This window comes from Antennarius striatus, chromosome 8 (genome assembly GCF_040054535.1).
Source record: "Antennarius striatus isolate MH-2024 chromosome 8, ASM4005453v1, whole genome shotgun sequence".
Taxonomy (NCBI): Eukaryota; Metazoa; Chordata; class Actinopteri; order Lophiiformes; family Antennariidae; genus Antennarius; species Antennarius striatus.
The window spans coordinates 20,677,024-20,747,721 of record NC_090783.1 but is presented as its reverse complement, the minus strand read 5'-3'; the positions used below and the strand labels follow the sequence as shown (position 1 = coordinate 20,747,721).

Here is a 70,698-nt window from a genome sequence, read left to right as displayed (position 1 = left end):
CCAAGACTAAGCCAGTTTCATCCAAACTGCACTGAATTTCTGCATCTCTAAGCGAAATCTGCTTACACAACGTCTCTCTTAGTGCTCCTTTTCATACTAAATGTGGAATTACTTTGTAAAGTTGAATGTTGAAAGAGCTGTTTTTCAGCCTTTAAATTCATTTTCTCCAGTATGACTAATTATAACCATTACATTCTCTTTAACCTCTTTATGGGCAATTTAAATATGATTTACAGCTCCTATTACTCCATAAGGGAGACAGTTGCAGTAAGCTACAACCTGAATCAGTTTGGTATCATTTCCCTGAACTTGTTAACTTATACTAGAGCTATTGATTGATTTCTCTGATGATATTTTCAAGCAAATTTTTGTAGAAGTACTCACCAAAAGCTTTTTTCATGTGTCTTCCTTGCACATGCACACACAAAGTACACCACATAGCTGCAAATAGTCATCCACACTTGATTTTCTCCCTAGCTTCTCCCTCATTAGCTTCCAGAATCCGTGAATAGCACCTGCCTGCCTGTTTTCTGTGCTGGGATTTCTCAGCACTGTGGGTAGACGTTTGAATCACTTGTTAGCTGACTGCTTCCCAGTTTAGGTAGGAAGTGGGGGATGATAGTCACTCCATATTGCCATATAAGCTCATACACTTTCAACTGTTAATATTGTCTAGAGAAACTGCCTATTTAGGTTGCAGTACCAAGGGAAGAAAGAGAAAGAAAATTCACATTGGAGTAAATATCTAAAAGATATTGTTCATGTAAGATATAATCTTGTCCCACACTCTTGCTTCTTTCTGAATCACATATAATTATAGGACACAGACACACTGGTACATTGGCTCTTTTTGCTGCCCATGCTGTATGTCTCTCTGTATAATGGTTGGTATCCTAAGAGAGACAAAATGAAGATGTTCGCATTTATCTTATCAATTTGGTCAGTGGGATTTTTCTCTTTGATAATAAAGAAAACAAATTAAAATAAGCAGTCCTCCCAATTTCTGTGATAAAAAAAGAATGTATATCAGACAGTAGTTTACATGAAGTATCAATGCACTTAATTCTGTTTATATATGTAAATATGAAGCTGTGGGATAGACCTTTTCGTCGAACTGCAGAATTTTATTCAGAAAGCATGTTCATATGTGAGGCTGGATTTGCTTTATTCTGTTCCTTTTGTAAATTGCGGGGGCATGTTTGCCTGAGGACAGGGGATTTGTGGAATTATAGGACTGTTGTTGCTATAAAGGGAGGGATAAGCGAAAGGGAGAAAGAATGGGTGGGAAGGTATGAAGTGAAGCAGAAATTGTAGATGCAAAAAGACAACAGCAAGTGTGCAGTCAGTTGTGTAAGAGAATTTATAGAGTTTTCTCACACCATGATGGTGAGAAGAAAGACAGCACGAGTACGAATGTGAAAAGGATTGAGGGTCGAGTTTGTTTTGAAATGAAACAAAAGCAAAAAAAATTCAGATGAAATGCCAGTAAATTACAGTATCCAGAGATCAGAATGAGACAAAAGAGGAATGTGAATAGAGGAGCGAAATAAATGGCTACTTTTCCTTTGCGCCCTCTTGGTGATTTATATTTTTCTCTCTATCTCACTCTGTTACAGTTTCTCATTTAAATCCTTATTTGCTTGCTCCTGCCCTCATGTCCCCTGTTCTGCAATCTTCCTGTTGCTGTCAGTTCTACTTTTCAGCGGCTCTTTGGGGGAACTCCAGACTTATCCCTCTGGCTTGTCTACTATTTCTGATCGGATCATCGATCTCTCTCATATCTTGCTCAGTATGATGTAATATAATTTCCTAACACTAGGGGACAGTCTATTCCTTTGTTTGTTTCCATGCATTCATGAAACTCCTTCATAGAAATTATTATTATTATTATTATTATTATTATTATTATTATTATTATTATTATTATTATTATTTACATACATATCTTATTGCTGACTCTGTTTTCATCAGATTAGATTTTTTTAGACATTAAACTACAGACTGATTGGGTTGTGTTACTCTGTGACTGGTTTACTGTCATGGTCTAAAATCATACATTCACTTTCTTTTAATGACATGAGATTCGATGAGGAAATCAGTTGCAAGACCTTCGCTGTTGTGAAATTATCCATCAGCTCTAATCACGTGATCAAGTGATTATGTTAGCTCATCAGGAATCCAAATCACAACGGCCTCATCTCGTGCTAATTTAGACTCTATGCAGCTTTAGGAAACCAACCAAAGAGAAAATGTGTTTTTCTTGATGAGGACATGTTTTTAGTGAGTGGTGTTTATGCATTTCTAGTGAATTAGTTCCACAACAATTAATGATCACGTTTTAAAAACAAATGTGTCATTTAGTAAAATCTGTTAGGGAGAATCACACTGCCCAGTTTATGAAGCTGAGATGTGTTAAAATGAGTTGTGACACTATACCACCAAATGCGTTTCATCACATCAGAAACATTCAGCAATGGTACATAATAAAACTTTTTTTTTTAAAACATGTTTTATTGCTGTCGCTCCAGGAAGGAAAATAAATGAATCAGGATACATTTTGGTGTTGTGGAACATTTCTATTATTTTTACTCTTCAATTCAATTCATTTAAGAAATATTGCAAAAATGCTTGCATAAAAACTCCAAGGCACTCTCATCAGAATTTAGCCATCATTGTAATGGCCCAGATTTTTAAAATGTTAGCTTGAAAACAAACTCAAGCCTTAATCAGGAAGTCAAACACATTTCCCAGAAAACTAAAGACCTTTTATTGTTGTGATAAACAACTGAATGTAGGCTTCCGAGAGATGTAGACACATAAAAATTCCCTTATTATTGATTTATTTTTTTATAAATTAATAAATATTGTGTGATTGTCCCCACATCATAGCCGAAGTACAGTACATACAAATGCTGTGTTGGTGTACCTAAGGAGCAGGCATAGGGGTAAGTTAGGCTGAAGTATTTGACAGGCAGCCAATGCTGTGAGACTAAAATGGAAATAATCTGTGATTAAAAGTCTTGCTAGTGGGACTGTCCAGATGTTTGCTTTGGCTTAAGAATACACTTTAATGATTTTTTCACTGTTTTTGCATATGTGTGTGTGTGTGTGTGTGTGTGTACAGCCTCCTGAAACAAACACCAAAATACAACGGGCCTGTAGACATACAAAGTGGTCCTGGACTGAGCCCTTGCCTCATGCTATATACGCTATATCTCTACTAATGTATGCAATGGAGACTTAATTCTCAGTGCTCATTCACACTATAGTTATACTCTTTCAAAGACACAGTTTGAGTGCAAAAATGAAGTAACATGTCTCTGGTAAATGCTGAACAGTCTGATGTTTATTTTCTCCCACCAGGGTGCCGTCATCTCAGCACCAGCCTCCATCCATGCATTCACACCTTAAACATGGTTGACTTTATCAGTTGACTTTTCTGCCATCTGGCTGCTCCACACAAGCCAAGGGTAGACATACACTACTTATGTGCAAGCTCACAGTTTGGTCCCAGGGGATATTAGTGAGGCCCACATCTATTTTCACCACCCCCTCAAACCACAGTATATTATTACTGTCACATTTTATTTACCTCTTTTCTAGTTAAAAGGCTTTCACAGGCAGGAGATATTCCTCATCACATATACTCCATATTAGTCTCTTTTTAGTTTCTTGCTTCACCCCCTTGAAGTGCAGAGGTGTGAACATTAAGCTTTAGTTACACGGCCCGATATGTCTTTAGAGTTTACTGGTTCAGCTACAAAGGGGGTCATCGTATAAAATCTGCTTCATTTTACAAACACTGGTGTTCATCCCATGGCTAAATGCTGACAGATTTTACTGGCTTAATAAAGTTGGGTTTCATTTCATAGCAATGTAATCCCTCATTTGAAATCCGGCCACATTTTTAAATTATGGACTAGAAAAAGCAAATCTGCATGGGTCATAAAAAAATAACCCTTACTAAATTTTGCTGCAATGTAAGCAGAAGCTGTTTTGAAAAACATACTTTTATTTAATGAGGAGGTCACATTGACAGAAAACTAATTTCCATGCTAGACTGAGAATTAAGAAAATATTGATAGAATATAAATAAGAAATATATATTCACAAGAGACAACAGGCAACATCATGACAAAAGCCATTCTAAGTTATCCTTGTTTTAGGTGAAACATGGAATAAATTGCAACCATAAAATGTAAGAATTAAGCCTATTAAATACCCAAGACTCTTTCTTTGATACATGGTAAGGGAATATAACACATTTGTTTTGTGAATGGTTATAGAATTTCTTTTGCCATCCTTAAAAAGTAGTTCCTTTTACCTAATGTTGTCTTTTAAAGAAGTTACCATGATCATTCCCCTGCCTTAGCTCTAGTTCATGCTGAAACATCATGAGTAGTCCAAATGAAGAAAAGTATATAAAATTAAGTATTTTCACTCATGTATATGAGAAACGTTTAGAAAAATACAAGTTGTACCTAAATCTATCCAACCTTTAACACTTGTAGATATTTGTATATTTCATAGATGTACAGTTTTAAGTCCCATATGCAGGGGGGCTATTCAAAATGATAAGTTTTAAATTCAAGTTTGGATGGTGTTAATGGATCCGTCCATCTAGAACTAGTACCCCGAGGCAAGTGAAAGCCAGATCAAATAAATCTTACACATCAGAACTTAAACAGTATTTTTTTTAATCTTCTAGGGAATGAATGAATTTCACACAAAGCCTTAAAATCTGACTGCACATTAAAATGTGTATTATTATATTTTATACACTGAATTCACCTGTAGTTAGACATAATGTGTCGTTTATCTGAATAAAAGCCAGGGAGACAATGTAGCATAGAGAATAATTTCCACCTCTTATTCAGTAGCTGACTGTATTTTCTTTGTTTTTAGGAAAAGTTGAATAACTCTTTTGCTGGAACAAAATTGGTAATTATTTCCAGCGGTAAGCTTGACTCAGGATTCATGCAAGGTGTTTTTAGATATAACACTTTACATGTCTTATGTTTTATTCTGCACAAAAATAAGTAGACCAAATTCTAGCACTTCAATATGTAAATGCAAAGTGAAGTTTCTGCAGTTGTCCTCAAATGTGTGTTTAAACTTTGATAGGTTTCCATAGCCTTCCCTCATTCTCTTCCTCCCACCTTTCCACACTTTCCTCCCTCAAGCCTTCTGTAGCTCGGCAAGAAGAGAGTAGTGGCTGATGAAGAGAAATGTTCAACACAACATGCCCATGTCAGAGTTATTCCTGAGACATGGAAGTGCACCAGCATACATGCAGACATTTTCAGACACACTCTGCACATGGAAATACACACTCGTACGCCCACTCACTTGCACACACAAAGCTTGTGGAGATGGAAACAAACATGGAAAAATATGGAGCAACATCGAGCTGCTTGATAACCTAAATATAAACCAACAAACTGGAGGTGTTTGTATAGTTTATCAGCATGGGTGGATATGTGTGCACATATGTGTGTTTCTATACCCCTCGGGATTTTTCTTTAAGGAGCCTCTGAAAATAAGCATTATCCCTGACTACATTGTACCCCAATAGCTTTAACTTTTTCACTAGCATGCAGATCGTTATTTGACTTGGGGATTTTTACAGGGTAGCTTATACAGTATTTCTATTGCCTCTGAAGGAAACAGGAAAAGGAAACAGAACCAACAATGAAGCAGAGCCTATAATGTAGGGAATTTGAATTAGGTCAGCCTCACTCCGCTCACACTCATTGTCACTCTTCCCTATATGCATCAAAGCTGAACTGCGTGAGAAGCCTCCTCTTCCCCTCGTAACATTGGTCCAAGCCGTTCTTTTGTCACTTTGCTGAAGAGGATAAAAATGTTGGCGGATGTTCTCTCAGTGGTTCATCATTTGTTCAGTCATCAACCACCGTATAATGTTTCCAGTTTACCGCTGTGAAGCATCTCTCTACCTCAGTCAACTCCTTCAAAATTGTATAAAATCCATCCACCATCCATTTATTTTCTACTGGGGTTGTGGTTGGGGTGAGGAGAATCTAAATAAGTCACCATTGCATCGCAGGACTCTCAGATTGGAAGATAAGCAACCATTCACACTTATTGGCTACTTAGAGTCACAGATTCATCTGTCATGAGTGTTTATTTGGATCATGGAAGGAAGTGGGGGTAACTACAGGGATAATGAAGAGAACATGCAAACTCTGCACAAAAAAATCCCAGAAAAATCCCAGAAAAACTACCATGCTGCTTTTCATCCTTAATCCAGTTGAACTGCAAGTGAAGGCAGGCGTTTCGTGTTCAAATTGATCATCTGGTGTGTGTTTTTTAAAAATTTATATATATGAATATAACAGATTTGAATTTGATGCAGGCAAGCATGTTTCAAGCAGCTGGAACAGGTTCATTTTTTCTTTGTGTTGCATCATCTTTTAGAACAACATTCATTTTTCAAGTTTTGTAATTGAAATTCTGTTCTGTGCTGTTGGTACCTGATAATTACTGTAATCTGATTTCACTTGCTCAACGGCCTGAAGTCTCTCTTATCTTATTTGGAGCTTAATAACTAGCCGCATTTTTTCAATAGCTGCCAGTTTTGCATTGCAGGCAGGCCTGTATAGTACTCTAGCTCGCCATTGTCTTGCCAGGAGAAGAGAGACTACCCTGAAAAACACATTCTTGATATCCGAAAACCTTTTGAAACTGGAAATGGACAATTTTAAACTTTCAGTCCATGTCAGGTGAGATTGGGTCTAGAAAAGACGCAGCATTTCTGGATGGTGTTGATATCACGCCTTCATGTAGAGATTTCTATGGATTCTCTGCAACTTTTCTGCATTTAGAAATGTTTTTATTACGCTGTTCTAGGATTGCCCACACAGATTTTTACAAAGGGCTGAACCATTACCCATAATAACCCATGAATGACTGAGCCTTTTGGGGAGGCCCCTGTTACACTCAGTCATTATTCTCTCACCTTTTCCCAATGAAACTCTTTACCTGTTGAATGATAAAATCATAACAGTGCCTCAACAGAGATGCCAGTAATAAATAGGGTAGAAAAGGTCAAGATATACAGTGAAAATGGTCTCTTCCGCCATCCTCCTTATCTCCTTTAGTGGCTGGCAAATTTTTGACCACATATTTTTGTTTAGTCAATGATTACTGTAATCACAAAGAAAATGTTTTATTAACATGTGTTATTAACCTTTTTAAGCCCTCTTTGGTAATAGAGCATTCTGTTGCCCACACCCACCAAACTGCTGTTTCTTTTCCTGCCTTGATATCTCCAACGCCATAAACCAGCTCATTTTGTCAGCTCCACATGTTTTTCTGCTGATAATATTGTCCTTCACTTCCAATAGGAGTTAAGTTAAGCTAATCAGCAGCTCGCTGTATTACCCTCGCTACCTTTTTTTTTTTTTTTTTTTAGCTTGTTTCAGGTCTTTTCCCGCAGGGCAAACAAATACTGCATTAGCCTCCAGTTTTCTGCTCTAGATGAGAGAAGGTTGCGATGCTGTTCTAAATGTTGCTTTTCCTTCAGAGAACTGGTGGCAGGGAGTTGGCAAGCTGTTTAGTGTGGTAATGCAAATGAATAATTAGTCTTTGTGCATCTGGGTCATCTGTACCGAATGTGTTCTGTTTTTTGTTTATTGCCCTCTGTCCTGTCACCCTCGAATTAACTAATTTTTAACGCAGTTCAAGTCTTTTAACCAGATAGAACGGTTCTTGTAGCGCGATAGCAACCTGAGCATGACACGTACTGTAATTCTGATAGCCCATTACCTTTTTCTTTCGCTCGCTCTTCTTGCCTCCTCTTGTCTTCTGTTCTGCTCTTTTTCACCTCATCTGTGCCCCCCCCCACCCCCACCCCATCATCATCATCACCTTCTCAGTTCAGTTTTTCTATTGTCTTTCGCACCACTCTGCATACTGATGCCACTGAAGGGATCTCTCTCTCTCTCCCTCTATCTCTCTGACATTACTCTCTCCCATCCCTCTGTCTCGTATTTCTCTCACTCTGTCTCTATTTGTATCTCCCTTCCTCCCTCCCTCCCTCCCTCCCTTCATCCCTCCCTCTCATCCTCATCCCTCACTATCTCTTCATGCACACTTGATTCATTTTACACATTATGGAAGGATCCATCATTTTGCTCCAAGAAGGAAAACTGTTTTTTTTATTATCCATGAAAACATTTTATACATTCTGGTTCCAGCTGTCTTTTCTTTCCTAACTCCTACACTCTCCTGTGGATCCCCATCCTAAAGCTGGAACCAATATGTTTTATTTCCAGCTGGTCATCATGGCAGGAATCGTTCTGTTGGCATACTACTTTGAGTACACGGACACGTTCCCCGTGCACATCCAGGGCTTCTTCTGCTACGACAAAGCTTACTCTAAGCCATACCCAGGACCGGAGGACAACAGCAAGGCGCCGCCTGTCCTCGTCTACTCCCTCGTCACCGCCATCCCAACTGTGACGGTGAGCTTGTGTTCAACTTGTTAAAAAAAAAAAAAAAAAATTTTCCACAGGTGTTCACCGTGTTCACCCACATGCAACTGGCACAAACGTGAAAATGTCATTTGGAACAGAGGTGAGAAGACACACACATAATTCTTCCTCATCTTCATGTTGGTGTTTGTGGAGCGAAAGAGGAGAGAGGTGTGTGTGTGTGTGTGTGTGTCCTCGTGGTCTCATAGCTCTTTTGTGTGAATGCGTTCTCAGTCATAACCATGGCAACCGGCACTATATTCGTCTTCCATGGAACAGCCAGTGATAGCTACAGTTTACAGAGAGTCCTTATTTCAACACTGCAGAGTGCTAAAAGAGAATAATAAAAAAAAAAACAGCTCAAAATGGCTTCCCTCATCAGCGCTCAGGAAGAGGCTCCGCTATCTTCACCCGACTATCATCTGAAATACCCAAGCACCATTATTAATTAAACACCTGTGATGAATTTTAATTTGTAGGTCATGAAATTCTTGGCAGAGTGCACATTCATCAAAATCAGAAAGATACTTTATTCATTGTAGTAAGTCATCTTTTTCCCCACTGGTGTTACATTAGTTTAAAACCAAGATAGTAGGAAACGGTATTTGTTGTAATTACTGTGCCGCATGCTGAATGCCATTACAGCAGCCTTTCTTTCTTGACATCATATTGGGACATTATTAATAATGAAGCATGGCTTCAGATCCTCATTAAAGCTGCCTTGCCTCCTAGGGCTTGTCTTTTTGATGTCCTACTATCAAGTGGCATTACAACATGGCTGCCTCTGAGATACAAAACTAGGCAACACACACAGACACACAAAAACACATACTATGGAATAAAAAAATTCAAAATGTCTAATCATAAGTAAATTGTGTGTAGTCACAGCCACAGAAACAAGCAGTCCAGCACTTGACAATTTCAATATATTACAATTATTGAGTCATAACAGGTAAATGCAGTGAAATCAGGAAGGAATCATGCTTGATTACAGTCCTTTAACAGAATGTGCTTATTTCCAAGAATATCCAAGAACATCCTATGAATAAATGTTTTAAAGCATCATCGGTCAGCAAGTGTAGGAACTACAAGAACATATTATAGTAGATGTTGTATACTGCGTTAATAAGCCAAGAGTCATTGATTAATATCAGAATATATCAGAATATACTTTTCGCAGCAAAAGTAATTATACAGAAACTGAGATGGCAGCTCAGGTGGCAGGCGAGTTATTGGAGGTCTGTCATTCAACCTCAGCCCCATGCAGTCTAAATGTTCCACGGCGTGATTTGTGTGAAGGGTTATCTCTCCTGATGGCCAAGATGTAGCCTCTGCATGTGAATGAGTAACTGCTGGCTTGTGTTGTAAACAGTGTCATTTGGTGATAAATCTTTTTAGTGGGGTTTACAATTCAAAAAGTACAACATGTTGTAACGTTGCCGGAACATTGTTGTCAAATCACACATCTCTAATGTTGTTTAAATTGCTGCTCCTGCTTATAATTTTATTGCAGGCCCTTGTCGAGTAAGTAGTACACGTTGTACTTTTCAGGTAAACTGTAAAACTCTTTACTGTAAGGCAATTTATCAGGGGCAGAGGCTGAACTGTATTTACACTTTCTAACAGCAGTTTAGAATTACAGTACTTTTTAAAAAAGTTATTATATATATTTTGTAAATTTACCAGACATTGCCATTTTGTCAGTAAATTTATCAGTAAATTTACAGTATATAAACTATATTTGAATCCATGGAATGCATCCCTGTATTTATTTGACTTTAAAGTATTAACAACTGTAATACTGAACAACTAGTGGACTAGACTGAAGACTCAAAATGCTTTACACAAGCCAGCATTCACCCATTCACACTGCTCATCATTCACCCATTCACAGTGCTGACAGTCGTGCACACACCAGCGTGACGTTTGGACCGCAAAGACTGGGATCAAATCAAATGTTCAACAGGTGGCTGACGGCTGTACCTTCTGAGACACTTATTGATAGTTATTGGCATTGACTGCTGTTAATGTCAATAATGGAAAAAATACTGTTGAAAATAATGGCAAACTAAAAATGACTGACTCACTCTGACAAGTACAATGGTTTTCCAACTATTTAACGCTTTAGTTTAAAATATTGAAATTCAGGGTTGAATGTGATGCACTTGCGTATGTGCTGTTATTGTCATCAGAACTCACAAGATATTTAAAATGTTTACACATAGGAGAGTTCAGACTAAGACATAAATAATGAAAAGTTAGGTTTTCATAGAATTGGGTTAAGACTCGTAAAATCTGCTTAATATGTTAAAACAGAAGTCATATCTGGTGAGTTTTATATCAAATTCAACTTGTAACACACACAGCCACACCAGATCAGACTACGTTTGAACGCCGGTGTCGTTTCTTTTATTACGATTAGAGTCGAACGCAGTCTGCGTGAGGCAGACAAAGCGAGAGAGAGGAAGTGAGGAGGTGAGCGAAATAGTGCATCAGTGAAGGTAAGTATGTGGGTGGATGACGACGCGCATCTACTCCTCCACCACCACTGAAAATGGATTCTGCATTTGTAGATGTAGGTGTGTGTTTGTTATGTGTGTGACTGAGTAGTGCTGGGATCTGGCAATAACTAGTCAAATACACACTGCTGGTGGCGTTTCAGTAATGAGGCTAATTATCACACCAACTGTAGAGAGCAGGGATAAAATACCATTTGAATCCTTTAGTAATTGTGTGTGTATTTGATATTTGTCTCATATGAGATTGTACATGTGTCTTGATTGCACACAACTCATCATCCATCAGTTGATACCTCTAAGCTGTGACCAATCACAGGATCAGACAGTGTTTGTAGGCTTAAGATGCAGAGTCTTCACAGCACCTGGAGACTCATGTCACATAAACACACTTGTGAGGGCAAATAAAAGGGATACAAGACCGACAATGAATGAAGAATGTAGAATTGTATTTTCTCAGCTATATATGTGGGTCAGAAGCATAATGTTAAATACTTCTGCCCTGGGGGGGTGGGGTGGGGGGGGGTCTCCATTCTGATGCTGCTAAAAATAAACCTTTGAAGGGAAGGGGAAGGCAAAGCGAGGGTGATACTTGAGAGTCATCCGTAACAAACATTCAAAATGTACCACTCAACTCCCTACAGTGGAAGGAGGAACAGCCACAGAGAAAATAAGTGTAAAATGGCATTGAGAAGTTAAATGGTGAAGAGTGACAAAAGGAAAAGGGGAGCAAGTGGGTCAGTTTTGTGCCAGATTTGTTCTCTGCGGTCTTTTATAAACTGTTGAGGAGAGCCTTCATGCATAATTCAGCTCCATGTGACAAAAATATGGGATTTGGGCAAACCATGGAGACAGAGCATATCATCCAGTCATTCCAAAGTTTATTTGTGACAGCGCATGAGACAGATTTTTTTTTTTTTAAAAACCCCAGGGTGCTGTTGTTCCTGTCATATCATCAAAAACATTTGCTGAAAATGGTCAGAGTCACATTGTGTTTGGATGTTTTAAGGGTCTGTATGTGTTCCAGCCTCAATGTGAAGAGATGAGGAGGGACAGTCTGTGAAGAGGGCAGCAGAAAGCAGATGCAGATTTGAATAATTTCAGCATGCCTTCCAGAGAATTGGAGGTCAGGGTGAAAAACCAAGAAAAAAACAAAACAAAAAAAACATATGCTCAGAGCTGGGAGGAAACAAGCCGGGTTCATTTTCAGAAATTTTGATTTTGGTGTTTCAAATTTTCTGAAAGATAACTGGATCTGACGATACAATTTACAATTAAAATATTTTAAATGTCATAAACAATAACACTATAGTGTTTTTACTTTGAATAATACCCCTACTTTGGGCCAGTTTTTACCACTTCCGGTAGAAACCTATAGCAGAAGAGGCAGAAACAAAATGTTGAGAGTTTTTAGAATTTCACTGTGTTGCTCTTTCAGTGTCATGACTATAACTGTCCTGGCATTGCTGAACAGGAGTAACAAAAAATAGTTGCAGTATGAATTCTGAGTCACAGACGTCCTCAGCTGTACTATCCTGATGGAACGGATGCTGTGTTGTAGAGAATACTACTCAGTCATACAGGCAAACAAACAGTAAATTCATTTATTAAACAATGAAGTTGCATATTATTACTGATGAAAATGTTTGGAACACCTGAAGGAAATTTGACATGGCTTAGAACTCCAGCCTCATATACTGTAGCTTGAGCCTAATCCCAGACGTTCACAGATCCCAGAAACGCCCCTCTCGTGTTTCGATGATGCTGCATTACTCAGTGAAAGAGCAGGGAAGCGGAGAGAGCTGAGTCAAAAGTAGAAACACTATCGTCACACTATTGAGAAAACTTGTAAATCTACTTCTACTAATTGTTAAAAACTCCAAGGTTACATTTTTTGCTGTGGTCAAATACAGCTAGGCTTACAAAAACATTTTGGAAGATGGGAATGTCAAATCCAACTGTAGCCAGGAATACCTTTCCTCCCTGTTTTCAATGCTTTGAATGTGAAGACAATGTTTTTCTCTCTGTACTTTTATGTTTATGTATGTTTATTCATTTGATGATATAAATGTTGGGAGTCTGTATTGTAGGTAAGCCCCTGCTAGCGCAAGATTCCCTGACGCCCATCAAACTCCCTGACTGCTCTACTGTCATGATAATGTTCAACAAATTATGTTGTTCCTTTTCTCTTTTTTTTTCTTTTTGCTTGTCTCTATGCTGCATTTAATTTCTATTGTTATTATAATTGAGTTGTCATCTTTGACAAGCAACCCAAAGGAAATCCACTCACGCACGCCTCATGCTGTTTATTCAAGCCATAGTCTTAAATTGATCGCAGCTGTCTTCTATCTTTTATTTTTTCTTTATCACACATCAATGTACTCGCAATTGCACACATAGTGTAGGTGCAAACTCCAAATCCGCACATCGGTTCAATTACTGCATGCAAATTGGATTGAACTTTGCATACACTGAAACCTCAGGACAACCCTTCATGAATAATGGAGGCTCATTTGACAGATGATGAAGGATCATCAAGGGGAGGAACTATTGGGTCATTCTTTATGTCAGACGATTGATTTTTGGGGATACTGGTTTCTTCCAGCCCTGCAATAATCCGGCATCTCATTCGAGGTGTACCCTTTCTCTTTCCAGTAGGCAGTTAGAATAGGCTCCAGCAGACCCGTGACCCACAAAGTGGATACACGACTGAAGTTGAGACGATTACAACCGTCTCATCTTCAAGAAGATGAATGCATGAATGTGTTTGTTTTTCATATGTATGCATGTTTTATCAGAATAACAGTTGGTCACTACTGCACCTATTGACATAGCTTAACATAGTAGGGTGCATGACATCATGCCATTCATTACCTAATGGACATGTAAGGAGAGATGGTCTTCTATATGTTTATGGGTTAGATGGGATGGAATAGATTGGCTATTTTACATTTATTAGTGTCCACCAGTCTCTTCATGCTTGTCGTTGGGTGCAGCTGCCCCAGTGCTGGAGGCAGGATGAGCTTCTTTATCCTCAGCAGCAGTGGAGTTATTAGCATTCTAACGTGTGGTAACAAGAACAAGTTGGGTGCTGGCAGGTGGGGGCAGGTGGCATAGCAATGCAAAATGAGAAGGAAAAAAAACCCAAACAGATCAGCATTAGTCCTTCCTTGGTGTCCTCAAGTTGACTTACTGTCACATGACCCGTCTCCTCTCGTGTCCTTTCTGTCTCTGTACGTGATGCATGGACAAACTTTACCCTCTAAAGGAATACCAGAACAAAGCAGAGTCGTTTATCAGGACAGCACATATAAAATCCTCTGCTGAAATAAAATATGAACCGGGTTCATATAAAACGTATATATAAATTACAATTACAAATTGTTTCCTAAATGTTTTTCTTCTGGCTGCTTCTCCATTTTACCAGTAGTGGAAACAATGATATGATTTTCATTTGGACTTGTATGCTTCGGCTCATGACAATTGATTTAAAGTTGAAGATCTAATGTTAAAGCTCTGCTACACGTGCCATTGGCTGATTGATATGACCCAGACATTTTGGTTTGGGTCGTCATACCTACACATTACAATATTAATATATATGATGTGCTTCGACTAGTTTTTTTTTTTACTTCAAATATTTTCAGCAATTCTCGTATCTGTATTCAGTATCATGGTGCATTTTGTTTTGTCACTTATTCCAAGAGAGCTTCAGCTATTGACGAAGGGTGTCCAACTATGACATATGAAAATTAAAAAAAGTAAAAAAATAAAAACCTCTATTGTGGACATTTAAAGAACATTTTTTCTGGCAGTGGTGATTGTTTGCAATGAAGACAATTGTCAAGAGAGTACAATACAGGCAGTCCTCGACATACAAACCGAGAGGTTGTTTGTAAGTTGAACTGTTTTTAACTCGTCATTTATTAAAATCCAATCTATAATTGCAATTTGAAGTAAAAACAACACTATGATAAAATAAAAATACAGGTGCAGGTCATTTTGAGTTAAGTCTTTTTTGCTTATATGTTGGTTTTCTAAATAATATAAAAATAAAAGTAATGTTCGTATCTGCAAATGTTTGTAAGTCAAATGTTTGTAAGGACTACCTGTGAGGACTACCTGCATATACAATAAACTTTGTTTTAATTGAGAGGCACCTAGAGGCAGAAGTTCTGCACTGTGCATGTTAACCAGAGGGTTTTTCAGATACAATAGGATAATTTTTGCATTGCAGAAACTCATTACTTCAGGATAACAACCTGCAGACTGCAGTGGGGTTATGGTGGTTGTTTATAGCTGTGGAGTCAATGAGGTGAATGAGAGTTAGGAGGACATATTAACATACAGTGAGTAGAGCCGCAACTGCTATAGTTTGTATTGTGATGAAGTGAGTGAAAAAAATAAAGTTGAAGTTATTCGGTCCCTTATTTGTCTTGTACTAAAGGCAAACTAATCAATTTCTTAAACAATTAAATTAAGGAAACAATTTTGACTGTTGTGACTGCTAAAAATAAGATTATTATTGTATTACTACTACTACTACTACTATTACTACTACTATTATTGTTAATACGAATAATGATATAATAATAATTATAATAATAACAGTAAATATTTTATTGTCTTTTGTGCCAACAAAAGAGAGAGATGTAGAAATTCAGATGCAGAAAACTAATGCTTCAGCAGTTCTTGTGAAACAGAACAGTGACACAAGAAAGGGGATAATAGGGGATAATCACCTCTTTATCCTGTCTCTGCCAATCACAAATGGGTAGAGGATGGGGAGATGAAGCTGTGTAGCCCCATGTTGATATGCCTGACCAGCTGCATGCTCTGTCTGTGATAGCTTGTAAGATGTGATCCAACCCACAGATGAAAACCCCAAAGCAATGAAGTCACACTTCAACTCTGGAAGATTAGCTGCAAAGGCTGTTCCCACACTAATGTAGCCTTTTTTGTGTCTTCATTTTCTCCCACAGAGAGGAAGAAAGAAAAAAAACTTTAGATATGAGTTGAAGGAAGAAGAGCTCGCCACAAAAGAGGAGAAATGAGGCAGATGGAGAAAATAGAACAAAAGACCAGAAGAGCAAGAGGGAATGCAGGCAGAAGATGAAGTCTCATACTTTAACGAATAACTTGTTTCATGGGAGACGGAGGGACAGAAATCAGGAAGAGGGCAAGAAAGTACAATTCTGTATTTGGATCAGGAAAGAAAGATGCATTTTGTGGGGTGGAAACAGGAGCTGTTTTGTGGTAGCCCAGTTTGCCCTTCATAGAGATCTGGAAAAGCTGCAGGGCCATGAGCAAAACAGAATAAAAGCAGACTGACAGAGAAGGAGATGGACGGAAAGAGTGTGGGTGATGATGAAGCTGAAGCAGCTAAATTGTCATGGTTACCATCGCTACTGTTCGTCTGCGTGTGTGTGTGTGTGTGTGTGTCTGTGTGTGTGTGTGTGTGTGAAGGTTTGCAGTGTCAACAAATGTCATGTGATATTTACAGAAGCTTTATGTAGACTTGGTGTAATCTTCAACCGTGCTCTTGTGTTGTTGTTGTTTTTTTCACTTGATGAAAAACTGCGTTGCTTTCAGTGTTTGAGGAAAGGACTTCCATGAAAACACATTATAGATCCAAACACACACACACACACACAGACACACACACACACACACACACACACACACAGAGACATATATACAGAGTGTCAGTATTTAGCATTGCGGCAAACTTGATTCACTGAGTAATATTTTCCCACACACTTAAGCTTAGTTTGCTTTTTAAATGTAGTGACATCATTTAATGCTGGATCAGTTGTTCCTGGTCCGACTAATGTCAGCATTAGTCACAGTATATAAAGTGTGTATTATACCTCTGTGAGACAAAGTGTATTTTTCCCATTTATATTCCTCTATGCCTCTATCCTCTCTATTCAATCTGACTTGAAGCCACTTGTAACTCTGTAAAGAACCTATGAATTTTGAGTCATAGCTGGAAGAGCATTGAGGATACACCTTTTGATGCAGTTGTTGTCTATTCAGACAGAGCTTATCATTTGATGCCTGTATAGTGCTCTATTGTCTCACCAAACTTTTTCATTTTTCGAAAGCACCCTCGTGTGCTATGGCCATCTTTTCAACCCTTTCTTTCATTTCTTTCATTTTATCAAGAAAGACTGCGTGTGCATTGAATATGCACGCGCACACGAACACACACACACACACACACACACACCCATTGTTCAGCTGTCACCTTGTTACCGTGAAAGAAGATCAAATAAAGCCACCAAACCTCTGACTTTCCTACAAACATGCTTTTGTTTGCGCCATTTTTGCTCCCACAGGTATCTTTTCAAATATTTAGTTTTTATTCATTGTTCAGCAAAAGTCTTATTAAGACCCGCAGAACACAAACACACACACACACACACACACACACACACACACACACACACACACACACACACACACACACACACACACACACACACACACACACACACACACACACACACACACACACACACACACACACACACACACACACACACACAACCACTCATCAACGGTGACTATGTGATCTCTGCTCCCTGAAACAGAAGATGACTTGTGTGTCAGTCATCCTTCATCCCCCTCTTTATCTGCCTTTTTATTATTCTAATTTTTAACATTTTCTATCAACTTCTCCAACTTCCCTCATGCATACTCTTGCCTCATCTTCTGTTCTCCATCTGTCTTCTCCTCCCTTTCCGTACCGTCTGCTTGTATTTCCATCATACCACCTCCTTTGTCAAGTTGTAATCTCTCCTTATTCTTTTGACTATCTAAGGAAAAAATAATTGCAGCCTAAACAAATTGCCTGCAGATAACTACAGAAATATCTGCTGTCCTTTTATTTCCTTTGCACCAGTTGATTCCATTAGAAACTGTCTACCAGGACCAAAGAAATAAATGATGTGCAGTAACATTTAGTAAATGACACCAGACTGATGTGTATGCTTTGCACCAACATTGATCACAGAGACACTTCATTTAGTAACTGCTGAGTACAGTATATCGAATGCATTTTAGATTACTTTCTGACAGTGAAGGAACTGCAAGCATCATATCAGTGAAATCAGTATGAATAAACCAATTAGGATTATCTCTGCATACCTTTCAATACATGGTTATGGGAGAAAAGTAGTATGGAAGCTGTTCACCCCAGAATGTCCTGGGACACCTGTTCTAAGCAGAAAATACACACCGTTGTGTGCTGTGTCCACAAGACGTGCTGCTGTTTCTCTTTTTATGATCAACAATAAAGACTAAAGTCATAATGAACAGTCACAGTTTACATGATTGTTTCTATCATTTTTTTGAATCACGTAGACTACCAGGGAGCAGATAGGAACAATGAAAATCCTGTGCTGTAAACATTGAACGTTCTATTATAACACATAACACTCCATTATGAGAATACTAATAAGTCTAAGGTTGAACCTTCAATAATGTGAACACTTTATTTTTATTCTCAATTGCCCTTGGTGGTATGAGTGTCATGCTCTTGACTAGATGCTAGTAAAATGAAATAGTGACAAAATTAGCAAGTTGTAAAAGAAATCCCCTGATGACGATCGTAATTGCCAGTAAACCAGTCAGTTTGCACACACGTTCTTATGATGGGGAAATGTTCTGTCCAAATCAGCACAAATTGAGTTTTTCCATTAGCAGGCGCACCTGGGTTCTTGGACACATTTTTTGTCTTTATACAAATTTTGTTTTGACTCAAGTAACACCTTCCTTGTATTATTATTATAAAGCTGCCCGCGAGTAAAGTGTGCTACATTCAACCCAAGCTGCTCAATCTTTGACATCCACAAGCTCAACCATAATGCCTTCGTAAAGATACCGAACCTCCACCAGCTCCAGGGATAGTGATTTATGGCTGACCCCCCCTGCCACCACCCCCCCCCCCACAGCAGCCTGCCTGCAGCAATCAATGAATCACAGCCAAACTTGTGTTCTTAGTAAGAAGAACTTTCCAGTACAATAAATGTAAGAAAAGTTGACTAATATTTTTCGGGGGGTTTTTCAGAACCATCCCCTCCATTGTTAGGAGTTTTTCTTAATTTCTTTTTTTTTAATTTCATAAGTCATCTTTTTTCATAGACACAGCCTCACCTTTACAACCTGTACAGTGTCCATCAATAGGTATCTTCTGAAGAAAATTTGTTTTTGTTAATTAAGAATGAATTTATAATGAAGCGCAGCTGTATGTTGATCTTTGCATTTATTCTATATTTTAGCAAAAACTATATAAATATATATATATATATATACATATATGTATACACGTATATTCATATATATTTATATACACCGTATATATTCTGTATATACAGTATATATTATATATATAGTATAATAAATATCTCCCCACCTACTATATACAGTATCTGAATAAGCTCAGTTGAAAACCTCATGCTGTAATGCTTTTAACTTGAACAATCGGATGGATATATATATATATATATATATATATATATATATATATATATATATATATATATATATATATATATGTATATGTATATGTATGTGTGTGTGTGTGTGTGTGTGTGTGTGTGTGTGTGTGTGTGTGTGTATATATATATATATATATATATATATATATCCAACTGTCAAAATGTATATATATTTTTTTTAAATTTATTTATTTTTTAATAACTAATAAAGACTAATAAAGGGACCTTTATAATTTTTAAATCTTTAACCTTTGTGTCTTTAGATAAGGTCTCGGTGTAACCAGCACCTCTATTTTTCAGTACAACTTCAGGGCTGCATAGCTTTGCAGCACGCAGGTCATAATTCCAAAGACAAACAAGCCTCAGGGCTGTCACCAAAGGTACCACAGGTGGTTCTTCATCCACAGCCTCAGTGCCAGGCTAAACCTCAGCTTTTCATCTGTCACGCCAAATACTTGGAACCAGTGCATTAGCTCTATGCCACACTCCAGGCTCTGGACCGTGCATATTTAATGAATGTGTAACCTACATCTATCCATGCTTCTGTCAGCAGGGGAGCACTGATCAGCCTCAGTGTGAACTGTGTAATGGTGTCCAGGAATTTTCTACATGGCATCAAGTCAACTCATTCCCCTGTCAAAGGAGATGAACGTCCTGCTGATTTGACTTGGTATTTAAGCTAATGAAAAATGCAACGGCTGGCAGAGGCTTTCCATGTACATTCTTCAAACCAATGTTAAGGCCATATAATAACAAAAAGCACATGTGCTTTTTGTTATTATATGGCACTCATAAGACTATGTGCTGCACCTCTGCCAAGGCGAACGGTGATGAATTGAATTGAATTAAACCCAAATTCAACATGGTTCTGCGTAGGGTTTTGTTGAAGCAAGTTAAAAAACGACGCTCCACGTCTTTATTTGATTATACTCTGGAGTTTATTGATTTCACTCTTCCATTTCAAAATATTGGTTTAAAACTGGTAAAAACACTTTAAAAAAGCCTCTCCCAATCTTTAAGAATGGGGGGGGGGGGATTTGAATCCATGATTTGATGTTTTTTTTCCTTAACATATACCCAACAAGGTTCACAAAAAAGAAGAAAAATGTAATTGTTCCAAGCCTGAGGGAAGAACACATGAGTATTTTTGGTCCGCATCATATTACATCATATATGCAATATTCGGTGAAGATGATCAATCCATCACCACACAGACTGACTAAATTCTTTGTGTTTGTGTCTCAGATTCTGATCGGGGAAGTGACCGGTTTTTTTGTGAAAGCTGAGGGAGGTCAGGAGAAGACCATAGTGACCGCTGACTGCTGTTATTTCAACCCCCTCCTCCGTAGGATCGTACGTTTTCTGGGTCAGTCCTACTTCACAAATACTAAAGAAAGAAAGAAAGAAACTAATATTTTTCTTTGACCAAACAGAGCTCCTGTAGAATACATTAGTACTCCAGTAAGCCCTCATGCTATTAGGTTTAATGTAGGTTAATTTTAGTCAGCCTTCTCCTGATGTCCTCTGTTGATGTTCTGTAATCTTTTCACTTATACTTGCAATTATATCCATTTTGAGTCTAATTTGATGAACCATAGATATGCAGCAGAAAAGTAAAAGCTGTGTCACTTTGACCTTTCACTCCCACACACAGACAGCAATCAGAGCCGCCACTGAATTCCTATTTAAGTGCTTCTTTCTGACCCATACCAGTGTCATTGATTCCCATGCTTAGAGTTTAAATCCTTTTTTCTTTCCATTTTCATCATTATATTTTTTTTATACAGGTGTCTACTCGTTCGGCCTCTTCACCACCACCATCTTTGCCAATGCGGGTCAAGTGGTGACAGGACACCAGACGCCTCATTTCCTGTCTGCCTGCAAACCAAACTACACAGCACTGGGATGTCAATCACCGCTACAGTACATCACGGAGCAACAAGTCTGCACAGGAAACCCATACCTGGTGGCATCTGCACGCAAATCCTTCCCCTCCAAAGATGCGGCACTCAGTTTTTATTCAGCCATTTACACAGTGGTAGGATATGTTTGTGGGGCAGTGGGTAAAAGGATGCACACAAGGGTAGTATTATATTACAATAATAATTGCAATAATTTTAATCTATCGGTGAGATATTTTTGGCATAATCTAACCCAAGGAGCTGAAAAAATAGCGTAGAAGGAATTTTAAATTAGACCAGAAAAGAAGACATTGTGTTCTTTTAATAATGATGTAATCAGTAATGCAAATCTACTGCTAAAACAAATGAAAGATATTTAAGTTTCGCAGTTTCATTTTACTGTCATTTATAGAACCATTAGACGAATCATGTCAGTGTTTCTTTGACGTTTTCCTTTTGTACCATATTAAACCTTTCAGGGATTTGAAAAGTCAGAGCAGAGTGAGACCTCCTGTGGTTGATTCAAGCTATTGCACACTTCAAATGTAGATATCTTTCTGTCCCCCAGATGTATGTGACTCTGGTGTTCAAGACCAAAGGTACCCGTCTGACCAAGCCCACGTTGTGCCTGGTGCTGCTGTCTCTGGCCGTGCTAGTAGGGGTGATAAGGGTGACCGAACACAGAAACCACTGGAATGATGTCCTGGCTGGGTTCGTGACTGGAGGGGCCATTGCTACCTTTCTGGTGAGAAGGAGAAAAGTGAAGGCTGGAGATATAATAAGACAAGGGAATGAGAGTAAATGAGGAAATGGACAAAATGTTATAATTCAGCAAAGGATGAATGGAAATGACTTAAAAGGGGGGGGGGGGGTTGGAGAAAAAACAGGCACAGTGTAATGTCTTCATTGGACATTTGTGGCATATTTAACTCCGAATCAATATCTGAAAATTAATTAAAATGCTGATTTTTACTTGATCATCCTCAGGGAAAGTGATGAAAATACATCTATGAACAAAGTGTGTTTTTTCACCTTTTTTCATCCATTTCATTTAAAATAAACTTCATTTTGATCACCGTGAATGAATGGAGATGCAGTACCGCCACATACAAACGTGTATGTATAATTACTAACTGATTAATAACATTAATATTATTTACAATATTTGTTACATCACTGAAGCAATAACTTAATGTGTCACATTTCACAAATGGACTACCGTGAGTAAATGATAAAAAGCTAGTCGTGCACAGCTTTTACAGAATTCCTGTAAAAGCCTGATGTTTTTAAGGGGCTGATTCACCACCATCTCAAATTGCTGGTGTGTAGGTTTTTCTCTGGAGGGAACGTATCTGATCTCAATGGATCAGATAAAGAGAATGCAATAAAAACGAAATATCAGATTGCAAATGCACAGGAAATATCTGAGCTTAGCAGAAGGACATTTATCTGGACACAGATCTCTTTGCAATGCCAGTATGTTAAGATCAAAGTACTCTTTGTTGTACTTCCCCAACACTTAAACTTTGTTTCCTCGCCTTCTGTCGTGTTACAGATTTTCTCATTTTCTTTCATCTGTATCTCTCCCTTTCATAGTGTAGGTAACCTCTTCAATATCGCTTCGCTTTGAAAGGCCAGCTTTCGGTGAACCCAAAACTCATCCCTATCCACAGTTAAACCTCTTCCCTCCTCTCCATCAGGTTTCATGTGTGATCAACAATTTCCAACCGACCCAGATCGCAGAACCAAATGCTCCAACTCCCCAGCGCCCAGAACCCCCCGTGGGACTGCCTCTTCTCAGCCTGCCCCGTGTGGAGAGTCCACTCGAAAAGTTAAGTGTCATCCAGGTAAGGGATGGGGGAAATGATCCTAGAAGATCACGGATACAATAACTGAGATAATCAAAAGAAAAACAGTTTTACCTGCTCTAGTCAGTGTAGTTTGTACTTTCCAGGTTTTTGTCTTCTTACCAACTTCCTCCTTCCTGACCTCTTCTTCTCTGCATTTTCCTGCTTGTTAGGCTCCAGGGCTACCATATTCTGAGATCACATGACCATCAGCCAATCCCATCCCCCATCCCTCCAGATGTGCTCCTCCCATCACGGTGTTGCCTCACCAGCGCAGTCTAGACTTGCCCTCTGAATGCCCCCTGCCATGCCCCGCACACCCGGTAGGGCGACATCCTCTGCGGCGTGTCAAGTCAACCCAGGTCTGAAGGTCCACCAATCACAGGAGGCAAGAACATGGCGGAAACCTGTCATCCGCAACAGACCAATGGGAGATGGATACATCTTTATCCGTCCTAATCTGTCCTGTTTGTCGGCCAAGAAGACCTCCTCTTTGTTTCAGGTGTAAACCGCCAATGAAAGACTCACCAAAGCTAGAGCGGTCAAAGCAATACTGTGTCCCATTGTCCCGTCCTGTTGTCCACACAGACTTCAAAGTGACTTCTTGACTGTTGGCTGGTGATGACTTGATAAGAATAAATTATCGTAATTAAAAAAATAAAATCTCAGCAGAACTGAAGTTTTTTTTTTAATGATCGAATAAAATCTCAATCAATGGTGGGTGGGTCACACTCAGAAGAAATGCTCAGGACTATACAGTGGAATAATGGACATGAAAAAAATGCAGGTACCGTCACTTGTGGTACAGGGTTTTTTTTTTGTTTTTTGGGTTTTTTTTATCCTGTGAATGAAGTAAAGAGATACTGTCAGAGACTAAAGAACTTTTGTAAATGATAACACAGATGAACCAATTGATCATTTTGGTAATCTGTGTCATATCTGATTTGTTTTGGATGATATGAGTCGGATCTCTTTGTGTATATTTGTGAAGTGACAGAAGAGACATTTATACACAGTAGAGCTGTGCTTGTGATACCAATTTTGTTTTTTAGGCACTGTTTATTTTATCTCATTCTAAATTTCTGTCAGAGTTTCAAATATATTTCATCTTCTCACTTTATTAAAGTCTTTAGGTTATTTATCCATGCTGTGAATTATTTGACTTATTCCCTATTCAGTTACAGGTTACCGCTGTTTTGCATTTCACTTTTGTCTCACTTTCTCTTACCTGCATCCCCTCGACATGTTAATATTTCTTTTTTCTTGTAGTATCTGTATTTAAATGTTAATGTATTTGGTCTCTTTGCTTTCCTAAATGAATTTTTATGAGTCTATAATGACATCTGTAGTTGATGCTGCCTTTTATCAATTTTTCATGTTATTTGCCACCATCCTTTGCTCATACCGACTAAAACCAATGGCACAGACCAATGTCTCATGGAGACAAAAGAAATTTTGTAGGACTTTTGAGTTTTGTATAGTTTTGTACAGTATAAACAATTGAAAGCAAAATTATTCAACCTCTGTTGCAGATTTATTGGCTAAATAATATCAGCTATTTGCATTAAAAAAAATCACCCATGAGCAGTTAAACAGTTCAATGCAACAGTTTTTTTCCCCACATATTTCAAACAAAATGCCATGTCAAACAATTTTAACCCCCTGAATATCATTCCTCACAAAAGCAAATATTTGCAAAAGTGATGTTCAAAAATATACCTACTTTAGCAGTCAGTCCTGATGTTTCTTTCTGTTAAAGCCCTGAAATCACAGAAGGGTCGACCATGACCTGCATAAATAGGAAAGAAGATATTTTGTGCTATATTTAGGGAAATAATAAATTGTAATGTGTTGAACTGCACTATTTAACTGTCCTGGTGTGATAAGGTTATTGTAAACAGCTGACAAATTGTATTTTTTGCCAATAAATCTGATTTGGAATTGAAGTTGACTGATATTTCATTCTTTCTTTTTTTTTACATGGTATATATTACAGTATCATTATTTTTAAATTGTAAAAACAACACAAAAACTACCTGAGGCTACGTTGTTAGGGAAAATGAGTCGGAGAAAGGTCTGGAGTTTATTAATGAAGTTTGTGTGTGTGTGTGTGTGTGTGTGTGTGTGTGTGTGTGTGTGTGTGTGTGTGTGTGTGTGTGTGTGTGTGTGCGTGCGTGTGTGCGTGCGTGCGTACGTGTGTCTTAATAGGGACTTCAGTGTATGTTTTAAATGAGCAAACTATGGCTGAATAACTGTACAATTGGCAATCTTTTTCTCAAGTTAAACTGTCAAAAAGAGCTGCTTAATTACAGACTTATCCTCGTGTGTAACTGCAAGCCGTGGAAGGACCCCTGTCAACACCTCCCAACAATGCCTGTTATTGCAAAAAGTGCTCATTGTGGCGCCGGAAAATGTTCTCACTCTGAATATTTTGTAGTAATCTAAACAGTTAGAGAGTACCATAAACTGCTCAAATGTTATGTTCAAGTTAAGTGACCCTGTTTTGTATTTGAATAAAATGTAAGTACCCCACATTACTGTCTGATGTACACTTTTCACTAATTTGTAATGATTAAAGTAATAATTAGTAATCGGACAGACAGACAGACAGATAGATAGATAGATAGATAGATAGATAGATAGATAGATAGATAGATAGATAGATAGATAGATAGATAGATAGATAGATAGATAGATAGATAGATAGATAGATAGATAGATAGATAGATAGATAGATAGATAGATAGATAGATAGATAGATAGATAGATAGATAGATAGATAGATAGATAGATAATTTTTCATGTTATAGCTGTAATTGCGTACTAAGGCCACAAGGGGGCAGTGGTTACTAGCTCACGGAGGGAGGAAGGGACGATGCTTTTAATATAAGTTCAAATGCAATGGCCCACGAGGAATATAAAATATACTAAGATGATAAAATAAATAAATAACTGAGCTTTTAAAAATGTCTTTCATGATCTCCATAAACTGTTGGTTATCAATAATAAAAGCAAGTGAAATGTTGACATGAACGATTTCTTTTCTATTCTGTCAATTGCCCCAACACCTCCTTTCTGGCCTGTTCCTTTGTATTTGAGTTATTGGTGTTTGTCAGACTTATAAATGACAAGAGCAAATACATACACAGAGAGCGAGAGGGAGGGAGAGAGAGAGGGAGAACTCTCTACACTCTCTCAACAACATTATCTTTTCCAGAAATTGCTTCTCAAGCACAGCCGGAGCCCCATTAGAAAATAAGAGCTCTACGCCATAACCTTTTTAAAAAGCCATTAGTGATGCACCTGCTCCCCCCCAACCCCACCCCCACCCACGCCCTCTTTCTGTTTCTGCCTGTGTGTCCCATTTGTCTCTCTTGCTAACACAATGCTCTCACAAACACACAAACACACACACACACACACACACACACACACACACATAGTCCCGCTTGCCCCCTTCCCCATTCCCAAACCTTCATACTGAGCACCACAAGCATACTTCCACTCCAATCTAAGTATGAATCACTGACATTTTCAAGTTCTGCATCAGTGTGCAAAAGCACTCAGCTGAATAAATTACATGTGAAATTAATAATGGCTTGTGACTGTCAAATCGGTATTTTGGATATGAGTAATTCTCTCGCAAATGTACACACTGGAAAAACAAGATAGCACATTATGAGTCATGCCATCAATGTGAACAAGCCAGGATTGCTCCATCAGAGATGAATGAATACCTAATTTTAATGACTCTATCAATGTTTTTGCCTAAATTTAAACATACTTCACAAATGAGCTTTTAATTCTAAATGCTGCTCGCACTTAGCACGATTTATATTTTTGTTATTGTTATTTGATATCTTACTCATTTAAAGCCATTACTCTGAGACAGAAGTGATTTGTATTCGCTTCAGTTGCTTCCACATTAAGTTACTTCAAGTGCTGCCAAGTTTGAATGAATCTGATTGGCACGGCCAGGTGAAATGTGCTTGGTAGAAATATGTATGCCAATACACATGGTACATGAAGACATTAATTTAAAAAAAAAAAAAAAGATCCTGACACGATAGCATGTCTTTACAGGGAGCATATACGACACAGTGTGATAAAAATCCAGTGGCTCTACAAGAAGCCAGACGTCCTCAGGTGATGTCACTTCCAAGACATTAAAACAATGGTTGGGGTCCTACTGCATCAATACTCTCTTGTAATACAGATCTAAATGGATACTAGTTGAAGCCTTTAAAACTGACATTTCATCGAACAAGAAGAGGTTTTTTTTTGGGTTATGGAAAATAATAAAAAAGAAACTACCCAATGATCTGTCCCCAAAATCAATTGTCATTTTATTTATATATTTTAAGAGGATGTTGAATGAACTCTGATCCCTGACTCACTGTCTGTCTTCTGTTGGTGTAATGCTCCTAACCCTGAGGTCGTGTGCTGTCTGGGCCTGAGACACTCTGTGATTGTATGAGTTCATGAGGGGAGGGGGTGCAGAGAAAAAGAGAGTACTAAGAACTATGTGGATGAGTGTGGTTTTTTAAATCCCCAAACAAATCAGCAGCCCCTGGGTAATAAAAATGTACTATCTGTCATAATAAATTATAAATATTGGGCTGTGCCTTGCTGCAGTCTCCTGATTATGCTCAGTGGTCTGCCTCTGACAATTACAAAGCCATTAACACTGTAAGTGTATGTATGTGTGTAGGAAATGTGCTATAATTTCTTATTGCCTTGAGGGCTCCATTGCCTTACATCAAATTTAAATTGTTGCTGTCTATCTGCAGTTTTCTCTCTGATCAAAATAAATGAACAAGCATAGGAAGACAGAAAAATCAAAGAGGATTTAAGACAAGCTATGACAAAGATAAAACACATTTAGAGCTGATATGGAGCTTGTGTTATTCTACGCCAAACATTTTGCACTGGCATACCCATTTTAGGGGGATTTCAGAGGCAGCTTCTTTATTGGCCACAAGATGAGGAGATTATTAGAAGGGCTTAACATCAAACCCATTCAACCTGTCTGCTAAGGAAGACCATCAGCCGGATATAGAAGTCCCAGAAGACTGGAATAGGAGAAAAACACACACCCACACCAGTTAAAACACAAAAACATCTTGTTTGTTTTCAAGATAATGCTTTAAAAAAATTGTACTTCATGATAACTTAAACTTCAGATATAAATTAAAGCCTCACAATAAATGATTTATAAACAATCCAAATACGAAAACAAATGTAAGGAAGAGGAAGGAAGGGATAGAGTAAGGAAGTGCATAAAACACATAAATTACTTTGATAAACATAAATTAAAACACATTTATTACTTTGATAAACATAAATATAGATAAAACTAATACAATAGCTTAGTTAATGTCAGAGTAATACAATATTTATTGCAATGAAATAGTCCAGGAGGCAACATTATATTACAACCCCTATTGTCGGTCTATTATTGTATACAAATATTCCTTTGTTGTGTTTACGCTCATCGACAAATGAGGTGTAAAGTTAATGCAGTATTTTATAGCATCACAGAATAATTAGGTTTAAGTTTTATTGCTTTTGTTATTGTTTTAATTTTATTTATTGGAAGTTTTGGACTGAATTGAATTTGATTATGCAGGTTTCTGTGATCCCATTAGGAATATTGTAAGGAGACAGTCAGAATCATAAAGAACTAAGGAGACACTTTCTATTCAACACAATCCGTTACATTCAAACATTTTATATAATACGGTCAGCACTGGGACATGCTGACCATATAATATGACATACATTAATCCTTGTGTGAAAGACACATGTTTAGTCACACCTGAAATCCATCTAGCCATCCATTCATCCATCTTTAACCACTTAATCCAGAGCCGGGTCACGGGGGCACCAATCTGAGTAGGATGCCCATACTTCCCTCTCCCCAGACATCTTATCTAGCTTTTCCGGGGGAGGGGGGGGGGACCCGGTGTGTTCCCAGGCCACCTGACAGACGTAGGCTCTCCAGCAGGACCTAGATCTTCCCCCGAGGCCTCCTCCCAGAAGAGGTTGGTTTAGCGTTATATAATATAAACACTAGATGCGGGCCATCATCATGATGTTTAAAGGCATCATCATCATCATCATCATCATCATCATCATCATCATCATCATCATCATCATCATCATCATCATCTTCATCATCATCATCATCATCATCATCATCATCATCATGTCCAGCCAAAGGTCGAAGCACTACGTGAATCCTGCCGTTTGATTTCTCTTGTGCTTTTAATGCAACCCGGTCAAGGCTGTTCTGACAGAAGCTCCCAGAGGTTTGAGTAAACGCTCCCCCCTCCTACTGGATTATTGACTACCTGACAGGCACACTACAGTTTGGGCAGCACAGGAGCACACTGGGAACCTGAACTCTCACCTTTCCTCTTTACACTATAATATTCAGACTTCCAGCAACAACTCATTCTCAGATGTCTCTGCTGTTATGGGGTGTTGTTCACAACAGACTGGACAAGTAGTGAAACACTAAAACAGTATGCAGAAAGGGATAGAGCAGCTTCTACTTTGTGACAGGGCCTACATCCTTGAATATTGAATATATGGATGCATAAGTTTATTGTCAACTTTAATTTTGTATACAGTCATCCGCTGGGACTCCAGCACCAGTGCTACTGGCTCTAAGAGGCCGAACAGCATGCTGAAGAAGGCTGGCACTGTGCTGTGTAGCCCCTTGGGTTGATTGTTAAGCAAAGGATGCTGCATAAACAGCTCAGCATAATAGAGAACACCTCACATCCTTACACATCCCATCTGTGACCAGCGGGACAGACAGCAGTGTGTTTCAGTGTTGAGATGTACAACCCAGTTACAAAGAATCCCCTTAGATACTCTCAGTGGCATGGCACAATGGACATTTTACCTTTATATGGCACTATCAATATTTTATCAGTCTTAATTCCTTCATTCTTTCATTCATTCATTTTCCGCACCGCTTATTATTGCGGGTCACAGGGGTTGCTGGAGCTTATTGCAGTGGACTTACAGGCATTAAGCAGGAAGACGCTCCGGACATGATGCCAGCGCATCGCGGAGGAGATACTGTAATACCAGGTCGAGGTGTGGAGTTTAACTGGCGAAGTATTCGCTTTTTCCAATAACCAAATTACACAGTTTAAATGGCTCAGAGCAGTCAGTCAGTCAGTACGCCTCCAGTTTTTTCCAGCGCTGGCGGTCTTGTGCCAGCTTCTCTGCGTCCTCCAGAGCGACTCCCTGTTGTCGGAGGTCGCTCACAATGACGTTGAGCCATTGGATGCAGGGCTTGCCTCGAGGTCATTTCCAGCCTGTGGCCTTCGGATCAAACTGGGGTATGGCTCTTGTTTGGGTGATCAGGGGGGAGGTGAAGAACATGACCACACCAGCGGGTGCGATGTTGCGCAACCTGGCAAAATGATCTGGGCTGGCATGTGTGGGCTAATGGCAGCCGGGGTCTTCTTTAAGGGCCAAGTTTCCTTTCCACAGAGCAGGATGGACAGTATGGCAGAGTTCGGAGCTTCGTCCTGCACGAGATGGTCTGATGCCGCCAGAGTGGCTTCCAGAGAGACTGCAGACCTGATGCTGCCAGAGCTCTTCTGCAGGAATCTGGTTTAAGGTCCCCTTTGTCCGTCACCATGGACCCCAGATACACAAAGCTCTTGACAGGCTCTACAGTGTCATCACCGAGCTACAGGGGAGGTGGATCCGGTCCGTCACCGAGTTGGATCACCAGCGGAGATGTGGTTTATAGTGGAGTGGTTAGGCATGAAGCCAGCCTGCTGGAGATGGTGACAACTTCTAATGGCTGGCAGAGCACGGGTGAGCAAGATCCTGGTGAAGAACTTGCCAGGGATGGAGGGATGGACAGAAGTGTAATTGATCTGTGGTTGCTGCAGACTAGCCTTTCACCCTTACGTTTCCAGAAGGGTAGGATGACTCCTCTGGTCCAGTCACGGGGAAGCCTCTCTGTCTCCCACACATGGTTGAAGTTATGGGTGAGTCACTCAACAATACTGTCACCGCCAGATTTTAGCATCACAGCCGTTACTGCACAGATGCCGGGGGCATACCTGTTTTTCAGTTTTTTCAGAGTGGCTTTGACTTCCTCCGGTGTGATCGGATCTGTACTGCAGGCGTCTCTGGGGACTTTGGTGTCTGCAGCCGCAAGGATGGTGGGATCAGCCGGGATGGAGCTGTGCTGCAAAAGGAGGCTGAAGTGCTCTTTCCAGCATGTGAAGCAGCTTGCTTCAGTTGTTATGATGTTGCCTTCAGAGTCTTTCACCAGGGCTGTTTTGATGCGTGGACCATTGCGGGCTTGGTGCAGCAGAGTGAAGACACGGCTCATGTTTTTGGTTTGGCCTCAAACCCTAGGTGTTCAGCTGCTGCTTCTCTCTGTCCTCAGCTATGGCCACATTGCGCTGCGTTGCAGTCACCGGTACTCGGTCAGGTCGCCTTGGAGCCTGGCTTGGCACCGCCGGTCGAAGATGTGGAGTGTCCTCTCTGATATCCAAGGCTTTTGGGGGGAGGATCGTGATCAGTTTCGTAACAAAGGGTTTCTTTTGGGTGGCTTATTAGCCCTCCGCAGGGTAGTCGGCTGGTGGGACTGCCACCTCACAGTGTGCCGACACGCTGGGGTCTTTGGTTGTCTGGAACCTACCCTAGAGACCTGCCCGCCATGGGTGGCCCTACCAGGAGCAAACTTTCAACTATCGTCCTCCAGTATCACTGCTCAGCGCAACGGGTTAGAATTATTTTTCCTCAGTTGACACAAAATGCTCCTTTTAATGATGCGACCATCTCGACAGTGTTCAACACCCTGCCTTATAAGAACAAGTACACATTTGGTTAACTTGCAGCAGGTATTTGATGAACATTAAATAGTAAGGTCACATTTTTCTAATGTGGTTTCTAAGAGGTTTCTTCACAGAACGCTCCTATGTTCGAAACTAAATGCGCTGCTGTTTTTAGTTTATATTTTGTTGTTGACATTTGTGATAAACCCTCCCCAAAAATATACTACAGGAATTTAATATCATAAGCGACCAAATTGGAACTCGATAGATTTCTCTACGGCCCAGTAGTTACTCTTCTCCATCTTAAAAATTGCTGATCTCAGAAGTGTTCCAGCCTGACAATGATGTTTTTCAGCTGTTTGTTCAAAAATATATTTGAGCTTTGGAGGAGGAATTGATGAGTCATAGTAACATTGCTTTATGTTTGAAATCGATTATGCTGCTACGTTTAGTTCACAACTGCGCATTGTTCTGACTGACTTGCAGTCCTGTAATAATCAGCTGTTTTTTTAAAGCTTAAACTGATCAGAACGGGTAAAATTGTACATAAGCATATTTATCGAACTGGGTTGAAATGTCAGCTTTTTTTTTTTTTTTTTTTTTTTTTAGAAGCACTTGTTTCTGTTTAGTTTTTTTCTGCTCAAAAACCTCCAGATACATACACAGACGTTTGACATTCGGATCTCAGAAGAAATGTAATAAAACTGCAACTTTTGGATCAAATTTATGTCCGTGGGAGGGAAAATAAAGCTTGTGCTGAAAAGAAAACCCGAACAAAGGTGCACAGCAGTGACTTGATGGCACCGGGGCTGCTTTGCTTCCTGGACACAGGAAACCTGTGGCATGTAAAGGATCAGATTGAGATGAGATTCCATCAAGTATCAGGAAACCCTAGAAGGACAGCCATCTGTGAGGAAGCTCAATCTTGGGTGTTTTTTTGGCATTCCAAAAAGACAATGATCCCAAGCTGACCTTAGAGCCCACCTAAAAAACGTGGTCCTGGATCATTCTCCAGAGTCTCCAGAGTCCTACAGAAAATATCTGGTGGGGTTTGAAGAAGGTGGCTCATGCAAATAAAATTGGAAGCATTACAAACCTGGAGTCTTCTTTTTCTTTTCTTTTTTTCATGAGCCAATATTTCTCAGGAATGATCCCAGAGGGTGGCGTCTGGTTATGCATCACGTTTGCAACAGGTCTTATAGAAGCAAAAGGGTTTCTACAAAAGTAACAAAGATGCCTGGATTTATATCATTTTGATTCTGCAGTATTCAGCAAAAGTATCCGGTTGTGTTTGCGATATGTATTGTTTTGGATCACTAAAACGGTTCTCGATCGTTTGGAATTAAAAAGACCTTATAGGTGAATTTTTTTTTTATTTTTAAATGAAAATCAAACCTTTGGGTTGGGAACCGCTTCACTATAGGGCACGCTCTTCGACGTCAGGGCTGGACAAGAGAGAGAAAGAGAGAGAGAGGAGAGGAGGCGGTGGAGGAGGAGGAGGAGGAGGAGGAGGAGAAGGAGGAAGAGGAGGGGGAGGAATGAGGAGGTGAGAGGTTGAAGCTGAGTTACATGGGATGCTGATCCTGCTGCATAGGCTTCATCCCTCGCCTCGATGGGAGTACAGAAAAAAAAAGCACATTAAAAAAAAAACAAGCAAAAAAACACAAAAAAAAACCAAGGAGAGGTTACGTGATTCCCAAACAAGCAAGGATGAGGAGCGTCCAGGAGAGAAAGGGATGGCGGTGAGGAGGGGGGCGTTTCCCTGCGCGGCTACAGCCCGTTCTCACTCCCCAGAATGGATTTAATGTGTGGCATATGGAACTGAATCTTCTGGAGCGCAATTAAAGGTGGACGTATAGCGGTAAGTTATATTTTACGTTGGGTTTTTTTTTTGCCGTGGAAAACGGTGTTTTGTTGTTTTTTTTTGGGGGGGGGGTTGCTTGTTTTTTTTCCTTTACAGTTCGCAGGGCAACATGGCTTTTTTTTTTTTTTTTTTTTTTTAACACAAATCCATCGATTTATAGATCATTGCTGATAAATCCTGAAGTGAGGAAAAGATGAATTTGTCTCTGACACGCCTTATGATGAAAACAGGTTGGTCCCATCAGCATGAGCCCTAAGTTCCCCATCAAACGACTTGATGACTATACTACACGGAGCGCAATAGGTCTCGGCGTTTCTTCCTCCTCTTATAACCTGTTAGATATAAAATGAAGATGATTGCAAAAAAAAAAAAAAATCTCTTTCACACTCCCTGGAAACGGGTAAAAGATTCAATCCACGCTTGCCTCTCCCCTGAACTGGCTTCTCCTTGTGAGTGGAAGCAGATGTATTTACCAACAAAGAAAAGCTTGATATCCACGCCTGTCACGTAGAGGACAGGTGCTGGCGATCTGCAGCTTTACAGTGCTGTGTGGCTTTGGTCTGATTATGTGGGCTAGTAGGCCAACTGGAAGCTGAGCAGGCCCAGCCGGATTAAGAAAAACCAGAGTCAACTTTGTCACTCCAAGTTTGGCTATCTGGGATGACGTTCAGATTGTCTTTCTGCACTCTACACTGAAATTGTCCCAATAGCCACGTTATTGAAACATCAATTAATTAATTTATTTTATTTATCTGGATAGTGACTCAACAGTGTGGCTACAATGAGCGGAAAGATTTTCTGTTGTAGGCATAAGCATAAACATCCTCAAAACAGCGCCTTTAGTTCCGAGCAATTAAGCAGTAATGTGCAAGGAGCTGCCCTGCATCCGCTCAGTCTGTCTCCATCTCAATCCTGCCTTGTGTTTGCCTCTGGCACAAGCCACTTGTGATTCTGCATCCTATCTGAAAACACCAGATACATTAAAGGATTGATAAGTCTGTTGCGTCAGACATAAATATGAAACACAGACTGATTGCCTTTCATTAGGGCCCTCCAAGCTGGAGCCAGTCCACTTTAAATCAAGTCAATTCAGGAAATGGATTTTCTTATAAATGCAAACCAGACGTCTTTCGCCAAGACACAAATGTTTCATCCAGTCGTTTGAAGATGTGGTTGTAAACATGTGGGCGGAAAGGTAAAATTGAGGTGATGATAAAAATAAATAAATAAATAAATAAAAGGCCTGGTCAGTGAAACTGCACCCATTATATGAGTCATTCTCTCCAAGCAAAACACACACACACACACAGGTAAAAACTACACCCAAGAATATCTTCAAATTAGACCAACATTCCACCGACATGAGCAGACGCAGATCGGGTCCGGTGTATTGAGGAGGGCACCAGCAAGGGTGTATTTTTACACTAGATCTCTGACACCTACGTACATCTCTTCACAGTTCTTGGTGAGAACAGAAGAGACGTCCACTTGAGTTGTCATCAGCAGCAGCTCAGACATGGACAGTCGAGACAGAAGAATAGGCAAGGAGAGAGAGAGAGAGAGAGAGACAAAAAGAGAGAAAGTAGAGAGTGAATGAGGAGAGAGGACTAAAGGAGTAGAGAGGTAATGAGGGAGACAAGTGTCAAGATCTTCTCGGTGTGATGGCTCCAGCTAGTTTATGACACTTCCCTTGCAATGACACCGAGACAGGATGTAGACAATCACAGGTATGAGTGAGGTGAGAGGATTGTCAGGAGCAAATGAGAACTTTCTGGGAGTGTTAAGGTTTTTGCAGTGTGCAGAGAGAGAGAGAGAGAGAGAGAGGTGTATGGAAACTGAATGGAAGCACATACTGATGTGACGATGGGAGGGAAGCAAAGGGGGAGGGGGGGTGAAAAGGGTAGATGCAGGACAAGAGAAGAACAAAAGCGTGATCACAGTGATTACGGCGGAAAGGTTCAAATGGAAAAGGAACGAGGAAAGGAGTCAAATCATGTTTGTGAACGAGCCTGAGTTTTCCACGGGGGGTGGGGGGTGGGGGGGTGGCTGTCTGTGTAGGTGATGCAACCCCCCCCCCACACACACACACACACCACCTTCAAGCACACTTCCCATTGATTCTCCTTCTTTCTTGCTCTCTCCTCTTTAGCTGTTGATTGACAACTACCGAGTCTCTAATTGGCAAGTGTGTATAGGGAGAGTCAGGATTATTCTCCATGGGAGAAGGGGGAGAGAGAAAGAGAAGGGAGGAGAGAGAGAGAGAGAGAGAGGATGCATGGGGATGAGATGGGGGGGGGGCATGCTGAAGTAAGAAGACAAAGATGGGTAGACGGAGATAGATGGGAGGGAGGAAAGGGATAGAAAATGGAATGAAGGAAAGCTGTGAGTTAGAAGGAGGGTGTGCAGGTGAAGACTGAACATCTGTTTGCAATCAGTCTCTCTATTCACACACACTGACACCTATTTGATAATTGGCGAGCCTGCCCTCTCCCTCAGCGCTCGGCTAAACGGTTGCTTGATACCAGGGAGAGCAAAGGGACTAGATGTTGGCGGCACAATCTGTTTACTTGGTGCAGCTCAGGTAAAGATGCATAGTAGGCTGCCTGTGTGTGTGTGTGTGTGTGTGTTTGTGTGTGTGAGTGTGTGTGTGTGTGTGACTGCTGCATAAAGCTTACAATCGGCTTATTGGTCTAACGACGAGCTCAAGATGTGACTCGAAGGATACACGAAATGCGTAAAAGCCTCTGCTGCATTTGTTATTTGTGGATAAATATGATCTTCTTTGTCTCTCTCATCCTAGATGCGGTCCTTAAAGAATTTGCCTCCACACAGACCTCTCTCCTCTTTCCACAATGCAGTCTCATTCAGGAGTGCAGGAGGTGAAGGGATGCAACACAGGAAAAAAAAAACCAAAAAAAAAAAAAAAAAAGCGAGAATGACGTCCAGAGCCCCGAGAAGAGAGAGAAAAGAAAAGGAAAAGAGAGGAGGAGGTGGGCCTCTTTGCTCCGGTCTCGACCACGGGTATTCTTGGGTTGATAATACAGATGTGGATGTTATTGCTTGAGAATACGCGTAGTCGAGTCGAAGCTTTTTCATCTACATGGGACCAAAAGCAGGAATATGCTCTGTAGAGTACAATAACAGGGACCAGGCAGATACATGTAAAGGTGTAGCAAAGCTGAGGCGGTGACACACACACACACACATACTCACACGCACACACATTTTGTGGTGGTTTTTAATTAAGCACCCACAGGTGACTTTTTATTTGCTTCAATCAGAAAGAAATTTAAATAGAAAGCACTCAAGGTTGGCCGTATCAAATCTAGGCACTGAAAGGGTTTTTTTTTTTTTTTTTTTTTTTTATCATCATAGGTTTATCAACCATGTCGCAGTCTTTACACAAGTGGAGGAAATTAGTTTGTTTCACTGGCCAAGATTCAGGCTCCACTGCAGAAGGGCCGCATTCCACTAAGCTAAACCCCTCAGGCATTAGTTCAGGGAGCTTAACAAAAAAAAGTCTTCAGACTCAGACATTAATTCCAAACCTTCTTGATTACATAGCCTTGTCACTCAGTCATGAACACAAGTGAGCCCAAAATCTTATCATCTGATGAGTGTCTTTCACACACCAAACATTTTGAGGTCTAAAAAAGAAAAAACATGGGTGACGAAATATGAGAATTTTTGCGAAATCCATCATGTCTGGTCACCGGATGGCACATTAAAACTGCATGCAACCATTATCCCATCGCAAAATCAAACCACGCCGTTATGTCTCGCACTAAAAAATGTGTTAAGTTAATGTCTGTGGCAGCAACAGGAGACAGTAACAGTTGGAGACACGTCAAGGCTTGCTGCTGTTTTAGCGTTTTGTCGTTATGATAGCGGCTTCATAAACTCCACGGAGGATTGCATGATCAAGCTTTTCACTAAATAAATAGGATAAAGATAAATCTAATGAAAATGAAAACGCATGTTGCTCTCCCTCTCTCATACATGTACTGGAAATGAATGCACACACATTTATCTGGGTTCACTACACATCCATGTACCAATGAGGAAATAAAGGATTGATTGATTTTACGTGTAACTATTTTTAGTCAGAATGATGGATGTTTATGTCTTTTATTGATCAAGTTGAGGTGTGGGTCCATGGAATTCTTGGACGCTGTAAGCATGCAGACTAATCAAGTGGCCAAAGTGTTAGAATAAAACATCCTAGATTACATTTTTGGTACATTAGCATTATTGCAAAGTGTTATAAATTAGATAAATCAACATTGCTCTGCAAAATCAGCAATTTATTTGCATTTGTTTGCAAATGTGTCCATGATAAATTACACTCTTATCCTTTTGGTATGCCATGATTTGTTACTAGTGTGTAAGCAAAACTCTTATTAGCACAATATGTAAGTATAATTTATATCTTCACACTTATGTTGCATGAACTTGTTGATTGGGCAAAATCGTTTATGTGGCTTTGTGTATTTTCTCGTGTGTGTGTGTGTGTGTGTGTGTGTGCTTCTAAGCAACAAAATGACTATTGTGAGCACAGCTCCAGGTGCCTAGCAACCGAATTGCTCTGTTTCCTTGGCAACAGTTGCCTTGCACTCACTGTGTGGGTGATTGGCAGCCTTGACAACGGAGATGGGGTGACACTTGACCTCGCGTGTTGAATGGGAAAGAAGCAAGATTCAGGAAAGAGGGGGAGGGAATGGAAGAGGACATGCAGAGACAGATGAGAAACTAAGTGATAATCACTCTCCATTGTCATCATCCTCCAGCATGTTTCATAAGGCGTCGGCACTACCTCTCCAGCTGGGGTCCATCATCAGACACAATACACAGAACAGTGCACGCATGCATGGAAACTCTTCCTGGGGTGGAGCGACGATGATGGCACTACACATCTCATCTATTATCACTCAACACTGCCTGGTGCAAAGCCTTGCTACCACTGTGTGTCTTCTTTCATTTGTGATCTGCTGCATCCTGTGCCCAGTGGGAATGAATGGATACTGGACTCCTAAAAATGTCACTGTCACAAAATGCCACAGGAGAGTAGATGAGAAGCTTTTACTTTCGACATTTTGAAAGCAGCACAATCTTTTGATAAATTTAAAAGGTTGATTGTTAATATGTGTTTTTGGTTGTTTATTTATCAGCTCAGGGTGTCACTGCGCACAAATCCCTTCCAGCCAATGTTTTGTTTTTTTGTTTTTTTGTGGTTACAGCTGACCACACATTGATATTAGCGAATAAATCTAGAAGAGTAGAGCAACAGTCAGATCTTTTGCTCACTGCTTACTGGTTCAGCTGGAAATTTTCATGTAAGAAATGTATCATTATGTCCTCTGCTTGATCAAGATGACACATTTACTATTATTATCATGCAATTAAAAGAAAACCAATCAACAGCTAACTGGTATCAAGTCTTATTGCTCCTTTATTTCCAAGACCACACTCCTCACAATCCATATTAAAAATCTAAAAAAAAATTTTTTTAAAAAGTAAGATTGAACACAGATGGCCCCATTAGTGGAAAACTCCATTTGACCTGAGGCAGAAAGATCATACAGCGAACTGACTGCCTAAAAACGTGACAACAATCCAATTTAAGAAACCAGTTGCTCACCTTTGCAGCACCTAATAAGGTTGTAATATTTCAGTATTGGTTATGTTACAATAGTGAATCTTGTACTGACATTCTGGCATTAAGATCAGACTGTGATTGTCTGAAAGATCTTATGGGGAAGCCATAATATAATTTATGTCTATGCATTGTAGGCATGATCCATCATGTTACAAGTATAAATCTCAGAACTATCCTAATACCACATGATCACACCACAGTCTCGTGGATTAAGCCTTGGGCCACACCCTAGTTCAACAAAAAAAAAAAAAAAACATTACAAATCAATAAATTCATTCAGAACTTTTTAAAGTAATCCTTCTAACAGACAAATACATTGGGATGAGATAATGAAAAGTTGATGTTAATACTTGGTTCAATTATACTTTGAACTAATAACTTAATCTGGGGGGTTTTTTTCTTGTAAAAATGTTTGTCTTACAAATGTAAGCTAAAATCAATCCAAAATGGGTAAAACTAAATGATTTAAAATTACTTAACAGTTATTCAATCAAGTAGCTACACTTCAAGCTTTCACATTTTCCTCCGTCCCTCAGTGGAATGAACTCATGTGACTCAACTATCTTTTGAGGGTTTGAGAGCTGAGCATATTAAACAACATAGGAAAACAACCCATTTCATCAAGACAAACTACACAGCCTGCAGAGACATTTAGATCCTTCTGCTTCTTTCAAAATTATTTAAAAAAAATGAGAGTTCAATTTTCATCTTGTGTCATCTTGTGTCAGTATCATCACATTCACACGTATCTTTCTCATTAAAAGTAAAGAGAATTTCATGTTTGAAAGATAAAAAAGAAACTCATTCTTTTAAACTGCAGCATTAATGGATGATTTTATGCAGTTTGAGCTTTGTAGCAGGTAAAATAAAATAAAAAGCATGACATAATTTCTTTATACAATGATTTTTTTAAAGGCTTCTGCTCAACGCGCCTTAGGAACCTTGAAGAACCATCAAAAAAAAAAAATCATCATGCATTCTATTTTCATTGAGTGGCAAAATGTAGTAAATCTCAGAAATTTACAGGATGAGCAGATTTAAAGACAAAGAGGAGAAATCAGAAGACATCAGGGACCAAACAGCAATGTTGTGCAGCAGGTCTTATGGGTGAAACTGTTGATCACACAGCTGTGGAGCTCAGATGACCGTATAGAAACCTATGAACAGTTAAGTTTTCAACGCCTTCAACTGCGATGGGCTCAGGATCACCGGTCATGTTCCAATAATTCCTCTAGAAACATGACATCAAGGCTCCAAGCAGGTCACTGATTGGCTGCTTCGCAGGCATCTATCCAATCGCTGTACACATCAACGGGCTCTGATAGATCTGAGGATAAGATTAAGGACAAAAGCAATTTTTGTAGCTCAGGAGTTTATGTTAGAGAAGAATGATAAACCCTTAGGAAAGCAGAAGAGAAAACAAAGTGTTAATGTTTACTGGAATAATTTCTTATTTACTGTGCTGAAGGCGAGCAGCACTCCTACAGCAGTAATCACATTCTCAATACAAGATAATACAAGATATTAAAACTAGCCTAATTTGAGCACCTTGTGAATTAAAGTAATGTGTATTTTGGTATAATTAAACAGTAACACATTACATGCATCTTGGGCAAACCTTTCATCACACAAAAAATATTTGAAGCTAGTCCTTAGAATGGGTGCATGACACAAAACAAAAACAAAAAAAAAACCCACTATTGCAGTACGTCCAGAGGAAATTAGTGATTACATTTGTCAAGGATGGAAGTAATGGTTGAAATGTAAATACAGACCAACATATTCTATTGATGCTGTTGGGAACAACTGAAATTTATGTTGATTTGTTTTAATTACTTTGAGAAAGACTGCTGATGAACGGGCAGCACTTATCAAGTCATTATTTCACGTCTGATTAGGTGTCAGACGAGACAAACATAAACATTACGTAAATGAGTCGATATTGTGCATTTAGCATTACAGACAGTAAATACATAACGCTCAGAATGGGCATGCTGTGTGATCGTGTGGCAATAAGGTTGTCTATGGCTCTCTGTTGTCGGTTGCATATTTCATTACAGAATTTAACTAAGCTGTAATTTAAGTTTTTATTTCCTGATGTGGTTTCTATTGTAAATTTAACCTCTTCTGTCATCGCATGAACTACGCTGTCCTCTTGTGGGATACAGTTTTAATCAAATAGGAAATCGAGTTCGAGGGTGTTTATGACATAATTTGGTGAACCATAACCAAAAGCAACACTTTCTGCAGAAAAGCTAATAACTTAAATGTTTTTTTTTTGTTTTTCGAAAATAGGTATTAAAAGTTTTGCAACATTTTGCTTTTATGATAATTTAAAAAAAGAGAGCGTGGTGATGCTTTGTGAAATCATGTGTGAATAAGGATACAGGTGATGGGTGTCTGGAACTCCTCCAAGCAGACTGTGCATGAAATGATTCCAGTATTTCTGCTCCTCTCCCTGTTGACAGAAATATCAGACATAGAGGTTTTAATTAAAAAAAAAAAAAAAAAAAAAAGCCACCTTAAGACATTAAAGGTGAAATATTGTAGTGGATAAATAAAAATTTAATTGTATTTAACGTACATTTTAACATCACATGACTTCTCGTGGTTGCAGAAGGGACAGGTAAACTGGGAATCCAGGTCGCCCGTCATCTTCTTCTTTGGAGGGGCCTTCCTTTTAGACTTGCGGCGACCCATTACACACAAACTGAATTACGTTTAGATGAGAGGAAGAAAGATAAACTTTAACTATGAAAGCAAGAGCAATGAGTAAAATGTGATCACTATCGACTAAAATAAAATCACACGGTGCAGAAGAGTAAAAAAAAAATTTAAAAAAAAGAGCTCCAGATAAGAACGCGACCGGTCAGAAGCAGAGGCACCATAGTTCTGTTAACCAAAGTTAGCAAACTAGCACGTTTGTTGTTGTCTCCGGCTCATAAAGCCTTTCAATAAGACAAAGATGGGTTAGTTGGACTGGTGACGAACCATCTTTGAATATGTCTTGACAATCCGCAGCTTTCAAAAGTTGTAGCGATGGAATCGTTACATCTATCACAAATTTTAATCTTGTTTACCTGTCGTTGTAGAAAGTACACGTTGTGGTCGTAGGGAACTACTTGCAAGTGGATCCGGCAGTCGGAAACGTTTGGGTTAAATGATTGGTTTAGAGGCTAGGCATCCGCGGACAGCCATTGGTTCGCTGACACGTCAGTCAAAGACCAAAGCCAAAGTCGTGACGTCACAATGTTTGACACAGCAGAGTCCCGCGTGGTGGCGACAGACGTCCAGGTAGGGGAGATGCCTTTTTAAAAAAATTTGGCTTTCAACAAACTGGAGAGATTCGAAACATCTTCAGACTTGGTTTGCATTTAAAAGTTTGTGTCGTTTTCTTTTCTCGTGGTTTTTAGTGTTTATTTTGTTAACGGGACCAATCAGTGCCATAGTGGAACAAGTGCTAGTTTGACCCGCTTTCTCCAGCTAACGACACGCTGCTGTCATTTTTTCTGCACCCATAAAACTATGAATAAAATATATAAGCAGTGTGTTGAACATGATTCAACATCAGAGTTCTGCAGTTTCAAATGTTCTGTATTTATTTATTTATTATTTTCTTTTCTTTTTTTTTCTTTTTTATTTTATACTGTTTATATATTTTTTGGTTTAATATATGTCCTGTTAGTGCTGCATGTGTCTGTTAGTGTAGTGTATGTCTTGTGTTATGTCCTGTGGTGTCAGTGTTTCTTTTTCTCCTGGTGTTGATCCAGTATTTATTCATTATATAATACCTGAGCAGTGGATATGTGCAATTCCCTCCAGGATTAATGAAGTATATCTATCTATCTATTGGATGTGCTGCATCTGTGGGTGGTCTGATGGGTTCTATATGTATGTAAGACATGAAGCATTGGTGTAATGGAATCCATGTTCAGTTCCTACACAGGTGTTTGGCTGCGCTGTGGCGGTGAGTGATGTGGACCGTGAAGACGGTGGGCCTGGGTGTGGTGGTCCTCTCCCTCAGCGCGGAGCTGATTGCCTGGCTTCTCTGTCGACTCAAGCCTGCTAGAAACCTCAATGAGGTTCTGTTCTTCCCCTCAGAGACATCCTGCTTGGAACACATCTTTACTCCATCTTCACCACGGTAACGGTTGCACAATCATCGCACTGAGATAAAGGGTGCTACACAACTGCTCACAGCCCAGTTGGTTTCCATATGTTCAGTCCCAGATGTTTTCAACTTGACAGGACTATTCTTTTTGTCACAGGAATAAGACAGATTACATCTATTAAACCAAATTAAACTATAAAAATAAGCGATACTACCGGAGTTGGTTGAACACTATTCAGAACTAATTAAGTAGAGCTATTGTTGCCTGACAGTCATTTTCCTTACTGTCTGGAAAACATGGATCAGCAGTGATGTTCCTATTGTAAACAGGTATCAGATCATCTCCTACAGAATATCAGCAGATTGTACGCTGAGATGTCTTTTTCTCTTTTTCTGCTCCTCCAGTTCTTGTGTCTGCTCTTTGCCTCATGGCGTAGAGACCTCATTCTCCCGTCTCCTCCGGCGCATCATGTCGGCTTCCTCTTCTCTGGACTTGTGTATCTTTGCTTTCTCCAACATGGACCTTAGCAGGGCCTTACTTGCTCTGCGCAGCAGAGGCGTCACCATCCGAGTCCTCTCTGACAAGAACTACGCTGCCGTCACCGGCTCCCAGATAGGAGTCCTCCGCAAAGCCGGTGAGGGAAAGAGCTGAATTTAATTATTATGAAGTATGTATTTTCATGCTGACACTATGATAAATCGACCTCATAGCATGAATAATCACAAGTAAAGGGCTAAGGAGACATTTTCAGCTTTTATTGAAATATTATCGCGCAGTAAATTTCACACCAACTTCTGTGGAGTAAATATTGGACAGATCTGAAATACATGAAGTCTAGCTCTGGTTTTACTCATCCTAAAATGTTTACTCCATTTGTGTCAGTGTCTCTGTCTCGCAGGATTCCTTTGTGATGAATAGAGAAATGATGTTGTGGAATGTGCTTCTGCTACCACTCCTTCAAGAAGATGGAGGAAATTTGCTCTCAGAGTTCTAAAAAATTCTGCATCTCATGTTAGAGCCACACAGTGTCATTTTCTCTTTCCGTTCTGTGCATTTTGTAAATTAGTGCTGCAGCATGTGGTTGAATAAGAATTAGCTAAGTTGGAAATTGGCAACCCGGCAGTCAATTTCATTAGACAAAGTGCCTCAAAATGTGTGTGTTTATTGACTGCAAAAACCTTGTGTGAACCACTTTGGCGCAAGGGAGCAATCAGCTCCACTGGTCATTCTGCATTTGTGACTTTGATCTGCAGAAATCTTTTGTAGACAAGCTGCTGATTGTGACCAAAACCCAGTATGTGCCGCTGGATTGGACGGCACAGCGTTTGCTTTTAAAATGTTTCCCACACGAGGGACGTATTTACTGCTGCTCGTAGGAGCTGATAGGGCAGAATGATCATCTTGATGGAACATCCTCTCACGTCACAAGTGGAAAGACATTGAGCTAAAATCGACAGCTGCATTTATATTTTCCCATCATTTTTGCCTTCGTCACACTGAGCTGAAAATGTTTTGAAAAGCCATTAGATAAATTCACAGTGCTGAGCAGAATTTACACCATCTAGTATTGTGCTTTTCTTTCTTATAAATGCACTTAACCTTTCAAGAAGGAACATAACAGTATCTAATCTCCCTCTGACATTTTATCTGCATTGTAGTGTAAATAGTGATAGTCGACACGGTGACTCCTCTACTCCGGTAATGAGTCTGTCTCAGGTGGTTTACATTTCAAACAGCTGAAGGGAGAATGCACCAAAGGTTACCAAAGCATTCAATATTTGAACTATATTTTCTATAACTGATGCAGCTTTTTATGGCAGTCCATAATGTATAGTATCATGAAACTCACAGTGTTCTACCTCATACTGTAGGCTCCAGGAAATCTGTTATCTGCTGCATATCAAATATCCATGTTTAAGAACGCACGGTTGAGATCTTGTGGCGAGATGCCGTCCATGGATTTGACTTTTCTGCAGAAATACTTTTTTTTTTTTTCTTTGAGCTCATTCCAAAAAAAAATTCACAAAGACCATTTCATTCCTTCCTGCTTTTACATTTTATTAATCCTAAACTAGACTACAAGGCCAGTTTTCCACCACACAGTCTAGAAAGCTAAATTAGATTTGTGTTTCACAGTAAACTTTCAGTGACATTTGATTCATTTGGCAAGTTGTGTTTTTGCATATCCAAAAATGATCATTGCAAACATCCAGAGGAGAAATCCGACCAGTAAAATATACTGATATCCAGATCATTGTACTGCTGTTAATGCTGAATTTTGATGAAACTGTGTTGCAGTGGGGTTAATTTGTCTGTGAAGTGATACTTTCAGAAGAACTTTAAATGCATTTGTTTGTTTTACTTGACTATAACTCCTGAGAACAACATTACAATGTTTTTTTTTAAATTTAAGGGAATCTCCTAGGACTAAAGTACAGGAATATTTATGTGTTATCTCTGCATGCTTCTGAACACTAACATGACCATAAAGCTCTCTGAAGCACTTCATTTTCACATTATTCTTTTTATGCAAATGATTGATAAAATGTGCGCATTTCAAAGGCATTGAAGAATCAATCTCCACCTCTTTTGTTTCTCTTTTGTCTATCTGCAGGGATTTGTGTACGCTGCCACAAAGGTTCTGAAACCATGCATCACAAGTTTGCAGTGCTGGACGGGCGGCTCCTCGTCACTGGCTCCCTCAACTGGACACTGACAGCGGTGCAAATCAACAGGGAGAACATCCTCATCAGTGAGGAACCAGATCTGGTGCAACCCTACATCCAGGAGTTTCAGAAGTTGTGGACGCAGAATGATCCGGCCCAGCTCGGCCTTGGGAGTGACCAGGAAGCTGCTCGTCTAACGTCTGAGGATGATGCGCCTCAGTGAGCGTTAGTAGATACACAAGGTTCTAAAAATGTTATTGTTTTTGTGTTACCTCTGACTTGGAAGACTTTTTTTTAATTTTCTTGTGACAATTTTACTGTTCAGGATGAAGACGGTTTGTTTTAAACTTGTATTTATAAGACTGTTCAGTGTAAATGACACTCTATCATGTGACTTACGTGCCTCTTTCTACAGATAGGAGTTCCTGTTTGATTTAGTTATGTTATATTTTACCAAACTATGGTCCCCTCTAGTATTAGTGCTTCACAAGTCTAAGAATAAGATAATTACGACAATAGATTTGCTATTGCTCTTAAAACCTTTATGTAGACTTATATTGTGTCACAGGTTGACATTATGTCAATGCAGGTCTCCCCTGAAGTTAAACTTTCGATAACATGATACACGTTTTTCATAAGTTACGTTTTTATGTTCGTTAAATTCCAGTTGAGTTTGACTTTGTCCAAGTCCAAATACAAAAGCCCATAAATTATATTTTTTAGGGTGTGCAAATTCTTTTTCAGCAACGTTCTTTTGCCAAGAAACAATAAAAACCTCTTTGATTCCAGGTTCACTTGGTCCAGTGTGATTTACTCAAATTCAGTCTTACAGCACAAACACACACACACACACACACACACACACACACACACACACACACACACACACACACACACACACACACACACACATGCTGAGAATACACACCAGTGTTTTCAATGTTTATTGATACAAAGACAAGTAGAGGTGAGCTTGTAAGGACATGATTAACCGAGCCCTGTGTGCATGAATCCATTACTCAGCAGCCAGGCTGATGATTGTTCAGGACAAGAACCGATTTGTCTTAACAATCAAAATATTTCAGCCATTAATGCATCGAAACTTTGGCGTAACAAATGGGAATGTTAAGACTGAAATCAGATGCTGCATTTCTTCCACGGTGTATAACTGAACAATTTAACTGTGAGGTCATGAGTTTGTTGTGCGTCCTTTGCGTCATGTTTGCGCCATTCAGCACACAAAGCGATGCCGCCTGACCCGTCGATTATCCGACAGGGGTTTAAATACAGGAAACTCTCAGCAGGCAATGCGATTCGATCTTGACTGATTTGGGCAAGAAGTGACCATTCAAAAAAAAAGAAAAAAAAACAACTTTTCAAAACCACATTGCTGTTGCTGAAATAATTAGTCGATATTTGTCCATTTTTTTGGCGATTCAGAATTGGTTAAATTGGTCAAACAGCTGCTTAAATTCAACGCATTACATTGTATATGTCACGTATTTTATCATTTCATATTGATCACTTTTTTCGACTGTTGATCGATCTAATCAAGCAATTAGAAAACTTCACCGAATAGTCTGGGAACGTACGAGACAACTTTTATTTTCAGACATTTGTCTCAAGTCTGTATAAATTCCATTAGTTACAAGCGTAACTATCCTGAAAAAAAAAAAGCTCAACTTTGACAACTATGTTGTAAAACCAACTAGAAAAATTGCGTAAAAGTCACGTTGTCAAAAGTTCTCAAAATGCCACGTTTTTGTTTTTACATCGGCCGATGTTTTAAATATAGCTTTTTTAATTTTGGGACTGAAAGAAGTGAGGGTGTTTTATTTTGAAAGTCTCCACAGAGAGAGTGAGGACTGTTCTTGGGACTGAGGCTGACTCCACTGCCTCCACGCTGCGTGTTGACAGACACACGCAAGTCTGGAGATCCGGGAAGCGGCGCGTCAGGAGCAGGAGCGCACGACGGCGACGCGCACTCTGGAGGAACATCGGTGGAGGAGCGTGAGTGACTTTTTACGCAGTTTTTATAGTCAGGAAATGTCATCAGCTCGTCTTTCAGTCACTTTATGATATAACGTAAACAATGTCACCCTAGAAAATGAACTTTTATATGTTTAGTATATCGGCTTTCTTGTTGGAATAATTAGATTTGAGTATCAACAAGCAGTGTCATGATCCAGTATGTCATTAGTCTGATCTTGTGAAATCCACGCCCAGCTTTCAGTAAATCCATCAACAACTTCAGAAGTCAACATCTGCTGTTAAGAAATTAGTGTTATGATGCGGGTTTTTTTTTTTTTTTTGTGAGTTAAGATAACATTTCTTATGCTTCTAGCGTTTAAATCTCCAAAAAGGTTTGAAAATACTTGTATTATCCGTGTGTACGCATGCGTGAATAACATTGCATCGCAGATTGTATGCCAGCACTGCGACCAGTTCGCTTTAATGGTCTTATGCTGAGCTTTTCCCCAGAGTGATTCCTGCAGTCAGTGACGGTCGTGGCACCGATCTGACCGAGGGAGGGGGGGTGGGGGATGGAGGAGGTGCAGTGGGGCGTGGAGGGATTAATGGATGTTTCTGGCAGTGTATGATTCAGAGAAATGGAGCAAGGACCGAGTGGGGAGAGAGGTAGTTTTGGCTGGATGATGACAGGAGGTATGTGTGAATATGAGAAAGAGGAAAGGAAGATAAATGAGTGACTGAGTGTGTGTTTATTGGGAGTACAGGAGTGTCAGGGAAGGGTCAGATTGGATTTGGAGGAGAACATGAGTCCTTGCCCACCATCAGCATCCATTGACCCCTTCAGTTTTTGCAACATGTGACAAAAGGCCGGAGGGAGGAGTAAGAGAGGGAGAGAAGACGAGAGGGAGACAGCATATACTGGTGGAGATTCATAACACAGGAATGAGAGCTAAGAGGGATGAGGGAGGAAGACGAACCATTTCAAAACAACACATCCATTTACCAATATCAACAGCTGCTGGTGTGGATGGATTTCAGCCAAGTGGGCACTAACTTAAACTCCCAAATAGTTCAGATTCCTCCTCACATTTGAACACAACAGTACTGTCTGCCCCAGACACAAAAACACACCACAGACACACACAACCCTGCACTCTTTAAATGAGCCAAATCGACTGGAGAGGCCACATCGAGTCAAATCACAGGCAGTAATTATCATGTCAAATGCTAATTCTAACGTGGCTTTCAGATTCTTAGCCGCATGTTTTCATGAGCGAAATGTATGTATCACCTGAGTAAATACCTGACACGTTAATATTTAGTTTTTAGTTGGAAAAAACAAAAATCCAGAAGTTTGACGTGGCATCTTTAAAAGTCTTTTTGTGTCGGACTAACGATCCAAAAGCAAAACTTGTCCAATAAACAGTTATATCACAAGCTGAGAGGAGCAGTAAATCTTTACAGAGGAGAAACTAGAAGACAGATTATTTGGCATTGTTTGCTGCTGTGGATTATACATGTCTTTCAAAGAGATAACACCATTTCAGCGTTTGTTTGCAAAGTCTGTTCATGATCATAAGTGCATCCCCTGCCTCAGGATGAGTGAAGAGCTGAGATCATATTCAGCATATATATTTTGAATTTGTGGTTGTCCAGGATGGATGAGTGTGATTTTAGGACATATGTTGAATAAACTGTTGGATACTTTTTACAAATGACTTGTCCCAATTCTGAAGTTAGGAGATTGAGAGACCGGCCTTCTGCTTTTGTCCTACATCATTTGACAGATGGCGCTCACCAGAAACACACTACCAGGCCAGGAACACAAAGATGCCGCTGACCAAAACTTTGACTACATGTTTAAGCTGCTGATCATCGGCAACAGCAGCGTGGGAAAGACCTCCTTCCTGTTCCGCTACGCAGATGATTCCTTCACTTCGGCCTTTGTCAGCACGGTGGGCATCGACTTCAAAGTCAAGACCATGTACTGCAAGGACAAGCGGGTCAAGCTTCAGATTTGGGTGAGTTAGGAAAATACACCGAATACTGATTTCTTGAGTATTCTGAAAATTAGCCTTTCAAGTGCTTTAGATATTCTGTGACTGACCCGGAAACAGAAAACTAACAAGACATGACAGACAAAGATGGCTTATTTAAATCATTAAGGTTTAAAGTAACATTTTAAATATTGATCGATGAGTTTTAATATTGTTTATTTATTTGTCGGACGTCTTCTTCTCTTCATATCGTTCTGATATTAAGGGGAAATGTTTACGGAACGACTCCGAAACAATCTTTAATCTCCCGTCACCTTCCTGTTTTCAACCTTTTTAAATGCATATAGTGTGGTTTCACCTTTGCAGCAGGAAGAAAGACTGGAAGTCGAGCAGATAAGGCAAACTGATCTTTGCTCAGGTCAGACGCTGAAACGTAAAAGCTTACGTGATGATTAAAATTGAACAAATTTAACATTTATTAATCTGGCTTGCATAATTTTTATTAGTGGAAAATGTATAGAAAAATCATGTCCACACCGCAAATGTATAGAAAAATCATGTCCGCACCACTCTGAATGTGGTAAGTTTTTTTTGTTTTGTTTGGACACCCTGAAAGATGAATTTCCAGCAGGCGACAGTAACACATTACAGTCATATATTACTGTCAGCTCTAAGGAACAAAATCGAACACGTTACCAGCAGGATTTTGGTAATCTAATATTTAATATGGTTAGTGATGCATTGTCATTCATCAGGGGTCAGAAGGTACACGTAAGGCTTCTTATTTACAACATGAAAAATATCATTAAAAGGCTGTGTGTTAGAGACATGGCTTGGATATTGTTCTGCAGCATCACGTCGTAGACTTCCTTCTTTAAAAAAAAAAATCACAACAATAAATCTAATGTTAACTGTGTTCTATGACTATTTACCAATTGTTGAGAATATTTGTTTACATGATTGATTATTTAGCTATGATTACTGATCACTGACTGTCAGTCAAACAAAGGCTATGTTTCTAGCTTCATAAGGATTTACAGTATCGGGCATCCCAGGATTTTTAAATGACCTGCGTATTGTAACTGTGATACATTCTCCTACTGCCAGTCATATCAGAAATGCCTTATAAAGACCACCAACTTTATTAGCATTGCCCAAGCACAATCCTATATTAAGAAAACAAAGATTATTCAATCATTCTGTTCTACAAAGACAAATGTTCTGGGCACTCCACATCTCAGCAAAAACAAAACTTGAGAAAAACAAATATCTTCACAGCTGACTGTGATGAAGAGTCTTGTTCCTCATCAGCAAGAGTAACATGGAGTTGATCTGCAATCTGTGAAAATGATATCACTTGAATTTGAGGATCTCATCACTAATTCCTGGAGAAAATATGATTTAAAAAAAAAAAGTTCGTCCCATCAGGCAAAAAACAATTCCACCACACAGAAAAAGCATTGCGGTGTTTTTAATGTCAGAGGTTTAATAGGTAACTTACCCCCGGGGCAGGAATAGTGCTTTTAGAAAGTGCTATTACACAACACAGACTGTTTATCCTCACCCTACTCCCCCATTTTGCCGTCTACCACGCTGCTGTCTGTCATGGATGTGACGTAAACTGATTTCTCACGCTGTGGGTTTAATGACTACTGATGCTGAACATCGTATCCACACAGAGCTTCTCATGAAAGATGCATGAATTCGAGCTGCTGGAGCTGAATGTGCTTACTATGCAGACTGACAACCAGGACAGATCTATGACTGAATATTAATTGAAGGCACTGGACTGCTCTTAAATGAAAGCTATACATCTTTTTTTTTTTTCAACTTTATTCTGATTTATTCAGCTTATACTGTCTTAACAGTAATGAAGACGTTGAACACTTTTACACAGGAGAGGGAACATGTTATTGGTTGTTCAGCATCTTGAATGGGGGTCACTGGACGGTGAAAAGAAGCTCAATTCGTTTTATAAAACCCTGCGTCAAGTTTTAAGACCGTTGGTATCATCTCATAGTGTAACCCTCACCCTGTTGGACTGAACTTTAAGTTAGCGAGGAACCTCAAATATCCAACCTTATATTGCTTTCAGATATTGCCTTATTTCTTAGTGCAATTTGGATGTGTCCACATCAGACCATCTTTAAAAACTCAGAGTTTTTTGTTGTTGTTCCTAAGCACACTGCCAAAAATGCAGATAGATCATCCTGGTGTAACCGGGTTAGCCATTTGTCTTACTTTTAATAGTTAATTTTGAGTATCATCCTGCATATCTTTAAAAAAAACCAAAAAAACCCCAAAAACAACCCACCATAATTTGTTCCCTGTGTTACGTCTTCACAGGACACAGCAGGTCAGGAGCGTTATCGGACCATCACCACAGCCTACTACAGAGGAGCCATGGGATTCCTGTTGATGTATGACATCACAAGCCAGGAATCATTCTGTGCTGTACAGGACTGGTAGGTCGATCTCCAAATGTAAGCTCACATTGAACCACTGCACAGATTGGTCAGCCACTTGAAATGTATGGCAAGGATGTCTATTCAGCTCCCTTCTCTTCATACTGACACTAGACCGGGTTTCTAGACGGGCATCTGGTGAAAATGAGACCAGAATACAGTTCAGTCTGTATAAGAAGCTCAAAGATTGAGAGTTTGATCATGACCTCGTACTTCTCAACCAACGGATTGCCCATGCGTGACAGAAATTTGAGTCGCTTCGGGATGAACCTGCTAAAGTGGGAATAAACGTGAACTCTTCCAAGACCATAGAGATGAGAATTGGTTCCCTTAGCAACACAGGAGATATGATGTGTAAAGACCAACCACTAGAATTAGTTGAGGCCTTCACTTATCTAGGTAGCATTGTCGCCGTTACTGGAAGTTCAGTGGAAGATGTTGAGACAAAGTGTAGGAAAGCAGAAAGATGTCTTCTACATGCTAAGGCCTGTCTGGAGATCACCATGCATTTACTTATGAATGAAGTTGAAAATCTTGAACTCAAATGTGAAACCTGTTCTTTTGCATGGTTCCAAAACATAGAGGATGACCTCGAAAATTATAAAGTATGCCTACATCCAAGGGATATTTTGACCAAAGAAAATAACCAACGACTATTTGTAGCAACGCACAGAGCAGGGAAAGATCGAAGTCTCCATCAGACAAAGGAAACGGGCACACTTTGATGAAACCCATGAACAGCACCATACAGCAAACCTTAGAGTGGAACTCCCTGAGGAAATGATGGAGGAAAACAGTTGAAGAAGAACATCAGGAGATCGGCATGATGTGGGAACGGATTAATAAGTCATCACAGAACCGAGTCCAATGGAGAGAACTGGTGAAGGCCTTACGCTCTGGGAGGAGTGAAGAGAATTGACTTGCACACGTTAGTCAGTCTGTGGTTATTAGTTGATGATTGCATTCATAAATCTTGGCTGAAATTGGCTGTTTTGTATTCGTTGAAGTTTTGTATTCGTTGAAGTTTATGACCTGGGGAAACCTTGTCCGTTTATATGCTATGTATTAAGAACATCGTTATTAACTGTGGATGCAAACCCTAAAAAATAGGAGTAATAGAAGTAGCATATAGCTAGAAAATGTGGAAATTTTAAGTGACACAAAAACTAAGTAAGCTTTGTCCCCACCGCAGTCACAGTTCACTCACTGGATCCCTGTTTCAGTTGCTCTAAATCATAAAACCAAATAGGGCATAAATGAATATTATGTAAACAAAGGATTTTATATGGTATATGTTGGTTGACAACGTAACAATAACAATTGGCTAATTATACTCCATGAATTTGAGTATATTTTTATGGATAGAAATTATTTGGAAACTGTTTCTTTGTCATCATTTCTTTTTTTTTACATCAGCTACGGTGTGTGACACATAATATGAAATACGTAGGGACTTTTTTTTTGTTTTCATTAAGTTTCCAGAAACAGTGTGAAGCTGAAGTAATAGAAGCAGGAAGAAGGTGCAATACATAGTCTAACCTTAAAGAAGCTCTAGTCAAGCTCTGAAATGCGTCCGATGCTCTTGAATTACAATACTTGTACATATTGTAATAGTTACTTTCCACTCCTGACCATCAATACATCTATACATCCATGACAGGTAGTATCATTAAAGTATATAGGATGTAGCTGCAGTTTCATGAAAAATATTGTGTTGGTGTTTCTCAGGGCGACCCAGATCAGGACATACTCATGGGGTAACGCAGAAGTAGCTCTGGTGGGCAACAAGCTGGACTTGGAAGAGGAGAGAGAGGTCCCCACTGAAGATGCCCAAAAACTGGCAACAGAGCTCGGTCAGCACACTCACACACACAATTTTTTATTGCTTGTTCAAAAAGCGAACATAGATCCAACATTACTTCATAATATTAGTTTCTTTTAACTCTGCCCTCTACAGGCTTTCAGTTCTTTGAGGCCAGTGCCAAAGACAACATCAACGTGAAGCAGGTTTTTGACAAACTGGTGGAAGCCATCTGCGAGAGGATGAACGAAAGTCCCAATGGTGACACCGGCCTGTCAGCCAAAAGCAAGGGAGCCAACCTGAAGGATACACCCGGCGGCAGCCAGGGCGGCTGTGCATGCTGATACCTGGCAATGGAAATTGAAAGAAAGCGAGCGGCTTTTGACACACGCATGCAATCATGGACACTGAGTCATCAGAGATCCGTCATTGCGAACGTACAATATGTTAATGCAATACTAAAACGGTTACTTGGCTTCCTTTTTTTTTGTTTGTTTGTTTGATTTATTTCCCAACTTGTCGGTGAATCTTTATCCTAATTTGAATGTGACTGTTATACTGAGGTGCCAAAGAGCTTCACTGAGCAGCTGCTGTTTTTTTTGTTTTTTTTTATTTCTTATTATTTTGCCAAACTCCTCTGCTCTGTTATTCCTCATGTACGGGATGAGCAGCACCTGTTGGAAGTGTGGATGTGAGTGAATAGTAATCCCAGATCAGCATGTGATCATTGTGATTTTACTAAAGTCATGCTGCCCCCTTGTGGTTGTTAGATGGAAATTCATCACTGACCAAAAACTGTGTATCCCGCGAACATGTGACCCTTCGGGGGGGAGAGGGTTTATCTAGTAAATACAAAGTCAAACCTACCAGAATGGTGAAGTGTCATTTCAGTTTTATGTATTTTCCAGAATTCTTATGACTGTTAAGTGGAGGGATATTCTTATTTGCTTTAATTGATATATTTTGGTCCCTTTTTTTCTATTTAAATGAATAATGTTAGTTCAGTGTTTTCCCCTTTTTCAAATGCATATTGTTGGGATTAATATATATGAATCTATAGGTTACATAGTATCTGTTGGGTTTCCTGTGTGCAAATGAATTTATGCTATTTCTACTTTTATTTTTATGACAAGTTCTGGCAGAAGGTGAATTGATGGATGGATAAGAGTTCTTCCATAGTTTCTACAGAGTTGATCCGTTACAACATTTTATCTCTAAAATGTCTTTCCATTGATCAGAAAATGACACAGATTGATTATTTTCATCATTAAATTATTGAATTCCTTAATTCTTGTTGTCTTTCGGAAAATGTGTGGTTGGTTTTCCTGTTCAATGAGAATTGATATCATTTTGACCAAGATCTGGTTAAAAACAAACCTGGTCATAAAACAGTCTGTTCTATTTTTAAATGGACTTTGGTCACCAGGAAATATAACTTACCGAAAAACGTAAAGTAAATGACGTGTGAGGCATGAACTATCCTTGTGTGTGTGTGTGTGTGTGTGAGTGTGTGTGTGTGTGTGTGTGTGTGTGAACAAGAGAGAAGATAAAGGGAGCATGTGACAGCCTTGCGGAGCAGACACTCCTGATTGATCAGACCTCTGTGGACGGACAGACTTCACTGCAGTAACAGGTAGCGGCCTCATACTCTTTCTCACCTTTAATCAATTGATTTATCGATAAACATCTACTTGACCTTTTTTACTTTTTATGTTTTTAAGTGAGAAGTAAACAAAATTATCAAAGGGATAATGAACGCCATACACAACTTATGTTTGATAAATGACATTCACCTGTTTCCTCCATAGAAGGTTCACCATCTAAGGTGGCAAGTCTTTAACTGATGAACATTGCTAAGTGATTTTTGCGTATTTAAAACTATGAATAGAATAAAAGAGGCAACAAAGTCCTATCTGATAGAAGGGAAAAAACAGGAAACCAACACATCTGATTGCTACATTTCCATAAATTGTTTTCTCTGACGTCGTCACTTGTAGAAAAACTGTATTTGTCCCGTTTTGCTGTGTCAAGGCTTCCGTTAAATGTGTTCAAATAAACAGCATGTGATCTTGCTGGTGTAATGGAAGCCTTTTATTGTCTCTTGAAATCAAGGAAACAGCAGCCAAGCAGGTTCCCACTGACGTTCTTGTCCAAGCTGCAATAAGGAAGGAAAAAAGATCAATAACTATAAAAGTGAGCTTGTGTCACTGACACAACAAATAGATCGGAAAAAAGTTGTGCAATGTTCAGGACAAGGTTTTAGAGCATTTTATGGCTGTTCAGGACTACTTGCTTTGTGACTGCTGATAAATTGATAAGCTATCTTGACTTCATCATCACTCATGAACTCATCTGACGACATTAGATCACTTGGAGCAATATTACAACCATTCAGCCGTGACCTACCGTTATTTTTTAATTGCACAATACAAATTGTTTCCAGTTATTAAATGGGTGTTTTATAATTTAATGGTGTGATTGATTATGTTATGTACCATAAAACCGTTTATACAATTGGACGTGTATAGTTTGAAGTGTGTAAAAGTTCAGTGCTATGGGAATTTTTTTCCCCATTTGTACCACATGAGTCTTGAAAGCAAACCTTTAAACATGTCATGTGACCCAAATGTGCGCTTTGAATATTTCCCAAGCAAAGCGAAATTAAAATGTGGATATAAATGCAAATATTCCCACACATCAACCGAAACTTGAATGACGTCAGCATGAAAAGGTTGCTTTCATTGAAAAGAAGATTTCTGCTTCTTGCAGTTGACTCTGGTTAATGAATAACTAAAGTAAATGCCATTTGACCCATTCTGTTGCTGGCTTGGTTTTGGAAGCAATCCCCATAATACCATTGACTTTCCAGTGAGAGGTAAAATGCAAAGTTGTTCAGTTAACCACTTTGTTTATGGGATAAAGAAGGAAGTGTGAGCAACTATAATTTCATTTACAGCAGCTCAACTGATAAGCATTCTTTCCCTCTTGTTTCAAGGGTGAAAACAGACGCCACGATGTGTTGCACCGGGTTTCTCAAAATGATGATGTTTATCTTCAATGGCACCATCTTTGTAAGTTGGAATAAAGAAAACTCCATTCTTTGTTTCCATTCTTTGTTTCTGTGGTCCTGTTATGATTATGTAAAACATACAGAATAGGCTTTTTATAATACAATATACAGTATTTTCCGCACTATAAGGCGCAAATAAACCATTCATCGGAGATGAGTTCTCAGATGTGTTTTATTATCCAGTGCGCTTTATGGATTTTTTTTTTTAAATAGACCATTCATTGAAGGTGCGCCTTATAATCCAGTGCGCCTTATAGTGCGGAAAATACTGTAGTTTGTTTTGCGCAAATCATTTTCTGGTGACTTTGATTTTGATAGTTAAATGAAGCCACAGTGGTCAGCTATGTTGAAGGAAAAAGAAGTCTCCTTTGCTTAAAGGGAGTGGAAATAAAACCTAAATAAAAACCCAAATAAAAAAAGGTGTTTTATTTTGAATTAAACAATAATGTTTTCTTTGTCTAGAGATCAGAATGAAGTACACTTTGATGTGTTGATCTGACATGGATCAGCTTAAATCAGTTGCTTTCCAGTCACCCCTCTCTGAGGAAAACATTGTATTTCTTGTTATTTCTATACTCTCAAAATGCTCCAAAAGCTTACTCTTGTTTAAAAAATAATATAAAAGAAACCTTTTCCTGGGGAACCCTACCTGGTATTGGTTATCTTTTTTTTTTTTTTTTTTTTGTTACTGCTCAAGAGAGTGAATGTCTGAAATGGTTACCAAACTGAACTCCGGCTGAACCCTTCATATCTCCGTCCTGTCCTCACCCCTCATGCAGCTGGCAGGTGTCGCCATCCTGGGTGTGGGCATTTGGGTGAAGGTGGATAGTGGTTCTCTGATGGGTCTGTTGGATAATGTGGACGGCGCGCCGTCCGAGTTGTCTCTTCTGGTCAACGTCAGCTATCTGCTCATCGGTGTGGGAGCTGTGCTGTTGGTCATCGGCTTCCTGGGCTGCTGTGGAGCTATCAAGGAGAGCAAATGCATGTTGCTGACGGTGAGATGCGTTCCATTAGTGAATTGATGCGGAGATGGAATATCGTATCTTGTTTTGTCACAATATTTTAGAGCTGATATTCACATTTCGCTCCATTTAACTAAATATTCAGAGTCAGGATTTCATTTTTGTCTATAAAATCTTTTCACTGAAAGATTAAAATGTTTGTTGATAACCTCTGATGTGAGTCTAGTTTGAACAAAGCAGCTCTGAGTTCAAGCTTTAAAATATTATAACATTTAATTCTCAGGTTTGATCCCTACAGAGTTTAATGCCTTCCTATAAACCTGCTTAAATATTATTGATCCAGACCTGCTTGGCTTTATATTAACAAGGCTTGAATTTATGGGTACAATGACAGTTTCTCTGTGTCATTCATCATTCTCTCCCCTTTCAGTTCTTCAGCATCGTGCTGATTATCTTCCTCATTGAAGTTGCCGGAGCTGTGGTGCTGCTCGCCTTCCAGGATTTGGTAAGGATGTGCGAAGTCTACTGTGTGAGGATTTGTCATGATATTTGGTGAGAATATTGAAAAAAAAAAAAAAAAATGAACCCAATGCACTGATTTCCAGACTGATGAGCTTCTTAAGACTGTAGAAAAGGAACTCAAAGACACCATCAGACTTAAGTACGGGAAGGATGACGATGTGTCAGTGCTCTGGAATAAGACCATGGAGGAGGTACGGTAACTGACTCTTTTGTTTTTGATAAAAGATTTCAGCCTTAAGACATACACACCTTTATGGTTAAAAAAAATATTTTAAACCTATGCCAATGCTATAAAGTATTTGAGTGTGTTTATTTGCATTATCTTGCATCTCTTTTAAATCAAGAATATCACAGCATCATTTTCGTAGATAAAGTACAGCAAGGTACACAAAATCTCAAAAAGCAGATTGGCTTTGAGGTTCTGTATTGTTATTTTTAAGCCTCGTGTAAGGTTCACTACTGATCACACGTAAACCTTGATTGGAAAGAATTTCAGAGTAGGACTGAATTTTACTTTGAAAGCAAAAGAAAAAACCTATGATGATGCCCTCTATAGCCAAATGTCATGGTGATGTCAATGTATGTGGGGGGGCGGGGGGGAGTGGTTATTTTCATTCTCAAGCTGCGTTGATGAGAATACTTGGGATTGACACTCGCTATGAATTCATTCTAGTTTCACTGCTGCGGAGTCAAAAACTACACAGATTTTTACGACTCCCCTTATCACAACACAAGCGGAGGAGATGTTTTCCCACAAACATGTTGCCTTGAAAACGTCCCCATGGGTGAATGCAATGAAGGAGAAGCACAATATTCGGTAGGAGACAAATTTATATATTTGATGACGTTTCATCAGAACCATTAATTGTGATGACTCCTTATCGCTGCTGAAAGCTGCTCTTTTTTTTTTTTTTCCCTTCCAGAATGTAGACGGCTGTCTGGACAAGCTGGTGCAGCTTATAGAGGAAAACTCTGTCATCATTGCAGGTGTCGCTCTGGGAATCGCTGCTCTTGAGGTTAGTAAAACCATGTCATTGAGAGAAGTGGCGAAACAAAATATTGAGAAAATTGTAATTCATTTAATCCCATATTGCCTAGTCATAATGAATATGGTGACAAAGTAAAAATAATAATACTCATTGTAGACTTATGCCAGAATGCCAAAAGTATTTCCTTGACTATCTAAATCATCAGTCAAGCGCGTATAGGCATCCAGAAGTGCGCTGCATTCCATGTGTCTCACTTTAAACAGTGTGGGAAAAGGTAAGGTGGTTTAATATCAGTATGGGGAGGGTTCGTCAACGTTTACATTACTGTAAATAATAAAAGAAAAAGTTCTTTGCGATTTTGTTTTTTGGGGTGGCTCCTGGAATGCATTAACCGTGAGTAACGAGGGATCACTGTAGTAGTAATAACAACAAAAACAACAACAGCAACAACAATAATAATAATAATAATATTCATTATTACTACTATTATTATTCTTTCATCATCTTATTTGCTTCTTTCTCTTTCGTGGGACAGCGCTACCCACTGTGCCGCCCATTCTTGTTCTTATTTTTATTCTTGTTCTGTAGACTAGTTATGAAGTTTTTTGTGTCTAATATTCCCACATTTTCTGTGGTGGACTAACATCATTTGACGTGTCTTGTCTTCGCAGATTGCTGCTATGGTGGTTTCTATGGTTCTCTATAAGCAGATTGGCTCCAAGGCGTAACGTGTCATGTTCTGGAATGAAATAATTGAAAACATCATGATCGGTGGACGATGATTATTTTGTACCGATGAGCATTTTTATATGTGTAAAGATTTTTTTTAAAAATTTAATTCAAAACAAGTAGATTTGTAGTATTTGTATGTCATACATGCACAGTTTGTTTTTACAACCTTATAGAATAGAACAGAGAGCGATAGAAATGAATCAGATGTTTTCCTGGGTTCATAATATGTGTGCACACCTTCATAGACTGATTTATTTATGTTTTGAGAAGGACTGCTGTTGGGTGACAGTGTATGTGTTGATTGACAGTAATGTATGTAATACACCGAGTCAGCTGTTTATATCCCTTACATTCACTGCAGTAAATAATGAATTTATTTTTGTATTTTTGATCACACCGTAATAATAAATTCAATGGTCTTTACTTTTTTTTGTTATTTACACCTTAATTTTTTGACTTTGACTTATTTTTATTGCTGTGTTGACAATGTGCAAATGCATTAAATGCCCTTACTTGAGAACATACTGTGCTGAGGCACAGTAGGCTGTTTTCACTGAATCAAAATCTAATCTTGATTCTAGGAGCTATCACATTACCAATGGTAACAGCAGTACTTTCTCGGAGGATATCACTATAAATCCATACACACACCAAAATGTGTTCAAAAATGAACCAAAATTACACACAATGCGCAAATCCATCCATTTTCTATAACCGCCTCTTCCGCTGTCGTGGGTCGCGGGGTGTTGGAGCCTATCCAGGCTAACTGGAGGCGTTAAGCAGGGTACACTCCAGGCATGACGCCAATGCACCGTGGGCCGTACATAAATAGAAGTAAACTTGGCTTCAAGTCTCTGTTTTCTGTGGCTACTTCCCACTTTTCTTATCAGACATACAAGATCAGAAGTGTTTTACTGAGCTTTGTTTTTTTTGTTTTTCCATGTCTTCCCAGCTGGAGGTCAATTTACCTGAAATTTGATCAACCTTTAAAACCCAGTATGTCTCCATTATTTCACAAAAAGTACTACAAAATACATGCACTATACCCACAAGCTGTTAGACCACTTATTGATAATTTCAAAATACGATCACCTTAGATGACAGGTCAGAAGACTCACACGGACCGTCACATCCTGCATCCTTCATGCACCTTTGCCACAAGTTCAGTCGACCCTTCTGGTCTTTGACGGTTCCACCTTTGTGGGTCTTATCTTGTTAGAGAACCATTGCGAATCAGAACACAGCTGTTCGTAGTGAGACTTCATACCTTACATAACACATGCTTGTTATCTGTATTTCTTGATTTTAAGAAGAGAGGAGAAGAAAGTTCATTTATTAATCCCTCCGTAGAGAGATTCTCTTTTTCACTATATATTTTCACACACTCACAGAGCCTGTACAATATGTAATTAAAGGAAGATCTCAACAACTGCAACCTTTTCTTGTGTTAATATCTCCTTCAGATTTTTGCAGTAAAAACATCAATGATATTTTGTAGTTTCTTTAAAAAGCAGTCCAATATGTTTGGAAATGTAGATCCACAGCTCTCTGACAACAGAGTGTCATCTGGGTTGAAACTGTGCAACCGTCGCCCTCTTGTGGAGATTTCATTCTGCAGCTTTATGAATCCATCTTGCACACATCCTCACTTGCATTATGTCTGCATTAGTTCTAATATCGAAGTTCTTCAATACAGGATTAACTACAGACCTCACCAGCCAGAATGCGAATGTTCCACCTCAGTGTATGTGAGAAAGTCTTCACATAATTGAGAGCAATCCATTTACCTTTCCCATGCTTGCATCTTTCCATGCCGTAGTGTCAAGTGGTGGACGGGAAGAGATTTGAAGGAGAGGTATTAAGCGAAAGGGCCTCTTAACACCACAGCCTTTATGTTAAAGTCAAACAGCTTTTCTATCCCAACCTGTCAGGTAGACGGACTTCAACAGCTTTGTGTGTGTGTGATCATGTCACGGGTGACGGAGCACAGTGAAGTCTAATGGTGTAATGATGGGATGTCGAGGGAAAGGCTGAGAAAACGCCTGTGGGGCGAAACGGACAGGAGATGGTTCGTTTACACAGAGAGCATCGAGTCATTATTGCTTTACAGTGTAAGGTAATAAAAATACCTGCTGAGTAAGAAGGCTTTTTGGGGGTTTTTTTGTCTGCATGTATTCTCATAGTTTAACCCCATAAAAGGGGGTCAACCTTTTGTGAGATCAATGCTTATTTTAGTCTTGCAGCAAAATCTTTTATATATTTTAATCCTTGTCAATACTCTTCCTCAAGCGATTAATGCAAAACATAAAGATAATCTGGCAGCATCAAGTTTATTCATTTGGGTATTCATTCATTTATTTGTTTGTTTGTTTATTTGTTTATTTATTTAGCAAATGTCACCCATTTATAACCTTTCAAAGTGTTCATTGATTTAGGCTGTAAAGAGATAGATTTGGGTCTAATTGTTGTGTGCCTAACGTGGAGAATGTGGATCACATGACCGTCACAGTCTCAAGATCGTAACCACTGAATGTTACCGGACTGTTGTTTCCCATTTTATAAATATAGTATTATAAAGCTTTGTTTACATTTACAAATTTTTCACAAATTTGTAAATGTAAAATCTAAATGAATAAAAGTATAAGACAGTTGATCTGTGTCCATGCCATCGTTTCCAGACTTTTTTGGGGTTTTTTTTGTTTTTTTATGACCGTGTTTTAACGCTCACCTGACAGACTGAATTCCTCTCAGTCGTCCATGACCTGGAGTTTTTAACTTGGTGTGATATTCAGTCAGGTGTGGGAATTGCGACACCATTTAAAAACCACTGACAACTGGCAGCTTCATATATAAAGGACTTCATCCATCACTCTGACATAGCACTGACAGCAAGGTTGCCATTTGGAACCTTGGACCTAACTTTACAAAAATATATATATTTTTTTTTTTTTGCTTGTTTTGTTTTTATTAAATTCTGGCTGAATTTTTCTTTCAACTATTTATTGAATTTCTTTTATCTATTTAACAATCCTCCATTTTTGAATGGCTTTCCCAATCAGCCTTGCCATGTTGTTGATTTGGACAACGGTTGCTTTTTCATTCCCTCATCACGCTATTGACAACATTGTTAAAGGCCCGAGAGCTTTTTTTGAATCATCTGGCGGTGGACCGGATGAATCCGTTAGGGGGATTGTTAAAGTTGTGCAGCTGGATCCACGCGCTGCGGCCCGGTCCGGGTTCTTCAGAAGGAGACTCAGCGACAGAAGAGCCTTGCCCCCGAGCTCCAGATTGTCCTTCCCTGCGTTCCTGTCTCACGGGCGTCCAGGTCCAGCCCTGGTCCCCAAGGCTCCGGTGAGTCCACTGCACCGCCTGCAGCTGAAAAGCCCACCTGATGTGGAAGTACAGAAGAGACAAGGCCTTCAGATGTGGCAGAAAGCCATTAATAAAAAGGAGAAGATGTCCCTGCCAATCAACCTGATGGATTCTAAACAGACTTGCGCCGCCGTACCTTTCACTCAGGTAAGATGTTTATCCTATCTGAAGGCAGGTATTACTTCCTTTCTCCAACACAGAAAATGTTTTTGCAGCAGATTAAACACAAGTTCTTGATTTTAACCCCTCACCCCCACCCCCTCTGAGACAAAACGAGTGTTGGAGGTGTTGCTGTGATGTTTAATCCTGCTCCTGTCTGTCAGCAGCGGGTGACGGCAGACGGATGTAACACAGTATCAGTGAACAACAAGCTGTGTTTCGGCCAGTGCAGTTCCCTGTTTCTCCCACCTGAAGGGGAGTTTTCAAGTCAGGGTGTTGGGCTGCGTCTCCCCCATTACCGGACCCCCTGCTCCAGATGCGCCCCATCTAAAGTTCACGCCGTGGCCGTGCCCCTGTTCTGTGGAGGCGCCATCTGGGAGAAGGCGGTGATGGTGGTGGAAGAGTGCAAATGTGAGACAAGTCGTGAGGAAAAGAACATTGAGGCCGCAGCTTCCAAACACCTGTAAATATGTTGCAGCCAAAATACATCATGTTTCATTTTCTTATCTGATTTTCTGCAGTTTAAATAAGGGAGAATAAAAGCCTAGATTCTGGTTTGCATTCACATGTAAAATTTTCCATCAAATCACAGCAAATGTCTATTCTTCTTCTTTTCTTCTTTTTTAATGTGATATGCTAATGATGTGATATTTATTTGTATTTATCTGAGTCTGAATTTGTCTTTCAGATGTAAATGTTGACCGATGGTTTTCTTCCATCACTGATTAATTGACAAAAATGGCCATGAATTTTATCGGCCGCAGCAAATAGATAACGTTCACACTGGACTCGTTTTTTTAGCGTTAACGTAAAGCAAGATGTTTCGATGAATCTAAACTGTAATATTGTGATCTGTAATATTGTCATTAAATGTCTTTATTTATCCACATTGTTTTTTGTCTGGCAGTCTTAATTAGTTTTCTGGCACCATTCACAAGAGTAATTTAGTCTGCATGTAAAGCTGAAGAAAAAAACAAAAGAGCATTTGTGGTTTTGTTTCTAACCCATCTAGCATTCAAGCTCTCAAGTGTCAGCTCCTATATTTTATTAAAAAGCCATGTTCTGCCGACTTTTAGCACATAGCACTTATGTCTGAAAGCACCCAACTAGAGAGCAAAAGAGCTATTGAGCACGGTACTCAGCGGTAAGCAAACATAATTGTTTCAGCATGGACCTCTGAATTATGTATAGGAACCACGTATTCTCATGCCCAATCTCTTTTCAGCGTAGTTGTGGGAATTTCAACATACTTCACCACAGATGCACTTCAGTGTGTGATTATGTGTGTATGTGGGTTGTTGTTTTTTTTTTCCTCTTTCGGGTAGGGCCCATAAAACCTATTATTCATTTATATCCTGGCACCTGGACCTGGTAAAGTGAACTCATCCCACACACCCCTACATACATTCCCAGAGGAGCATAAAGAAGGGGACTCTTTACGTTGCCTTGGCATGCTGTCAAAATGACTGTTAAGATGGCCATTTGCATTCACGTGGGTTCTCTGAAAAAAAAAAAAGAAAAAAATGAAAGCGTTCATTGCGCTATGGGGGAGCATTGAGTCCCTTGTATTCCATTAGCATGTGATTAACATCTTGAGTTGATGGCTATATTTTCCAAGATTGATGGGACAAATATTTGCCCAGGAAGGACCTAACTATGAGGAATAAGAGGCAACTTTTATTCAGGCACATGTTTTTCTGCTAAACATGCAGAAGGCTGGAGAGGTTGGGAGGCTCCTACATGGATGCTAATACGGATCACATTATGCCTTGGAGTAATTCATAGCTAAAGCCTCACTGTGTTTTGTCATCCATCTCTGTCGCTTAAACAATGCTGCACTTGCTATCTTTAATAATCTCCCCCAGTGTGCTGTTGTGTGTGTGTGTGTGTGTGTGTGTGTGTGTGTGTGTGTGTGTGTGTGTGTGTGTGTGTGTGTGTGTGTGTGTGTGTGTGTGTGTGTGTGTGTGGTGATTGTATTGAAGAGAGAGTCATGATCTCACTATCTCACTGTCTATTCCCTCTAAACTCTGTACCTCTCTCCTTCCAACCTTTTGTATTTTTTTTTTTTTCTGAAAAAAGGGACATAAAAAAAAAAGAAAAGGGGCATAGTAGAGGGAGGCGAGGGAGAGGCGGGGGGGTTGTTGATTGAACAAACAAGGTGCACAAGAGAGTGCACCACTTAGCAAGACAGATGTCAGCCCCTTCTGCATTGTGGGATCCGGCGGAGCACTCCTGCGTCATTAAGGATGGCCTGGTTCCCATGGCGAGGGAAAAGGAAGGAGCAAAAAGAGGAGGGCCCACTGCCAAGTTCAGCGCCTCAGGGATCAGATCAGCGTCACGGGGTGCTAAGTGGCCTAGTTAGCGCTTTAAAACTCACAATGAGCTGCCTGCTCTTTCTCTCTGTGTGTAGGCCTTTTAACTGTCAGATATGGAAATGGGTGGGAGGTGTGCATGATAGAGTTGGGGTGGAGGGGTGGGGGGTAAACTCAAACAATATCAAGTCAATCAAGGTGTATCATGAAAAAAAAAATCTGTTGATGGAGGATTTGACACTCTTTTTTTAACTTTTACATTATCTTTTTTTCTGGACTTGTACAGTTTTTTAATGTGATTTTTTTGCTAGATCTCTGCTAGGTCTTTCTCCGATGAATGAGAAGGCGTGCAACCTCTGAATGGAAACTGGGGTAGAAATATGATGACCTGTAATGTCAGAGACCACAAGGCCTCTGCATCTAAACGCCACCGGTGCAGGTTTACTGCAGTACGTATCAGGGTCTAGGGCTAGGTTAGCTGGATAATCTTCTCCCTACTGATCTGGTGGTACATGCACAGGCTGTGGTGTTAGTCTGGACCAGCTGGTTAGAACTGGCTCTGCAGTCGCTGGTGCCCGGGGCTAAGCCTGCCAGCCTACTGCCATCCTGCGTGACTGCCAGCTCGCCTGCCAGGCGGCCTGAGGAGGACGGAGAAAGGTGCAGCCTGCAGATCTGAGCATCAAAGTTTGTCACTGAATACAATGGTGTTAGTAGCCGGTGCTATTAATAATGCAAGCAATGTTTTAGAATAGATAAACCCTGTGTGTGTATGTGTGTGTGTGTGTGTGTGTGTGTGTGTGTGTGTGTGTGTGTGTGTGTGTGTGTGTGTGTGTGTGTGTGTGTGTGTGTGTGTGTGCGTCTGTGTAAGTGTGAGTGACAAAAATAACAAATGGATTTTAATAACCAGTACAAGCAGGAAGAAAGGATACAGGAAGTGAAGTCTGTGTGATTGTGCTTATTGTTTTGTTGTTGTTGTTGTTGTTGTTCTAGAACATCACCTTCTGCTTTCACATTATTTGCTTGTATTTTCCTATTTTCTGTTTTGTTTTGTTTTTTGTAACTCTTCAATAAGTCGAGTAGTTCTAGAACGATAGAACTGACCAGTTTAAAGATTAAATAAATCTTATTAATCCCAAAAGGGAAATTATATGTCCACTCAAGTGTTAGTCTATGTTGTTAATCAAACGCATAGTATATATGTCTACTGGCCAGTCAAATACACACACACATACAGACACACAGGGGGCCAGTAAGTATGCAGATGAGATGAAGAGTGGTGGGCAACTCCTTCATGGTGCACCCCCAAATAAGCAACTTATAAAGGAGACAGTGCTTTGCTCAAGGGCACCTAGACAGTGCTCAGAAAATGAGCTGGTACCTCTTCACTGCCAGATCACAATGACAATTTTTTTGCCCGAAATGGATCTTGAATCAGCCACCCTCCGGTCCCCAGCCCAAGACTTAGTGGACTGAGCTACTGCTGCCCCCGCCTTTATGTACAGGGTATGATGATACAGGCAAACCTCAGTTTTCGCCCACAATTTGTTCCGGAAGGTTGTTCGAATAGCGATTTTTTTGACTTCCAAATACATTTTTCCCATTACAAATAATGTAAATGGTCTTAATCTGTTCCAAGACGCTAGAAAAATACCTTTTTTCAACATAATATGTTATTTCATAATGTCATTTGTATATCAAATTATATAGTAATGAAACATATCAAATAAATTTAAAAAGAAGCAAACAGAAAGAAAGAAAGAAAAAATCAGGTTAGCCTAAGGTACGAGTTACCGCCGTCTTTTGGACAGAAGTTTACGGTACCGTAACTCGCACCATAGGAATGGAACGCAAATCGCCGTATTGGCCCGAATATAAGACTGTTTTTGCATTAAAATAAGACTGAAAAAGTGGGGGTTGTCTTACATTCGGGGTCTAGACATTATATCCATTCACAACGCTAGATGGCGCCAGATATCTTTAAAGCGAATGTTGAACTTAATTCCCCAGGTCAAAGCGAACCCCTGCCACGAAGAAGAAAAATAAAAATAGCGGTAAGAAAGAAAAGAGAAGAAAATAAGAGAAGACATAACAGAAAATGGAGAAACGTAGCGACAATATGGAGAAAAGTGGGTCGGTTCTAGGATGGTAGCAAGGTTGGTGCCACTTACCATTCATTTACAAATGTGATTCACTTTAGTTTACATATTTAAATGTTCAGATATTAAGATGTGATTGACAGTTTTTGCATGATTTGAATGAGGCAAAATAACATGCTTTGTCTCTCGAATATATTGTTATACTCATTTGTTTCAGATGTATTGTAATTATGTTCTGTATAAAAAATTAATTTGGTGTTCAAAAAGTCTTTTTTCAAACTTGAGTCTTGACAAAGAGGGGGTCGTCTTATAATCAGGGTCGTCTTATATTCAGGCCAATACGGTAAGTGAAAAGTTATTGAATGCAGGTAAACTAAAATAAAAAGCACATTACCGTCACGTTATCTCTTGACTTTTCTCGCCTTTTCTCGCGCTTGGCGGCGAGAAAAAGGCGTTTTGTTTTGCGTTTGACTTCCAAACTTTTTTTGACTTCTAAGACAAAAAATTTCAGAATTTTTTTGGTCGAATTCCAATTTGTTCGATGTCTAAAGCGTTCGAAAACCAAGGTTTGCTTGTATTTGTGTGTTTTTGTGTTTGTTTTGTTCGTCCCACACGACATACAGATCCTAGCCGGGGTTTGGATACATTTAGCATGGTTAAGCACAGAGCCGTCAGTGATGCTTCTGCTGGGATCTGACGACGATTGTTCTTTCGTTGTTGCAGGTGTTGTCCTGCACGCATATGCAGGAGATGTCCCTCATGCTCACTTAACTAATGGCTCCATCTAAAGTAATTAAAAGCTGGCACGGTGAAACCGGGTAACCTGCCCACTGCTAACTCATCCATTCCACTCTGCACACGCCAGCTCCCACCTCCTACCACTACACTCTACATGCATGAGGCCACTTCACCCTCTCCTTCGTCTTCATCTCGTGGGCACCTCACCCTGTCCTTCCTGCCCCAACCATCCTGCGTATTTTGTTCTTACCAAGCCTTTAAAGAAACATGAAGGCTAAAATCAGCTAAACGCTTCACTCCAGGAGCACTTAAGAGACCCTCAGCTCAACTTATTGTCACGGAGACAGCTATGGAAGAGAACGAGCGAAGGGAGGGGCCGAAATGGGGGGAAAAGAGGAGTTGAACAGGGAGAGTGAAGGCAGGCCAGGTCTTAATGAGGGAAGAGATAATGGTTTTATTTTCTTAGGGGTTCTTCATCAGTGAGAATGGAGTTGAAATAATACAGCGCACATGGTTTTTAGGATGAAGAGGGGCAGAAGGAGGGGATGTGGATGAAGGCTTGATGCAAGACTGTGAAAGTAGAGGAAGGGATTGCAACATGGAAAGGGTTTTCATGGTTAGTAAGGAAAAGACGTGACTCACGAACAGCGCCCTTTGTCGTCTTCCACTCACACCCCCATTGCAGACTTCAGAGTCAAAGTACAAATTCATCTCAGAGTAGTTCAACATCACAGTCCACAAATTCCAACAGGAGACCACACCAAGCCAAACTGGAGACACAACTTTGGCTACAGGGGCTGGTCAGATTTATCAAAATTTATTAAAATGGCAAACATGAATCTCTGGTGTCTTGGTGTTCTTTCAAAACTTGGATTTCCTAACTGTCTCTGGTCCTGGTTTTGTAAGTGGTGCGGCTGTACAAACACTCCTCAAAAAATCTTATTATATTTTACTAATAGAACAAAAGTGTGATGTGAAGGGTGGGATTACTTCCCTCTGTGACCATCGGTACACTTTCCTTTGATATGTCTGCAGAAGCTAACGTGAGAAATGCATTTTCTCTCTTTCTTAAACACTCTTTTCTGGATATCCTACATTAATTTTCTCTCCCTCAGACAGCAAAATAGTGTGA

General features: G+C 39.6%; 6 protein-coding genes across 7 annotated transcripts in view; 5 read left to right on the top strand and 1 right to left on the bottom strand.

The window, feature by feature from the left end:
• The window catches only part of LOC137600337 (phospholipid phosphatase-related protein type 5-like), a 31,025-nt gene extending 7,452 nt beyond the window's left edge, over nucleotides 1-23,573 (top strand). Inside the window, exons 3-8 of the mRNA XM_068321899.1 lie at nucleotides 8,298-8,486; nucleotides 20,761-20,881; nucleotides 21,303-21,553; nucleotides 21,985-22,161; nucleotides 23,117-23,247; nucleotides 23,437-23,573. Of these exons, the coding sequence (XP_068178000.1) occupies nucleotides 8,298-8,486; nucleotides 20,761-20,881; nucleotides 21,303-21,553; nucleotides 21,985-22,161; nucleotides 23,117-23,247; nucleotides 23,437-23,545 (978 nt within the window). The 3' untranslated portion in view covers nucleotides 23,546-23,573. The remainder of the gene's footprint in view (nucleotides 1-8,297; nucleotides 8,487-20,760; nucleotides 20,882-21,302; nucleotides 21,554-21,984; nucleotides 22,162-23,116; nucleotides 23,248-23,436) is intronic.
• A 15,810-nt stretch (nucleotides 23,574-39,383) lies between these two features.
• LOC137600817 (transcription elongation factor 1 homolog) lies at nucleotides 39,384-42,750 on the bottom strand. Its single transcript, XM_068322657.1, has 4 exons — nucleotides 42,683-42,750; nucleotides 42,187-42,312; nucleotides 41,990-42,060; nucleotides 39,384-40,929 (listed from the first exon to the last, which is right to left on the bottom strand). Exons 2-4 carry the CDS (start codon nucleotides 42,300-42,302, stop codon nucleotides 40,865-40,867), a joined length of 252 nt encoding a protein of 83 aa, XP_068178758.1. The 5' UTR covers nucleotides 42,303-42,312; nucleotides 42,683-42,750; the 3' UTR covers nucleotides 39,384-40,864.
• A 6-nt stretch (nucleotides 42,751-42,756) lies between these two features.
• Nucleotides 42,757-46,996, top strand: pld6 (phospholipase D family, member 6). The gene is made up of 4 exons (XM_068322656.1): nucleotides 42,757-42,896; nucleotides 43,538-43,746; nucleotides 44,119-44,348; nucleotides 46,329-46,996. The coding sequence occupies exons 2-4, from the start codon at nucleotides 43,577-43,579 to the stop codon at nucleotides 46,601-46,603; spliced, it is 675 nt and encodes a 224-aa protein (XP_068178757.1). The 5' UTR covers nucleotides 42,757-42,896; nucleotides 43,538-43,576; the 3' UTR covers nucleotides 46,604-46,996.
• A 1,242-nt stretch (nucleotides 46,997-48,238) lies between these two features.
• LOC137600386 (ras-related protein Rab-3D-like) lies at nucleotides 48,239-55,902 on the top strand. Its single transcript, XM_068321992.1, has 5 exons — nucleotides 48,239-48,390; nucleotides 50,139-50,372; nucleotides 52,695-52,813; nucleotides 54,542-54,666; nucleotides 54,771-55,902. The coding sequence occupies exons 2-5, from the start codon at nucleotides 50,139-50,141 to the stop codon at nucleotides 54,956-54,958; spliced, it is 666 nt and encodes a 221-aa protein (XP_068178093.1). The 5' UTR covers nucleotides 48,239-48,390; the 3' UTR covers nucleotides 54,959-55,902.
• A 139-nt stretch (nucleotides 55,903-56,041) lies between these two features.
• Nucleotides 56,042-61,318, top strand: LOC137600385 (tetraspanin-1-like). Of its 2 annotated transcripts, XM_068321991.1 has the most exons (9): nucleotides 56,042-56,247; nucleotides 56,727-56,807; nucleotides 57,610-57,685; nucleotides 58,464-58,679; nucleotides 59,077-59,151; nucleotides 59,252-59,359; nucleotides 59,842-59,985; nucleotides 60,092-60,184; nucleotides 60,829-61,318. In XM_068321991.1, the coding sequence occupies exons 3-9, from the start codon at nucleotides 57,629-57,631 to the stop codon at nucleotides 60,883-60,885; spliced, it is 750 nt and encodes a 249-aa protein (XP_068178092.1). In that variant the 5' UTR covers nucleotides 56,042-56,247; nucleotides 56,727-56,807; nucleotides 57,610-57,628; the 3' UTR covers nucleotides 60,886-61,318. The 2 variants fall into 2 exon arrangements, with proteins under 2 accessions (XP_068178092.1, XP_068178091.1); XM_068321990.1 differs by lacking the exon at nucleotides 56,727-56,807.
• A 2,637-nt stretch (nucleotides 61,319-63,955) lies between these two features.
• Nucleotides 63,956-64,887, top strand: dand5 (DAN domain family, member 5). The gene is made up of 2 exons (XM_068322351.1): nucleotides 63,956-64,408; nucleotides 64,588-64,887. The coding sequence occupies exons 1-2, from the start codon at nucleotides 63,956-63,958 to the stop codon at nucleotides 64,885-64,887; spliced, it is 753 nt and encodes a 250-aa protein (XP_068178452.1).
• Nucleotides 64,888-70,698: the final 5,811 nt, after the last annotated feature.

Excerpts from the sequence above, each read along its gene's own strand:
- LOC137600817 (XM_068322657.1), bottom strand. The coding sequence starts at position 42,302 with ATGGGTCGCCGCAAGTCTAAAAGGAAGGCCCCTCCAAAGAAGAAGATG. Across the intron at positions 42,061-42,186 it reads AAGTCATGTGATGTTAAAAT|GGAGAGGAGCAGAAATACTG; the intron begins GTACGTTAAATA and ends TTCTGTCAACAG. Across the intron at positions 40,930-41,989 it reads GTTCCAGACACCCATCACCT|ATCTATCAGAGCCCGTTGAT; the intron begins GTATCCTTATTC and ends TCTTATCCTCAG.
- pld6 (XM_068322656.1), top strand. The coding sequence starts at position 43,577 with ATGTGGACCGTGAAGACGGTGGGCCTGGGTGTGGTGGTCCTCTCCCTC. Across the intron at positions 43,747-44,118 it reads TTTACTCCATCTTCACCACG|TTCTTGTGTCTGCTCTTTGC; the intron begins GTAACGGTTGCA and ends CTGCTCCTCCAG. Across the intron at positions 44,349-46,328 it reads AGGAGTCCTCCGCAAAGCCG|GGATTTGTGTACGCTGCCAC; the intron begins GTGAGGGAAAGA and ends GTCTATCTGCAG.
- LOC137600386 (XM_068321992.1), top strand. The coding sequence starts at position 50,139 with ATGGCGCTCACCAGAAACACACTACCAGGCCAGGAACACAAAGATGCC. Across the intron at positions 50,373-52,694 it reads GGGTCAAGCTTCAGATTTGG|GACACAGCAGGTCAGGAGCG; the intron begins GTGAGTTAGGAA and ends ACGTCTTCACAG. Across the intron at positions 54,667-54,770 it reads AAAACTGGCAACAGAGCTCG|GCTTTCAGTTCTTTGAGGCC; the intron begins GTCAGCACACTC and ends TGCCCTCTACAG.
- LOC137600385 (XM_068321990.1), top strand. The coding sequence starts at position 57,629 with ATGTGTTGCACCGGGTTTCTCAAAATGATGATGTTTATCTTCAATGGC. Across the intron at positions 58,680-59,076 it reads GCAAATGCATGTTGCTGACG|TTCTTCAGCATCGTGCTGAT; the intron begins GTGAGATGCGTT and ends CTCCCCTTTCAG. Across the intron at positions 59,360-59,841 it reads GGAATAAGACCATGGAGGAG|TTTCACTGCTGCGGAGTCAA; the intron begins GTACGGTAACTG and ends AATTCATTCTAG.
- dand5 (XM_068322351.1), top strand. The coding sequence starts at position 63,956 with ATGTTGTTGATTTGGACAACGGTTGCTTTTTCATTCCCTCATCACGCT. Across the intron at positions 64,409-64,587 it reads CCGCCGTACCTTTCACTCAG|CGGGTGACGGCAGACGGATG; the intron begins GTAAGATGTTTA and ends GTCTGTCAGCAG.